Source organism: Emydura macquarii, unplaced genomic scaffold (genome assembly GCF_026122565.2).
Source record: "Emydura macquarii macquarii isolate MOO-44397 ecotype Brisbane River unplaced genomic scaffold, CSIRO-AGI_Emac_v2 contig_3249, whole genome shotgun sequence".
In the NCBI taxonomy this organism is placed as follows: domain Eukaryota; kingdom Metazoa; phylum Chordata; order Testudines; family Chelidae; genus Emydura; species Emydura macquarii.
This window is the reverse complement of record NW_027133386.1, coordinates 1-68,128: the sequence shown is the minus strand read 5'-3', so window position 1 is coordinate 68,128 and position 68,128 is coordinate 1. Positions and strand designations below refer to the sequence as shown.

At 54.4% G+C, this 68,128-nt stretch overlaps 4 protein-coding genes across 5 annotated transcripts in view; all 4 read right to left on the bottom strand.

The window, feature by feature from the left end:
* ZNF219 (zinc finger protein 219) overlaps positions 1-6,463 on the bottom strand; it is an 18,882-nt gene extending 12,419 nt beyond the window's left edge. The window contains exon 1 of the mRNA XM_067532204.1: positions 4,552-6,463. The gene's annotated coding sequence lies outside the window, so the exon portion shown is untranslated. The remainder of the gene's footprint in view (positions 1-4,551) is intronic.
* Positions 6,464-6,620: 157 nt separating this feature from the next.
* On the bottom strand, positions 6,621-25,249 carry ARHGEF40 (Rho guanine nucleotide exchange factor 40). Its single transcript, XM_067532202.1, has 23 exons — positions 25,102-25,249; positions 23,634-23,831; positions 21,388-23,257; positions 20,342-20,459; positions 19,975-20,080; positions 19,475-19,552; positions 19,005-19,121; positions 18,686-18,784; positions 17,679-17,806; positions 17,042-17,168; positions 16,338-16,466; positions 15,736-15,888; positions 14,573-15,315; positions 13,986-14,226; positions 13,617-13,703; positions 11,497-11,730; positions 10,615-10,785; positions 9,210-9,387; positions 8,824-8,928; positions 8,447-8,674; positions 7,983-8,086; positions 7,410-7,464; positions 6,621-7,186 (listed from the first exon to the last, which is right to left on the bottom strand). The coding sequence occupies exons 1-22, from the start codon at positions 25,102-25,104 to the stop codon at positions 7,423-7,425; spliced, it is 5,259 nt and encodes a 1,752-aa protein (XP_067388303.1). The 5' UTR covers positions 25,105-25,249; the 3' UTR covers positions 6,621-7,186; positions 7,410-7,422.
* Positions 25,250-30,155: 4,906 nt separating this feature from the next.
* On the bottom strand, positions 30,156-37,102 carry SNAPC2 (small nuclear RNA activating complex polypeptide 2). The gene is made up of 6 exons (XM_067532227.1): positions 36,972-37,102; positions 36,210-36,417; positions 35,363-35,482; positions 35,006-35,074; positions 33,689-33,998; positions 30,156-31,323 (listed from the first exon to the last, which is right to left on the bottom strand). Exons 2-6 carry the CDS (start codon positions 36,405-36,407, stop codon positions 30,809-30,811), a joined length of 1,212 nt encoding a protein of 403 aa, XP_067388328.1. The 5' UTR covers positions 36,408-36,417; positions 36,972-37,102; the 3' UTR covers positions 30,156-30,808.
* A 301-nt stretch (positions 37,103-37,403) lies between these two features.
* LOC137142774 (Fanconi anemia group J protein homolog) lies at positions 37,404-62,775 on the bottom strand. 2 transcript variants are annotated; one of them, XM_067532228.1, is made up of 7 exons: positions 62,722-62,775; positions 60,993-61,166; positions 60,584-60,717; positions 59,162-59,273; positions 56,062-56,255; positions 54,402-54,536; positions 37,404-37,541 (listed from the first exon to the last, which is right to left on the bottom strand). In XM_067532228.1, the coding sequence occupies exons 3-7, from the start codon at positions 60,593-60,595 to the stop codon at positions 37,461-37,463; spliced, it is 534 nt and encodes a 177-aa protein (XP_067388329.1). In that variant the 5' UTR covers positions 60,596-60,717; positions 60,993-61,166; positions 62,722-62,775; the 3' UTR covers positions 37,404-37,460. The 2 variants fall into 2 exon arrangements, with proteins under 2 accessions (XP_067388329.1, XP_067388330.1); XM_067532229.1 differs by lacking the exon at positions 62,722-62,775 and having other exon boundaries at positions 60,993-61,329.
* Between the last annotated feature and the right edge of the window lie 5,353 nt (positions 62,776-68,128).

Sequence of the window (68,128 nt, the reverse complement as noted above, 5' to 3'; positions counted from 1 at the left end):
TGACTGATCGACTTACCTAGGATCAGGAAGGAATTTTCCCCCATGTCAGACTGGAGAGACCCTGGAGGGGTTTTCATCTCCCTCTGCGGCATGGGGCATGGCTCACTTGCTGGTTTGAACAAGAGTAAATGGTGGATTCTCTGTACCTTGAAGTTTTTAACCATGATTTGAGGATGTCAGTAACTCAGCCAGGGGTGAGGGGTCTGTGACCGCAGTCGGGCGGGGGGAGGTTCTGTGGCCGGCAATTGTACAGGAGGTCAGACTAGATTAGCATGACGGGTCATTCAGGCCTTAAAGCCTATGAGATATCAGCATCACACAGGGCCCCACACATGCACATCCGATACCAGTGTCACATTGGGCTTCACTCCCAAAACCAGCACTACATGGGGATTCACATCCTTCACGCCAGCGCCAGTGTCACACCAGGATTCACCCGCCCCGCCCCCCCCCCCCCAACCAGCATCATGTGGGATTCACCCCAAAACCAGCATCACCCAACCAAGACCCCCCTGCACAGCTAGTCTGGCCCAGCACAGAGCCCCCTGCCCAGCCATCCTGGCCCAGAGCCCCTTGTCCTGCCAGCCTGGCTCAGCCCCAGGGCCCCCTGCCCAGCTGACCTATCCTAGTCCCACAGCCAGACCCTCCCCCCCGCCCCGATCAGCCCAGCCCAGCCCAGCCCGTTCTCCATGTGGTGCCAGAGGCTGGTGCAGCCGAGGGCTGGGGCGGGCTGGGGCACAGCGGCATGTTTGGGTCTCTGCCCGCTCCAAAGGCAGTTTGGGCTGAACTGACTCCCAACCCCAAACAATCCATTGCTGGGCGACCCACACATCTGACCCAGCCTGGCCTGGTTCAGGCCTTTGCCCAGTTGTAGGCACCAGGGAGCGCTAGTCTCCCCTTCAGCCCAGCGGTCAGCGCACTCCCCTGGGCCGAGGGACCCTGATTCCAGTCCCCCGCTGATGGGATTGCAGCGGGGCCCTGCCCACTGCAGCATGGGGGTAGCTGGGGCAGGGGGCTGTCCCGCGTTGCTGTTGGAGCTGCTCCACTGTGTACAGGGGAGTGCCTCAAGCCCCATCTTCATTCTCATGCTTTCCCTGTGAGTCCATCCTGACGGGATCAAACCTGTAAGGAGGTGTCTCAGCCTTGCCTCCGACTCCTGGGCCTGCTGGGCCCCCAGCTCGAAAGGGCCACAGAGCAGGGCCTCAGGAAGTCAGCACCGCCCCGCTCAGCACACCTGCAGCTCTGTCTTGGAACAACCACCCTAACCTGGCCGCATGTGTCACGGCTGCAGCTGCTCAGCTGCAGGGTTAGGAAGAAGTTGCAGAAGTTGCAGATGATCTACTGGGCATGTTTGCTGTGAGCTGGGCCAGGGAACGCTGCCTGCGGGATTTAGCTGGTGTGTCTTGCTCAGGGTCACACCAAGTGTTCGATTTGGGGTGGGAAAGGAATTTTCGCCTGGTCAGACTGGCAGGCACCAGGGAGGGGAGGTGTCTCTCGCCTTCCTCGGCAGCATGGGTCGCCTGCTGGGCGCATCCTGCCGAATTGATCTCTGCCATTGCGGGGCCTCAGGCATTGGTGCGTGTCAGGCTCCCAGGCTCTGCCGCTGGCACACACCTTTCGTCTCTGTGGCCTGACGTGTTTCCGACTAACTAAGTCTAGTGACTGGGTGACTCCTGCATCACGGCGCCAGAGTGGTGCTGCCCCAGCTTTGAGGAGTGACAGAGAATCCACCCTGGAGTTGCTCCAGCGTCAGTTCCCTTCCTGCTTCGACATGTGCATGCTGCTGCTGGTTGGAATTCAGCTAGCGCCAGTTGACAGCCACTGGATCGGGGCTAGTGCTCACACCCTGGAGCACCGCAGAGCTCCCACACGTGCCGTGCGTGCGCCCAGCTGCTGGGGTGGCTGCATTCCCAGAGAGCCAAGGGCCATCCCTTTCCCAGGACCACGCCCCCTGACCTCACTGCAGATTCACTGTCCACCCTAATCATGTCAGTGCTGACCTGGACTGGGTTCAGGAGAGGGACGGCACAGCCAGGGGAGGAGCAGGTGATAGAAAAGATGGGCAGAAAAGCTAGTGGCTAGCCCCCTGAATGCAGCAAGCAGGCACTGAGCAACCCCCCCCACCTCCGCCGCCCCAGTCTCATTTCAAGCTGGTCAGAAAAGGAGGGGGGGCGACCTTTCCATGGGAAATTCGGCCTCTGTTGAAAAAATACAAACATATTTTGCTGCCAAAAAGAAAAAAAAATCCATTTTCGGGGCAGGGGAGATGGACAATTCCCAACGAAGGAGAGCGGCACCTGGCCCTTCCCGCTCACTCAGCCTGTGCCGGGGGGCAATGGGCAGGGCCCTGCCCCGCCCAGCCTGTGTGTCCAGAGCAGGGTTTGTTTAGTGACCATCCGGACTCAGCGTCCTGCCTAACGCCACTGAGCAGCCGGCTGTTCTGGTGCATGCAGCCTGCAGAGCACCCCAGCCAGTGCTCGGGTTCATACCCAGACCACTGGGATCCCATACACCCCTCGGGAAGCCCAGGGACCTAGGCGCTAAGTCCCATGACATCGCCAGGCTGGGGCAGCATTGCGGCCCCTCCAGCCCAGGGTTTCTCTCCCCCTGTGACCAGCGCAGATGCCGCAGAGCAAGGTGCAGGGCCCGCGCGGTAGCAGTGTGGGCTAACCGGCTCCCACATGAGGTCTCATCCTGCTCTCTAATGTCCCTGCAGCAGGAGGAATAATCTCCCTGTTGGGATTTTTGTCAGCATGAACTAGTCTAACTCGGGCCGTGCCTGTACGCCAAAGACACCTCCTGTGCAGCTTCACAACGGGCACAGCGCTCGGCCTCCGTACCACCCTGTGGAAGAGCGTTCCACCAGCAAGTCGGGCCTTGTGGGCTGAAGCATTTCCTTTGCTCGGTTTTGACTGCCCCCTTTCCATCTCGCTGGCCAGCCCTTGTCCTTCTGCTGTCAGCATGGGGGCCGCCGTCTCCAGCCCACTCAGTATTTTAGAGACCTGCGTCTTGCCCCACCGCGAGCCCCAGTGTTTCAATCTCTCTTCAGAGGAGACTTTTCCCAGCCCCTCATCTGTCTCCTCACCTGTCCCTTTCGTAGGCACTAGCCTCTGGAAGGGGCTGCCCAGCCCTGCAGCGTCCAGAGGGGCCTGCCCCAGAGATTGACACCACGGCTTGGTGAGGTTTGCAGCCATTCCCCATCGGGGGGGGGGGAGGGGGTGGGTGCGCCCTGGGCATTGGCGGACAGGCATGAACTAGGCTCTGATGCCCTGCACAGCACCATGGCAGAAGGCAGGCAGTCAAGGGGAAAAGTCGCTGAGAATGGAGGCTCTGCCCACAGGGCCTGGCCCCAGGGAATGTCCCCCCAGGCCTAGGTCACTATCCCTACCTCCCTCCTGCCCGCGTGGGCCTTGGAGACTGCTGAGTTCTCGGCCCCTGGATGGACTCATCTCCATGGAGCCCCCGGGCGGCAGCAGGATTAACCCTCACCCTGACCTCTGCTAACGCGCCGTAGCCCTGGCTGACCCTGTCCCCTCTGCAGGCCGCGGTAGCAGCGCCTTTCCCCTGGGGGTCCCTCCCAGTCCGGGGCAGGGGCCCTGCTGCCTGTGATGGGGCCAGCACAGCTCGGGGGGGGACGGGGGGGGGCAGGGGCGAGGGGACTCCCTGGGTCCCAGCCAGCCTGCACCGTGCAGACACGGGAGGGAAGCAGCCCCCTCCCCGCTCGCTCTGCTCTGCTCTGCTCTGTCGCATGCACCTGTCTTGGCGAGGGGCGGGGGGCGGGAGCCGGCCCTGGGAAAGGGCTTTATCCCAAGCCGTCCCCTCCCCCGCCCGCCCGCCCATCCCACAGCACAAACTTCTGGGGCCTCCATGAAAGGAACCCAAAGAAAAGGGATTAAGGGCCGCCTGCCTCCCCGCTGCTGGGAGAGAGGCCGCCTGCCCCCCCCGCTTCCCCAGGCCTCACCAGGGACTGTGTCCTCACCTCTCCCCCGAGCCGAGCCGGCGGCTCCCACCCCCAGCCTGCCCTGCGCTGCCCGAGCCGGGGAGCCCACACAAGTGCCGGATTGTCCCCGCGGGCCCCTTCCCCCAGACGGGGAGAACAAAAGGAACCGGAGCAGCCGCAGCGCCCGCCTGAATCCTTTGTACCGCTTGTGCTCATGCAAAACAGCACATTCCAGCTCGCCTGGCCCCTGCGCCCCCACCCCGGCCCGGCGTGCCCCGGCCCCCCCAGCCGCCAGCCGCCCCCGGCCCCCGGCCCCCCAGAAACAGACCCCTCCCCGCTAGGCCCCAACTGGCTTCTGCAATACAAAGGGCTGCCCCGGGGAGCGGGGCCACGGTGCCACGCAGGCTGGTAACACCCCTCCGCCCCCGCCACCTCCCCGGCCCACGGGAGAGCCACAGCAAAAGTTGACTTAGTTTCCCCTGTGTCAAACCCGCCCCCCAGGCACCCCCTCCCCCACCTACCCGGCACCTGCTCCCAAGTTGGAGCCAGGGCCGGTGCCCAAGAAGGGGCGGCGAGGGCGCTGGCGTGGGCCGCGCAGCACAGCTACTCACGGGCCGGGCGAGGCGACAGCTGGGGAGCCCCCCGCGCCAGCGCTGGGCTGGGGCCGACTGAGCAGAGCAGAGCGGCAAGCGGCCGGTCTCCCCCCTCATTGTATGGAGCAGGCATGCATGCAGCAATTTGCATTTTTTAAGCTTTTCATCACTGCACAGGCAGAGCAGGGAGTTTTCTCCCCCTCTCGCCGCCCAGCTCAAAATGGTGGCGGGGCCGGAGGGAGGGTGTCCCACGCTGGCCGGGCTGCCAGGCATGGGGGGAGACGAGGGCATTTCCCGGTCCCCCCTCTTTTCCCTTTGTTTAGACGGTGACATTTGGTAGAGTCCTGGTTATTGATCACAACATTAAAGAGACAGCGCCAGGCGAGAGCCGGAGCGGCAGAGGGACAGGGTGCAGCAACTCAGGGCCAGGCTGCAGGGCAGGGGGTGGGGAAAGGAGCCCAAAGAAGGGGCGTGCAGGGGGATAAGAGCCCTGGGACAGGGGGCGCAAGGTCAGTGAAGGAGCCCAGGGACCTGGTGCGGGGCAGGGATAGGACCCAGCTGTCCTGGGGGCTCAGAGCTCCACTACAAGCCGGTTTGGAGAGGCTCTGGGCCCGTTTCACTGATGGGGGTCACACCCCCAGCATGGGGGGGGGGGGCCTGTCTCTCCTGTGGGGTCACAGCCTCAGCAAAGAGCAGGGGGCTGCGCGGCATCTCTGGGCCTCTCGCTCCTGTGGGGTCACAGCCCCGCTGTAGGGGAAGGAGGGGGTGATCACAGCCCCACCACTGGCACTGGCCCCATACCAGCCCGACAGGGACCAGCCCAGCTCGCCAGGGCTGGCATCGTGGCGGGCCCATTCTCAGTGCAGGCTGAGCCCTTGGGCAAGCCATACCTGGGCCGTGCTGGCCCAGAGCTGGGTCCTGCAGTGGGCCTGGCCCCCGCCAGGAACAGAGATGGAGGCAGCTGGCGGCATGGCTTTATTAATACACAGGATATAAATGGCTGGGAGCCGGTACAGCGACTGGCTTCCTAGCTCCGAACCCAGCCCTGCTGGCCTCTCACCACCCCCAGCCAAGGGGGGGGAGGGGTGACCCCAGCGACAGGTCCTGGCATGGGTCAGGAGTTCCGGGCTCCCTGGGGCAGCAGCCTTCCAGTTTCCCGCTTGCTCCTAGGCCATCTGCTGAGGTCCCCGCTTCCCTGGCAGCCGCAGCCCCCAGCCCGCTCCCGTGGTCCATATATGGGATAGTGTATACTTATGAGTACTTGTCTGACGCTCCCGCGCCTGCCCCAAGAGTTTGCATCGCTGAATTCCCATCATGCTCCAGTCTGCCAGGCACATTATTTCCCAGAATGCTCCAGTAGCCCCAGCAGGTGATGTCCCATCATGCTCCAGTCTGTCAGGCCCTGAATTTCCCATGATCTTCCAGCTGCTCCCAGCACAGACTGTCTCACAATGCTGCAGTCCAACAGCCCCTGCATTTCCAAGAATGCTCCAGTCTCCCCATCAGGGAATGTCCCATGATGCTCCAGTCTGCCAGGCAAAGCATTCCCATGAAGCTCCTGTCCCTGGCTGGTGGGGCTGGGTCACCCCAGTGCCATTGTGGCTGCCTTGCAGTAAGCCTGGTGGCGGTGGCAGCTCCGGGGAGTGGAACAGGTGCATACAGAGCTGGGCCTGGGTGGGGAGGGCCCAGCGGAGCAGGAACAGACAAATGGGGCGTGTAGGAGGCACTGCATGTGCAGGCATGGCTGGGCCAGACAAGGAGTGTGTGTGTGTGTGTGTGTGTGTGTGTGTGTACCCATGCGTGGAGCCCTCATTGCATGTATAGGCAAAGTGGGGTGAGACAGGGATCAGAGAGAGAGAGGTGTATGTGTGAGTGCACACTTGTGTGTACACACGCGCGGAGGGGGCATTGCACATGCAGGCATGGCTGGCTGAGAGGGTGTGTGTACATTGCACATGCAGGCATGGCTGGGTGAGACCCGGATCTGTGTGTGAGAATGGCAAGCTTCAGGGAGGCGCTGCGTGCGCGGGTGGGGGTTGGTGGCATGCGGGGCCAGGAATGGGCCTGTGTGAGTGAGGTCCTTGGGCAACACAGGTGCGGGGCCAGTCCCAGGCCATGCTCAGGTTACAGCCGCCCCTGGCCCCATGCCAGCCCGGCTGCTCTGACGCCCAGGCCAGAGGGATCCTGCCCCCAGCTTCACTGCCTTTCCCCACCCAGGCCCTGGGGAGCCGCTGCCCCCACTGACGCCCATCTCCCACGCTGGATGGGCTCTGGGTGGGTGGGGAAAGAAATGAGGGGCAGGGGGCCTTGACCCTGGGGCATGTGGGGATCAGGCGGCCAGGAGGCTGGGGAGGCAGCAGGCAGTGGGACATGGGCCTGGTTTAGTGGGGGGGTGCACAGCTGTGGGGTGGAGGAAGGGGTTGTGGGACGGGACCGTGGTGGCCCCATGAAGGGGGAGGGGAGGATCTGTGGGGCTGGGGCAGCCTAGTGGCCCCATGTGGGAGGCTGGGAGGGGAGGATCCCTGGGGCGCTGGCTGCAGGATGTAGTGCCAGGGGCTCATATTGTCCTGTTCCTGGCACCCCCAGGACGCCCCCCGGGCCCCTCTTGGGCAGGTGAGGGGAACAGCTTCCTGTACAGGCTCCAGACCCAGCTCTGGGGGGAGAGAAAAACGGGGGTGAGTGCCAGACAGACCACATGGGGAGGGAGACAGAGACAGACAGACAGTCGGGGGGCAGATGGACATGAAGGAGACAATGGGGGGGACTAGACAGACGGACAGATGCAGTGGAGGGGTGCCCCACTCGTGTGCTGGAGTGGGGCAGACAGACACACAGACAGACTGACGGGTGCCCAATGGGCATCCCCGCCACTGTACCTTGGCACCGGGGTCAGAGCGGGGTCGCCAGGTCGGGGTGTGTGTGGCCGTCTCTCTGACAAACAAATAAAACACCATTTGTGAAGCACCAGGGCCGCGGTGTGTGTGTGTGTGTGTGTGGGGGGGGGGGGGATGTGAAGCTAGGAGGCTCTGGGGGGGGAAGATCTAGGTGTGCAGCTAGGACAGGGAGATGGGGAGTAGCCCTTGGCCAGTGTGGAGGGTGTAGCTAGGGGCATAGGGGCAGAGCAGGAGTGGGGAGCTCCCCAGCCCCATGTGGGGAGAGGGTGGCAGAGAAGAGCAGCCTGGTCCTGAAATGGGGACCCCCTAGGCAGCTCCTCCTGAGAGCAAACCAGCCTGGCCCCCACCGTATCAGCAGCCCCGGGTGTGGGGCAGGGCGGCAGGGGGGTAATCGGCCTGTGGGGCAGGGCAGCCGGGGGCAGGGGCCTAACTGGCCACCCCGGCCGAACAGCTGTGCCCCCTGGAACCCAGAGCGCTGAGATGGGGATGGGTAATGGACAAAGACAGACAGACGCCTGCCCCACAGCCCCCACTGAGCCCCCCCCCCGTACTCACCGGCCGACGCTGCACTGGGGCAGAGCCCCCTGGTGACTCTGCCCCCCCGGGGGATGGCTCCCCCTGGGCCAGAGCGGCTCCTGGGCCAGTGGGGCTTTCGGATGCTGCAAGAGAAGCGGGGTGGGGGGGTGAGGCCCAGGGACCCACAGCTGGGCCCGGCCGCAGGGCATTGCTAGACATCCCCACAGCGACCGGGCTACTGCCCATGGAGCCGTGTGTCAGCAACTGGGACCAGCGCTGCCCCGGGAGCGCAGCGTGTGGCAGAGGCAGAGACCCTCGCATGTCCCCCCCCCCAGAGCCTCCAAGGCCAGCTGCCTCTTTGAACCAGTCCTGCCCCTCCAAATGCCGGGTGCCAGGCACGGGTATCCCTTCCTCCTGCAGCCTGCTGCCCTCCGACAGGGCTCCGGCGAGCCCCCCAGAGTCAGCCCCCCAGAGTCAGCCCCCCTGCAGCCCCGTGGGCTCACCGCGGGGGATGTGCTTAAAGTCCAGCTCCTGCTCTTCCTCCTCCAGGGCTCCCGGGAGTGAGCAGGCGCCAGGCGGGCGCCCCGCAGAAGGCACAGGGCTGGCGTTGCAGAAGAGGCTCAGGGGGGCAGGGCCGGGGCGGGGGGACGACGTGGCGGCCGGCGGGGAGCCTGGGGCCCCAGCCCAGGGGCTGAAGGATGAGACCGCCACTGAGGCACGGGTGCGGGCGGCTGCAGAGAGAGGGGGTGTGAGAGCACCAGGGGAAACACCCCCCAGGAGACACCCCACCACCCCCGCTGCGCCCAAAGACCCCCCCAGCCCCTCTGGGAGACTCCCTGCCCTGCCCTGCCCCCAGAGTGACCCCACGGCCCCCCCTTACCTCTGCCTGTGAGCAGGGTGTGCAGCCGGGCCTGGCCGGGTCCCTGGACACTGAGAAAGGGCTTGTCCACGATGCCCATGGAGCCCATCTCCTGCGCGCGCAGCTCTGGGGCGGGCACAGACGGACTGTCACAACGGGCCCAGCCTCCGACAATCCTCCCCCCCCCCACATCTCAGCAGGGCCATGCCCCCCATCCTCCCCTCACATGCCCCCCATCCCGTCCCATCAAGGGCCCTGTCCCCACGCCCTCTCCCTGTCCCCACCCCATCGCAGTGGGGGTTACCTGACGTGCCGGGGCCATGTATTCACCCCACACCCATCTCACTGCAGCCCCGGATCTCCGCCCACCTGCCCCCCGTCTTGTCCTGCCCCGCCCCCACGCCTACCCTTGCTGAGTGCAGCCTGTCGCCACAGAAGCTGGGCCACGGCGCTGGTCCACTGGTGCTTCACCTGGGGCGAGGCGGCCTGCAGCGTGTAGGCCTCACGCAGCTTGCGACGCCGGAACCACAGCTCGAAGCGCAGCCCGCTCTCGCCGATGTTCTCCGTCAGCCCCATGTCTGCTGTCTGGGGGCAGCATGGCCGGGAGGGGAAACACCTTGAAGGCCTGGTTACAGCACTGGGCCAGGGGAGCGGGTCCTATGGGGCAGGGTGAGGCGGGCTGGGGGTCCCATGGGGCGGGATAGGAGTGGCCCCATGGGACGGGGGAAGGGGTCCTGTTGAGTGGGGCAGGGCAGCATGATGCACCTTGAAGGCCTGGTTTCCAGTACTAAGGGAGAGGGTCCCATGGGGTGGGGCAGGAGGTGGCGTGGGGGCAGGATTCCATGGGGCGGGGCTGGGATTTGAAGGAAAACAATTGTCTGCTTGACCATAGTCACTCCATTTTAGTTCTTGGAGTGCTCTGCTGAAATCACCCCCCTTCTCTTTTCCCTTTTTAGTGCTTAATCTTCTGCCAGGGTCAGAGAAAGGGGCAAGGAGACAGCCAACTGGTTGTAATGAGTCACACAGCCTTGAGAGAGAGCCATCAGACAACTCGGATAGATAAGTAGAAATCTTCTGTTAACATGTTATCTGTTATGTATACCTTTATAAGTAGTAGAAATAGAAAAGTAGAAGCCAATAGCAATAGTAGTAATCATTTGAATATACCTATAAGCATCAAGAATTCATGCATATGTAATTTCTCTGTCTTGTTTGTGTAAATATGCAGAAGAGCATGCCTTCGGGGTCTCACACTGACCGCTTGCTGGGAAGTGTTTGACCTCTGCAGAAATAAAGTTTGGAGACTGCCCAGCTACCTGCGTGGATCTCTGTTCGGTGCAGGGTAATCGAACCTCAACTGGAACATTTTTCCAACAGATTCCATGGGGCGGGGCTTGGGCGGGGCTGGGGGCGGGGATTCCATGGGGCAGGGCAAGGCAGGGGGCGGGGATCCCATGGGGTGGGGCAGGAGGTGGCGTGGGGGTGGGATTCCATGGGGTGGGCTGGGATCCCATGGGGCGGGGCTGGGGATCCGTGGGGCAGGGCAGGGCAGGGGGCAGGGATCCCATGGGGTGGGGCAGGAGGTGGCATGGGGGCGGGATTCCATGGGGCGGGGCTGGGGATCCATGGGGCAGGGCAGCGCAGGGGGCGGGGATCCATGGGGTGGGGCAGGGCAAGGCAGGGGGCACGGATCCCATGGGGTGGGGCAGGAGGTGGCGTGGGGGTGGGATTCCATGGGGCGGGGCTGGGGATCCATGGGGCAGGGCAGCGCAGGGGGCGGGGATCCCATGAGGCTGGGATGGGGCAGCGCACCTTGAAGGCCTGCTTGCAGATGTAGAGCTCCAAGCCACCCTCGGGGCCCTTGCGCTTGCTGAAGAGCAGCAGCTGCTCGAAGAGGAAGACGTGCCGATGGCACTTCCGCCGCCCGCGCAGCACCAGGAACTCGTCCCGGTGCAGCAGCTGCCCCTGCGCCTCCAGCTCCAGCTGTGGGGAGAGCAGCTGCCGTGGGCAACAGCCAACGCCCCCCAGATGGAGCATGCAGGGAGAGCCCCCGGCCGCCCCAGGTAGGGACGAAAGGAGCAGTGCATGCTGGGAGAGCCCCCGGCCGCCCCCAGGTAGGGACGAAAGGAGCAGTGCATGGGACAGAGCAGTGGGGGAGAGCCCCCGGCCGCCCCCCAGGTAGGGACAGAGCAGTGCATGCTGGGAGAGCCCCGGCCGCCCCCAGGTAGGGACAGAGCAGTGCATGCTGGGAGAGCCCCCAGCCGCCCCCCCAGGTAGGGACGAACAGAGCAGTGCATGCTGGGAGAGCCCCCGGCCGCCCCCCAGGTAGGGACAAAAGGAGCAGTGCATGCTGGGAGAGCCCCCGGCCGCCCCCCAGGTAGGGACAAAAGGAGCAGTGCATGCTGGGAGAGCCCCCGGCCGCCCCCCAGGTAGGGACGAACAGAGCAGTGCATGCTGGGAGAGCCCCCGGCCGCCCCCCAGGTAGGGACGAAAGGAGCAATGCATGCTGGGAGAGCCCCTCTCCAGGTACGGACAGAGTTATGCATCCTGAGAGACCCCCCCTCTCATGGATGGAGCAATGCATGTTGGGAGGGCCCCCAACCACCCCTCCAGGTAGGGATGAAGCAGTGCATGCTGGGAGGGCTCCTGGGTGGAGCGGTGCCTGCTGGGCTGGCCCTTGCCTACGTCACTCACCTCACAGCCCCGGATCTGCTCCATGGCCAGCAGGTTCCTGCCGTGCTGCACCCGGGACTCCAGCAGCTGCTGGGCTGCCTGCAGAGCCTCGCGCTCCGGCGCCTGCTCCGGGTCCGTCTCCTGCAGCAGCTCCTCCAGGAAGTGCCCATAGCGCTCCAGCTGCTCCAGGGGCCTCTGCAGGGCATGTGCCAGCTCCGTGTCCTCCCAGGGACCCTGTAGGCTGCTCTGTGTGGGCTGCGGGGAGCAGAGGCGTTGAGCACGCAGCACATAAGCCAGGCTCCTGCACCATCACCATGGCCCCCAGAGCGAGGAAGAGAACCTACGAATCCTAGCTCCCAGCCGCCTGCTCCAACCACTAGGCAACACTCCCTTCCTAGAACGAGGGCTAGAATCCAGAAGTCCTGCCTCTCAGACCCCTCTCTCTAACCCACTAGACCCCACTCCCCTCCCACAGCTGGGGATAAGGACGTAAGAATGGCCACAGAGGGGGTCCCACCCATGGTCCATCTAGCCCAACATCCTGTCTTCTGACGGTCATCAGTGCCCGTCGTTTCCGAGGCAATGAACAGAACAGGGCAATTATTGAGTGATCCAGTCCCTCGCCCACTCCCAGCTTCCTCCAGTCAGAAGTTTAGGGATGCCAGGAGCATCGGATGGTGTCCCTGACCATCTTGGCTAATAGTCATTGATAGATAAGTTCATGGAGGATTGGCCAATTCTTTTTTTAACCCAGTTATATTTAGGCCTTCACAACATCCTCTGGCAATGAGTTCCACGGGTTGACTGTGCTGTGTGGAGAAGTGCTTTTTTGTTTGTTTTAAACCTGCTGCCTACTAATTTCATCAGGTGATCCCTAGTTCTTGTGTTATGTGAACAGACAAACAACATGTCCATATTCACTTTCTCCACACCAGTCATGATTGTATAGACCCCTAGCGTATTTCTCTCTCTTCTAAACTGAACAGGCTCAGTCTTTTTAATCTCTCCTCCTACGGAAGCTGTTCCATTCTCTTATTCATTTTTCTTGCCCTTCGCTGTACCTTTTCCATTCCAATATATCTTTTCTGAGCTGGGGTGATCAGAACTGCAGGCATTATTCCAGGTGGGGGTGTGGCAGGGAGTTATATAGTGACCTTATGATATTTTCTATCCCTTTCCTAATGGTTCCTGACACTCTGTTAGCTTTTGACTGCCACTGCACACTGAGGGCATGTTTTCAGAGAACTATCCACAATGACGCCGAGGCTTTTCTTGAATGCCAATAGCTAATTCAGACCCCACTGTTTTGTATGTACTGTTGGCATCATTTTTCCAGTGTGCGTTACTTTGCATTTATCAGCATTGCATTTCATCTGCCATTTTGTTGCCCAGTCACCCAGTTTTGTGAGATCCCCTCTGTAACGCTTGGCAGGCAGCTTTGATCTAGAGTAATTTAGTATCATCTGCAAACTTTGCCATCTCACGGTTTACCCCCGTTTTCCAGATCATTAGGAACATGTTGAACGGCACTGGGCCCAGTACAAACTCTGAGGGGACACTGCTTTTTGCCTCTTTCCCCTGTGAAAACTGACCCTTTTTCCTACCCTTTCTTATCTTTTTAGCTGTTACAGGCCCAGGAGAGGACCCCTCCCTCTTATCCCGTGACAGCTCACTTGGCTTAAAAGCCTGTGGTGAAGGACCTTGCTAAAGGCTTCCTGGAAGTCCAAGTTACACTAGATCCACCGGATCACCCTTCCCCATGTTTGTGGCCCCTCTCAGATCATTCTAATAGATTGGTGAGGCAGCATTTCCCTTTACAAAAGCCATCTTGACTCTTTCCCAACCGATGGCGTTCATCAATGTGTCGTATAATTCTGTTCTGACTGCAATCATCCACGGGCCCCGCCGACTGTCTGGAACTCTCCCTGCTTCTGATGCATGGAAACCAAGATTTGCTCTTAGTTTGTGAGTCTTTTGCTCTTCAAATTGCTTTTTGGCCGGCCCAATTATACTTTTACAGTCAACACGATAGACCCCAGGAGCCTTGACTCCCAACCCTGCCTGCTCTAACCACTAAACACCACTCCCCACCCAGCGCTCCGAGCCTCCACACAGGCACAGCCAAGCAAGACACACCGTACCTTGCCGGCAGCTTGCTGAGAGGCCAGTGCGGCGTCGAGCTTCTGCCGGTTCTTCACGTAGAGGGCGTAGAGACTGAACTGGTCCGCCTGGCAGAGAGAGAGACAGGGAACTCAGAGCCGACTCCAGATTCACCACCTCCCCACAGGGCAGGGGACACACAGGGAGCTGCAGAACGCCACGGCCAATGCACTCAGATCAGGAGCCCAGGGCAGATGGGCCGTGGGCTCCTACAGGGCTCTGCTGGCCTCCCGAAGAGACCACGGGGTGCCGGTGACCAGCACTCATGCACCGGCTGTGCGGAGGTGCCTGGGATAGTGGTGGTTCTGGGAGGAGGGGGGTCCCAGGTGCGTCTCTGGCCTGACACTCACATATCGCAGGAAGCAGCCCCCTGCACGGAGGGGGTGGCTGGCGCAGCCCTGCAGCTCCTTCAGGAAGTATGTGCGATGGAAGCCCAGCAGCTGGTCACGGGTGGTCTCCAGGGCACTGCACTCCTCTCTCAGCTTGGGGGGCAGATCCGGGCACTCAGACACCAGGGGCAGCGACTCAGCCAGGCAGCCCAGATACTCCTGCTCCGAGGCGATCAGCTCGGCCACCAGCCGCTGCTGGGCGCTGGGCAGGAGAGGGGACAGGCATCAGCGAGGGATCAGCTGATGAGCGCCCCTCGCTAGGACCCCCTACCACATGTCGCCCATGAGCCACCCAGCCCAGTGCCACCTTCACGCCCCGAGCACCGATGGGCTCCACATGGTTCGTCCCACGCCCCAGTCTGATGATCTGCCCTGCAGACCAGTGCCCATCCCACACCGACAGGACCCCCCACCGCCTACCAAGAAGTGGTGCCAGGGTGTGCTGGTCTCAGACAGGGGCAATGATCCCCCCGTGTGTGTGTGTGTGTGTGTGTTGTGTGTACACACACCTGCTCCGGTACAAATAATCCTCCTCCCCATCGACTCACCCCAGGCGGCGTTTCCGCTCCGTGCTGGGTGTGCTGCCCCATGGCGCCTCAGCTCTCCGGGCAGCGCTGCGGATCAGCATCACGTGCTCCCGGGGCGAGCAGGTCCGGTCCACCACCTCCCGGCTGCTCACCTCCAGCCCACGGATGAGGACGCCCGGGGGGGGAGTGCCAGGGCCGGGCTCGCTCACTGCCCTCTGTGTGCTGGGGTTGCCCATGGGTGGGGGCTGGCAGGGGGCTGGCAGAGGCAGCGTGGGTGCCTGGAAGGAGGCAGCAGGAGGGGTGCTGGTGGGAGGGGATCTCTGCTCTTCGTCGCTGTTCCCCAGGGAGTCCCTGGGGGGCGCCGCGCCCAGGCCAGGGGAGAGGCTGCCAGGCAGGGGCAGCAGGCAGCTCATGCTGCGGGAGGAGCCCACGCCAGTACCCAGGCCCCGCCCCGGGCGCTGGGGTGAGCGGGAGGCGCTGGTGCTGTCAGCCCGGCGTCGGGGCGGGGCCCTGGCCTGCAGCGCCACTTCCAGCCGCCTCTGCAAGAGGCGCCCCAGTTCCTGGCAGCGCGCCCGGCAGCGCGCCAACTCCCGCAGCGCCTGGGGGCTCTGCGCCGCCAGCCCACGCATCTCCTGGAAGGCGCCGTCCGAGATCTCGCCGTGCTGCTGGCAGTACTGGCCCAGCGTCCCCAGCACCACCTCTGGCCCTGCGCTGTCCTCAAGGGCTGCCAGGTGCCGGACGCCCTCCAGAGCCCAGTCCTGAGCCTGCAGGGGAGAACAGGAGCCGGGGGGTCAGAACGATGCAGGCCCCGGCAGACAGGGAGCCGGGGGATCTGGCAGCTGCAGGATGCGGGAGATGGGGGGACGCGGGAGATGGGGGGACGCAGGCCATGGGGGGACGCGGGCCATGGGGGGACGCGGGCCTGGAAACGGGCAGGAATGACAAACGGATAAAGGAGCCAACCCCGCATCAATGGAGTGACGCTGCCCTGGGGCATCCGCACCCGCCTGTGGTACAAAGAGCGGGGCTGGGTGGCCTCTGATGTGGGGTCGCTCCCCCTGCAGGAACACCCCAGGGCTGACGAAAGCTGAATGTCAGAGGGGAAAGGAGGCACTGAGGCAGGCAGGCAGGCAGGCAGGCAGGCAGGCAGACAGACAGAGGGAGCACGCCTCAGTGGCAGGCACCTGTCTCAGGAAGCGGTGCAGCCGCAGGGCATTGTGCACGGCATGGGCACAGCTCTCCAGCCGGCGCTCGAAGCTCTGCAGGTGCCGCCCCTCAGCCGCCAGGTCCCCGTCACCGGCCAGATGCAGAGCCTCACGGCCCCGGGCCAGCCACTCCTGGGAGACACGGAGAAGCCCGGGCAGTGCGGTCCCTGGCCGTGGAGCCGGGCCGCAGGAGACGCCTGCCGGCACAGACTGCCCTGCAGAGAGGACGCCCTCCCGGTACAGCGTGCTCCACAGACACAGCCCCCCCCATCTGCAGCGCCCCACAGACCCCCTACCCCCCCTCGGTATGGGGCGCCCCACAGACCCCCACCCTCAGTACAGGGCGCCCCACAGACCCCCTGCCCCCCTCCTCAGCATGGCACAGACCCACTACCCCCCACCTCAGTATGACACACCCCACAGACCCACTGCCCCCCCATATGGTGCTCAGCAGGCAGTTCCCCCCCAGTATGCAGAAACCGCAGCCCACACGCTTTCCCTCAGGGGTCCAGCCCTCCACAATGTCCATGCAGGTCCCTCCCTGCCGCCGTGCAGCGGGGGCAGCCGGGGAGGGGTCTCACCTTGGCCAGGGTGTGAAAAGCTTCAAACTTCACCAGCGTCTCCTCCACGGTCAACAGCGAGTCCCCCAGCCCCAGGGGGGTGAATTCTGCCAGCGCCTGCTCCCCGTCGCCAGCCAGCCAGTCCATCACCTGCCGGGACAGAGTCACGTCTAGGCAGGGCCGGGTCACGTGAGGGCAGTCAGAGAGACAGGCATGGAGGGGCGGGGGGGTCAGTGCCCCAGGCACGCTCTGGGGACGAGGGCAGAGTGCTGGGCACAGGGGTGGGGGAGGTATCCAAGTGCGTGGGGCAGGGGTCACTGTGTGCAACACCTATGGGGGCTGTCAGGTGTGGGGGGGGGGTCTGCACATAGCAGTACAGGTGTGGGGAGGGCTCAGTGCATGGGTATGAGGTACAGGGGGGTGAGGGATCAGCGCCTAGCACGTACGGGCGGTGTCAGGGGTGGGGGATGGGAGTCAGCGCCTAGCAGATACAGGGGTGCCAGTGCCCTGAGCAGGGGGTGGGGAGAAAGGCCAGCCCCCCCCAGTACACACTTCTCAATGTGCTGCAAGAACCAGCGGTGCTTTAGGTGGGGCAGGGTGTTGTGGGGCAGTGAACGGGCTGGGGTCTAAGACCAGCTCAGTGTGCTGCAAGAACCAGGGGTGTTTTAGGGGAGGTGTGGGGCGGAGAGGGCAGGTCGCATGGGGAGTTAACAGAGGGGTCTCACCTGTGTCATCTGCCGGAGGCCCCTCTCCTGCTCCAGCTGCCCCAGGCGCTGGTTGCTGAGCTGCACCAGCCTGTGAATGGCGTCGTCCACCTCCTGATACAAGCCGGCAGCCCTGGCGGCCTGGGCACTGGGGCCAGGAACGGGAGTCAGCCCCTGCCCCACACGCCAGCCCCTGGGTTCCCACAGCCCCCTACACAGCCGAACCCATGTCGGCCCAGCCACCACCACGCTGCCAACTCCATCTACCCAGCGCCCTGCCCTGCCCGGCCCAGCCCCCCCCCACCACCTACGTCTCCCCAGCCCCGCTTGCCGCCCCAGCTCTGCTGGGCACTGGGGCCAGGAAAGAACACGTCAGTCCCTGCCCCTCACATCACCGCCCCACCAGCCCTACAGCCACCCCGGCCCCCACCATGCCCTGCTGCACCCAGGCCAGCATGCATAGAAGGGGAGCAGAGACTATCCCGCCCACCCACGAACAGGCAACTCCTGCACATGCTGCCCCCCCGCGTAGGTGGGGTGGGATGAGGTGGGGCGACTGGAGGCAGGGCTGTCCCCTGTGTAGGGGCCCAATCCTCTCCCAGTGTGTGGCCTGATCACCTCGCCCCTCCCCTCCCCTCCTGTCTGGGACAGGGATCACCTGCGGGTCCCTGCGGGGGGCAGTCGAGCCAGCAGGGCCCCCCCGCTGCTCTGCAACTCCAGCAGCCGTGGGTCTGACAGCAGCTTCTGCATGGCAGCCTGGTGCCCAGAGATCCAAGCAGAGAGCGCCTGCAGGGATACAACAGTGAGCAACACAACACACCCTGCCCAGCCGGCCCAGCCTAGAGCCCCTGTCCAGAGCCCCCGGCCCAGCTGACCCGGCCCAGCCTAGAGCCCCCGGCCCAGCCCAGAGCCCCCTGTCCAGAGCCCCCAGCCCAGACGACCCGGCCCAGCCCAGAGCCCCCGGCCCAGACGACCCGGCCCAGCCCAGCGCCCCCGGCCCAGAGCCCCCGGCCCAGCCGACCTGGCCCAGCCCAGAGCCCCCTGCCAGACGACCCAGCCCAGCCCAGCGCCCCCAGCCCAGAGCCCCCAGCCCAGCCGACCTGGCCCAGCCCAGAGCCCCCAGCCCAGACGACCCAGCCCAGCCCAGAGCCCCCTGCCAGACGACCCAGCCCAGCCCAGCGCCCCCGGCCCAGAGCCCCCCGCCCAGCCGACCTGGCCCAGCCCAGAGCCCCCGGCCCAGCCGACCCGGCCCAGCCCAGAGCCCCCGGCCCAGCCGACCTGGCCCAGCCCAGAGCTCCCAGCCCAGACGACCCGGCCCAGCCCAGAGCCCCCTGCCAGACGACCCAGCCCAGCCCAGCCCAGCCCAGAGCCCCCGGCCCAGCCGACCCGGCCCAGCCCAGAGCCCCCACCCAGTTCAGTGCAGAGGCCCCTGCAGGGAGTTCAGGGGGGGCAAGGGAGCCATGAGAGGAGGACCAGGGGAGCCTGGGGAGGTGCATGTGAGTACAGGCTGGCAGGAGAACAGTGGGAGCAGGAGAGCTGCAGAGGGGCTCGGGGGTCAGGAGATTCACAGGGGCAGGAGCCACTGGAAGGCCAGGGGGCACTGAGCTGCAAGGGGGCCCAGGAGGCGAGTGAGCCGCAAGGGGGCTGCAGGGGGGTGTCACGTACCTGGTCGCTCTGAGCTGATCCCAACGCCTCTAGCCCGGCGCTGGCCGCCTGCACCGACAGTATCACGCCCCGGCAGAGCCTGCAGAGCTGCTCCAGCGCCTGAGGGGAGAGGCAGGGCAGGACGGGCAGCAGGGGCACAGCCGGGCGCACACCAGGATGGGGGCCTGGGGCTCAGACAGGGGAGCTGTGGAGGGCCATGCAGCACCCCGGTTATGTGCGGGGGGTAAGATGGGGTGCTGCAGGCTGTGGGGCTATGGAGGTGTTGGGGTGCTGCTGGAAGTACTGAGGGATTATGGGGGGGGTCTCTTCTCTCTCTCACCTGGCACGTCTCTACCCACTGGGGCTGCGAGTGCTGCAGGGTCCCCCCCAGAGCTGGCTGCAGCTGCTCAGGGTCCACGAAGTTGGGCAGGTCGCCTGGAGAGAGCACGAGTGCTTCCTGGGGGAGGGAGCAGGGTGTCACCAAGCAGGGAACCCCCCCCGCTACCCCCTCAGCCCGGGGGCAAAACTCGGCCACCCCTCTGCTCCTGGGCAAGGAACACTTCCCATTGTCTGTCCGTCCATTCAGGGAACCCCCCCACACACACACACTCCCACACACTCCCAGCCCCAAGAACAAGGAACCCCCCCCCCCCCCCCCCGCACACACTCCCCGCCACCAGGACCTGGAACCCCCCCCCCGCACACACACACTCCCAGCCCCAAGAACAAGGAACCCCCCCCCCCCCCCACACACACTCTCTGTCCCCCAGCACATTCACTGTGCTTCCTACCCCACCCCGACCCCCCTACCTGAGCAAGCGGCAGCCCCTTGGTGCTCTCTGGTGAGGCCAGCACCAGCAGGCGGCTCACAGGAGCTGGCGACTCCTCCTGCAGGGCAAGAAGACATCAGGCTGCCGCTCCAGCGCCGGGGCAGCAGGAGGGAGTCTGGGCGCAGGCGGAGGGCACAGGTGTGATGTGCGGTCCCTGCAGGGCTGGCAGCAAGGTGGGAGTGGCTGTGCACAGACGGTGGAGACATGCGGGATGGGCATTGCAGGGGAGCAGCGGGATACCAAGTGGGGGCAGGCCAGGAGGGGGTGGTCCTTGCAGGGGAAGCAGAGCTGGGCAGCTGTGTGGGGGTCTCGCAGAGCTGCGGGGGGAAGGGGGGCAGAGGAGGGCTCTGCGGAGGGGGTAGGGGTGCAGTGCTGAGGGCTGGGGGGCAGAGGCAAGACCTGAACCAGGGAAGAGTTGGGGGGCAGGAAGGGGGTTGTGCAGGTGGGGGGAGCAGTGCTGGGGATCTGTGTGGGTGGTACCTGCAGTTCTTGCAGGGCTGGCAGCAGTGCAGGGGGGTTGGGTGGCAGGGCCCCCCCTTGCTGCAGATCCAGCAGCACCGTCAGCCCCAGCTCCTGCTGCTCCTTCCTACAGGGGAGAGGACAGGGAGGGGTTAATGGGGTGACAGCTCTCACGCCCCCCCCAAGGATGAGGGAGAAGACACGGGGAGGTGTGCGGGATGGGGGTCAGAGGCGGTTCTGGGGTTGGTGTCGGAGGTGATGCCTGGAGTGGGGGGACAGGGTGTGAGACGGGCTGGGGGGCATGAGAGGGGGTGTGGGCAGGAGACAGTGTAGAGGGAAGACGTGAGGGGACGTGAGAGGACGGGGGTCCCCCCAGCACTGGCATTACCTGAGCAGCGAAAGCAGGTATCTCAGGGCCTGGCTCAGCTCCCCCTGGGCCCGGGCCAGCCCCCCTGGGGGCTGCGGGGTGACGGTCACCAGGGCCCTTCCCGTCCGGTCTACTCCGCCTGCGGGGACGAGGCCAGGGTGAAGGAGGCCGTGCGCCTCGCAGGGCCCATGACAAGCCCTGGAGCAGGCAGAGGGAGGGCAGCTGTGGGGCAGCTCTGCTCTGCGCCTCCCCAGATTCGGCCAGGCAGGAGCAATGTGAGGGCCTCCTGCGCTGGAGACGAGCTGGCAGGTTGCAGAAGGGGGCAGAACTGAGGGTATCTGTGGAGTCTCTCTCCTGCCCCGCAGTGCCCAGTGAACTCAGCCGCCGTACCCCAGGGCATGGCATTAACCCCACCCCATCTGTCCCCCTGGGAGATGCCCAGCTGTAGAAAACACCTGCCCCAGACCCCTGCCTTAAACCCAGGAGCAGCCTTTCCCTCCGGTAGCCCCTGCCTCGGCCACCTGCCGTGTGGGGCACTGGGGACGGGGCCATGCACAGCACAGTGGGACACACAGGGCTGGCACGTCCGGCTTAGTTGCCCCAGCAGCTCAGGGCTGAGCCCTGGCTCTGATCCCTGCCCCCAGGCTGCACTCACATTACCACACCTACCCGTAAAGGAGGGTCTGAGCCCATGCTCATGGGGAAGGGTAGAGAGACAACTCAGGGCCGCCCAGCCAAGGGGCCCCAGGTCGCTAGGGCACCTTCTCCCCAAAACCAAAGCGGTTCCTTCCCACGACCTGGCAGCTCCCAGCCAGCGCCCTCTCTGCTAGGCCACGCTGTCAGGGCTGGGCTTTGCTCCTGGAAACCAGATTTATGCAGGCATCTCCCTCAGTGCGCTCGGGCAGACAGAGCACCAGGCTCCAGGTGGAGGAGAGGGGTGCCCGCACCAAGGGTCAGGAGGGACCGGAGGGTGGGAGGGCGTGCTGCTACACCCGGCTCAGGGGTGCCAGCCTCCCCCCACATCCAGGAGCCTGGCAGCGAAGCAGCACAGGCGTCGGCACACTCACCTGTCAGCTGGAAGATGCCTGAGCGCAGGAGCTCCCAGTCCACATCTCGTCCCAGTGGGGCCACGGTGGGGGGCAGAGGTTCCAGGGGCAAAGCACCCTCCACAAAGGGCGCTGCTCCGGCTACAACGGTCTCCGTCGCCTCCGGGGATCTGGGGGCAGCCTCTTCCCGTGCGCCAGCAGGGACCACGGCCTCGGCTGGGCTGGCTGGGAGGGCCTCCGGCCTGGGGCAGTCAGCCCGAATCTCCTCCTCTTGGCTGGGGGGGACGCCCCCCTCTCCCAGGGTGGGGGCAACAGGGAGTCCGGTGCCAGAGGGGCTGCCCCCCTCTTTGCTGCTGGGGGAGACGCCCCCCTCTCTTGGGGTGGGGGCAACAGGGAGTCCGGTGCCAGAGGGGCTGCCCCCCTCTTTGCTGCTGGGGGAGACGCCCCCCTCTCCTAGTGTGGGGGAAATGACCCCTTCTGTTGTGCCCGCCTCCTGGTCTTTGTTGTCGGCAAGCGTCCCCTCCTCCTGGCTCGCAGGGACACCCCCCTCTTTGTTGCCAGCTGAGGCGCCCCCCACTTCTGCCCCAGGGGACCCCAGCTCCTTCCAGCCTCTCCCTCCTGCCTTTCGCCTCCTGCGGTTGCCCTTGGCAGCTCGATGCAGCAGCCCTGGAGCACAGCTGCCCATAGCCCCTGCCTGGGGACTAGTCGTGGCCCCGGGCGGCTCTGCCCTGGCTGGCCTCGCATCAGTGTCAGCATCGGGAGTCTCATGCTGGGCGCTCTGGCTCCGTTCCTGCTGCCCGGGGCTAGGCCCTACAGCTGGCCAGGCTGCCTGTCCCCTGCCCTCACTCAGCCCCTGCACCTCAGCCGCAGGCCTGGCAGCACTGGGGGGAGAGATGCCTGGGGGGCCCGGGTCCCTGCCCTGTTGTTCCTCCTCAGGGCTGGGATCCGCTCTCCGCTGCTGCTCCCTGGGGTCCTCCCCGGGGCTGGGATCCCCTTCCCGCTGCCCTTCCCTGGGATCCCCAGAGTCAGGCCCCTCCTTGCCCCTGCTCTGTGCTGCCGCTTTGTGTGCAGGGCCCCCCCGATCCTGCCCATCCCCCTGGCTGACCCTCTGCCCTCCAACCTCCCCACATGACCTCGGCAGGTCCCAGCCCTGGAGGAGCCCCGCTCGGCAGGGGTCAGTCCCTGGCCACCCCCCTTCCCAGGTCCTGCGGGCTCGGCTCCTGGGCAGCGTCTCCTCCCGGCTGGGTTTGGGGTGCAGCCAAGCACGGTGACGCCGATTGCGGCCCTTGCCCTGGCCCTTGCGGGCAGGCAGGGTGCGGCTCTGGGAACTGGGGGACAGCGGGGCTGGGGGGACATCCCGCCGGGGCGGGCTGATCTCCAGGAGCTGCACGTAGTCCCCCTCCAGGCCCCCACCCTCTGCCTCCTGGCTCTCTCCACCCGAGTGGCGGCCATCCCCGGGGCTGCGCGCCCCCAGCACCTCGGGGCCGGGGCCCAGCAGACAGCGCTGCCCCACCATGAAGTCGCCCTGGTGCATGAACTGAGGGCAGATGAGCTCAGTCCAGGGAAGGCACAGCACCCGCTCCTCAGCCACCAGCAGGCAGCGCTCCAGCCGGCCAGCCGGCCGGTCCTTGTTGATGCCGTTCAGCCACTCGGCAGTGAAGAGGAACGGGTAGGTGTCAGGAGGCACCGGCAGCTCCTGCACGCTGCGCCCGTCTGGTGACAGGCACTTGATCACCAGGCGGGGGGCACGGGACAGGTACGGGGCCACCTGCAGGTAGAAGTCACCAGGGCACAGCTGCTGCCAGGGCAGGGAGCTGAGCTGCACCACCACCTTCTCACGCAGGCAGAGTGGCCAGCCCTCGTGGCAGAATACGAACCCGCGGTACTGGGACTGCGGGGGAAAGAGACAGAGTCAGGGGCAGCACAGCCCGGGGCACCAGGTCCTGCGCCTGCAAGGCCAGGCGGACTCCTCCGCGGGCCAGGCCCGTAGCCCCACGCGCCCTCCTCCGCGGGCCAGGCCCGTAGCCCCACGCTCCCTCCTCCGCGGGCCAGGCCCGTAGCCCCACGCTCCCTCCTCCGCGGGCCAGGCCCGTAGCCCCACGCTCCCTCCTCCGCGGGCCAGGCCCGTAGCCCCACGCTCCCTCCTCCGCGGGCCAGGCCCGTAGCCCCACGCTCCCTCCTCCGCGGGCCAGGCCAGACACACATCTTTGCACACACTGGGCCAGACACATGCATGGATGGACAGATGGAAGGACAGACAGACTCACACAGGCCTCCTGCTGAATGCGTGCCAGGATGTGCTTGGCGGGGATGAGGAACTCAATCGTGTAGCGCAGGGCATCCTCCCGGTATGTCCGCTCCACCACCTCGAACACCTGCCCCAGCAGTGTGGGCGCCGTGGCCGCGAAGGGCGGGTACAGAGCTGAGAGCGTGTTCTGCACACAATCCTCCACTGGCTCGGACTCCTGCCACGAAGAAGGGCACAGCCCTGCTCTAAAGACTAGACCTGCTCTAAAGACAGACTGCTCTCCACTCCCCAGCCAGGAGCAGACTCGAACCCAGGAGTCCTCCTCCCAGCCCTTGCCCGGCTGAGGCCCTGAGGCGTAGGATGGCGCTGTGCAGCACAGCTCCTGTTATGGGCCGGGGCCTGGCCATGCAGGGGTGCCCAGCCCTGTCCCAGCCCGCAGGCAGCGTGAGCACAGCTGGGCTGGGCTGGGGCCTGGACACAGGCCCCCACACCAGCTGCAAAGCATTAACAGCGCTGAGCTCATTGCTTCCGCAGCACACAAGCCAGGAAACAGCCACGGGGGGGGGGGGGGGTGTGTCTAGACTCTGCTCCCTCACACCCCACCAGCTGGCACCAGCACTGGCGCCCAGCATGGGCGGGGACCAGCCCTCACCAGGCAGCCCAATTCAGGGCAGGCACTGGTGAGTGTGGGGGACGAGCCCTGGCCATCTACCCCCATAGCCCATACCCAGCTCAGGGCATGACGTCCCCCTGCGAGGCATTACCCAGCCCCCTGCTCCCCACAATGCTGGCAACTAGTGGGGCAATGGGGGAAGTGGAGAGGGAAGTCTCTACTGTGGGGACAGACAGCGACACAAGACATCCCAGCCATGCGAGCTTCCTTGGGACAGTGCCCAGCTGGGAACGCCAGGCTCTGCGAGCGTCCCCCACGCCGTGCCCAAACGGGGACCCCTGTGCCCCAAGTGTCCTGCAACCAGGCCCAGCCAGCATCTCCGTGACCTTCCTCAGGAGAGTGCCCAGCACAGGGCCCTGTGCTCTGATGTGCCCCGGGGCCGGGCCCAGCCCGGGACCCCTGGCCCATGAGGCAGTGGGATACCTGCCGCCCAACCCCTGCCGGGGCGACTTGGTATGAGACCCACAGACCTGCCCTGTCCCGTGCCCCCCTCCATCTCCGGCACAAAGCAGGTCCCCAGGGCGTCTCCCCTCCCAGCCCCCCACATTCCCAGCGTGTGGGTGGGCGGAAGGATACTTGCGGAACGCAGTGAAATCCTGGAAAAGCGATGGCGGGCGGGTGGATGGGGACACCAGGGGAGCCCTGGCCAGCGGAAAGGGGTGGACGGGGGGCACCTGGTGGCCGGGCTGGGAGGGTCATGGGGAACCCTGGTGGGATGGATGGGGAGTACCCGGGGACCCTGGCCGGGCGGGGGCGGGGGCTGGAGCGCGGCACCCGGGGAGCCCTGGCCGGGACGGACGCTGCCGATACTGACCATGGCGCGCCGTGCGCTCGCCTTGCTCCGGCTCAGGCTGCGCCACTGCTCCCGGTCCCGGTGCCGGTGCCCGGCGCTGGGGCTCGGCCCCCCATAGGCCGCGAGGCTCGGTCCCGCTAGGCGCCTCCGGCCATGGGGCTGGACTAGGGCCGCTCACGCAGAACGGGGCCCCGCCAAGGGGGACGCGGAGACGCAGGCGGCGCCGGGCGGTGTCGGGCAGCGGCGCCGAGCCCCGCGCCACCGGGGCGTGCCCAGATCGGGACCCTTCCAGCGCTGCGCCCTCCCCCAGAAAACCCGCCCCCTCGCCACGTCCAGCGGACCTGCCCATGGCCCCGGCAAGGGACACCCCCGCCTCTGCTGGGACCCTCCAGTCCTGCCCCCATCGGGAGCCCCTTGTGCTCCCTGCCTCGGACACCCCTAACCAGGAACCCCTGGCCCTGGCTCCGCCCGGCACCCCCGAACCCACTGCGGAGCCCGCCGAGGGAGCCCAGCCCTTCCACCTGCCCCCATACAGCCCTGCAGGGGAGCCCCATAGCATCGCCCTGAGGAACCCTCAACATCAACCCCACAAAAGGATCCCCTGCCCAGGGGCTGGGATTCCTTCCCTGCCTCCCTCTCTGGGCCTTCTCACACACCCTGCCCTGCCCTGCCCTGGGATTCCCACCTACACACCACCCCCAGCCTAGGGATCTCCCCCTCCTCCACACACAGCGTACCCTAGCCAGAGCCTCACTCACTCTCTCTCTCTCTCTCTCACACACACCCTGCCCTGCCCTGCCCAGGGATTCCCACCTACACACACCACCCAGCCTAGGGATCTCCCCCTCCTCCACACACAGCCTGCCCAGACTAGGAATTCCCAGTCCCCACCACACACACACCCTGCCCAGCATGGGTTTTCCCTCATACACCCACCAGCCAGAAGGATTCTCTCACTCTCTCTCACACACACCCCACCCACACCCAGTTTCAGACATCTCTGATACAACCCTCGACATGTTCTCTGGTACTACCAGAAAATGTTGCCAGGGAACGTCTCCCCAGGTTCCCCACCCCTCAGCCAGGAGACACCATAGATCTAAAGGGAAAATAAGCTGCAGTAAGCAACGAGAGCAGAGAGCAGCAGAAGCTGTTTGAGCTGGCAGGTGTAAGGAAATGTCAGCCTAAGGAGCTACCTCCTCAATGCTCTCGGACATCCTGTTCCAGCTCCCTGCTGGTGTGAAATACACCAGCTGGGACTTCCTCCCACCCCAGGCATGCTGTGTGGAGACTGGCAGAAGGCAGCCATCTGAGTGAGGAAAGGGGGCAAACTGAAGCCGCTTTGTACATGGCCTCTGAGTTTGGCCTAGCCTGTGATGTGAAACAGCTTATGGCATTTTTGCCAGCTCTGCCCACACGTCGACTCCAGTGACAGCATCACTGGTCCTAACCATGTCAGCCACACCATAAGGGGCTCATTCACCTGCACATCTACCAATGGCCTATATGCCAGCATGTGCCAGCAATGCCCCTCTGCCACGGGCATTGGCCAAACCAGACTGTCACTACGCAGAAGGATAAATGGACACAAATCAGACACAAAAAATAACAACATCCATAAACCAGTCGGAGAACACGTCAGTCTCCCAGGACACTCTGTCACTGACTTGAAAGTTGCTATTCTATTACAAAAACACTTCAAAAACAGACTTCAGATAGAAACTGCTGAGCTTGAAATCATCTGCAAACTTGACACAATCAAACTGGGTCTGAATCAGGACTTGGAATGGTTCTCATTACAAGAAGTAATTGCCACTGATCACATATTCTCACCTCCTACTCAATGGTTGTGAATAGGCCTCAAGTACTCTACTGAATGGACCTTGCTTTCATCCACCTCCCCCCATTGTTGTTACTTCCCTTGGATATGTATATATATGCCTATTTGTTTTCTATTCCTCACATCTGATGAAGTGGGATACAGCCCACGAAAGTTTATGCCTGCAGAAAATAAATTTGTTAGTTTTTAAAGTGCTACAGAACTCTCGTTGTTTTAGCTTATGGCATGAATGTGAAGGGGATGGGGTCCATTCAGAGTAGCCCTGTCCATGGACAGCCCAGAGAAAGCCTGGGCACCAGCCGGCCTATTGGCAATGGAGATGCAACTGTCACAGAAGTGTGACAAAGTGGGAATATTTTGTAAATTCTGTAAGATCCTGTTTGTGCCTTAGTTTCCCCTCTGTGCTGCATGATTACCCAGTGAGGGGAAGGGGACTGTTTGCTCTCCCCCCAGACTGAGACACAGGTGTGGGTGTCACTTAGCTGCCTGGCCAGACAATTTACACTTCCTTGAAGATACAGCAGATGGCAAAGGTTCTGTTATGGTCTGCTATCAGGATCATATTAATGGACATCATCAGGCCCAGACTCAAATGCTGTGTGGATAAGCCAAGAACTGTTCCTGAAGGAGAGTCCTGACTCAGTTTCCTACCAAGGGCCAAAAATTCTGAAGCCAAGAAGTCGAGTTTTCAATGAAGCAACAGTTAAATTGACTAGAGTAGAGCTTTCTACATTCACTAACCTTCACCTCACTCAGTTACTGTGCAAAAGTGGGATGCACTTCAAAGGCACCAAATCAGAGTACGTCTTCAGCTTGAGAGAGGAAGCAAACCCTCAAATGTTCCAGACACCTAGGACATATCATACCACACCATCTCAGAAGAAAGGTACATGCCAACATGATTTTTATCTTGGAACTAAACATGGTGCCAGGACAAATGACCTCTGTATGCCAATCATATCTGTTAGCTCCACTGATTGCTCAGTTAACACACCTTATTCAGCTGGAATGGAATCTCTCCTTATATGGAAGCTGTTCCATAGTCCTCTTCATTGTTGTTCATCTGTACTTTTTCCAAGTCTAATATAACTTTTGGGAGATGGGTTGACCAGAATTGCATGCAGTATTCAAGATATTGGCGTACCATGGATTTATACTGCGGCATTATGAAAAAATTTTTATGTTATCTATCCATTTCCTAGTGGTTCCTAACATTCTATTAGCTTCTTTGACGGCCACTACCCATTGAGCAGATGATTTCAGAGAACTTATCCACAATGACTCCAAAATCTCTTTCTTGAGTTGTAACAGCTAATTTAAATTCCATCAGTTTGTACATATCATTGGGATCATGTCTTCCAATGTGCGTTACTTTGCATTTGTCAATTTTGAATTTCATCTACTGTTTTGTTGCCCAGTCACCTAGTTTTTTTAGATCCCTTTGTAACTCTTTGCAGGCAGCTTTGGATTTACCTATCTTCAGTAATTTAGTATCATCTGCAAACTGTCTCAACTCACTATTTACCCCCTTTTGCAGATCATTTATCAATATATACAGGTTCCAGTACAGAGCCTTGGGGAACCCTGCTATTTGCCTCTGTCCACTATGAAAACTGACCATTTATTCTTACCTTTTTTTTCCTATCTTTTATTCAGTGACTTATCCATGAGATGACCTTTCCTGCTAGGTCCCATGACTTCTTACTTTGCTGACGAGCCTTTGGCCTATATTACAGTATGCAATTATTGTAAAAATTGTGTAGAAATGTGAAATTTCAGGAGGATCAGAGCTTCTTTAGTAACATCAATCACTGGAAAATTTGTATTTAAATTAATTTCTGAGAAAAAAGTTATAAAAAGTTGCTCATTTTTGCTTATCACCCTCTAGTGGTCAATGGTTTGAATTGCAGCCTTAAAAATTAAAAAATGGTAGAATTTGGATTATTTTTCCCCTAGCAAAACCATCAAAGCTAGAAAGGTGCCAATGGATGCAAAAGATTCAGTTAAAAAACATCTTGTATTTGTATTCTAAAGCTTATACAGAAAGCTGAACTGTTGGAAGTGGGTGAAGGTTCCTAAAATGTCACCATTACATACAATAAAAGTTGATGGGGGTTCTCAAACTTTTTTTTGCCGAGACCCTTTGGAAAATATTTCAGGCTGTGATGACCCCTCCTCCCCCCCAGTGACGTGCCCCCATGCCACGCCATCCTTACTTCTCTGCTGCTGCTGGGGCGCCGCTGGCTTCAGAGCTGGGCACCCGGCCAGCGGCCCCTGCTCTCTGGCCACCCAGCGCTGAAGGGCTCTAGCTGTCATACGCAGAGGGCATGCATGGGCGCTGACAGCTCAGTGCCCCCATAATAATCTCATGACTCCTTCAGGGGTCCTAACCCCAAGTTTGAGAACCCCTGTGCTAGACTGAATTAGTCTAAATAAAAAGGTCTGTTGTTGCCATATGAGGACTGTTTGGAGCATATGCGAGAAACTAGAACTGGAAATTACAGATCAAAATCGTGTTAGAAATTAGGTCTAACTGTTGTGGGGGAGAGTTGCCAGGACCCATGCAGTGAGGTCGGAGGTGGCCAGGGCTCTATTTCCACTCCTCCTTAAATGCATCAAGCAGCCAGAGCCAACACCAGGGAAAGGCCCGGCACTCCTTGATCCCCTTCATGGATTCAGGCTATTTCCTGCTCTGGCACTGGTGGGCATGCGATGCACCCTGGAAAGTTTAGTTTTCCCAATCCAATCTCTACTGCCCACCATACTGCTGCAGTGAATCATGGAAAACACATCTCTCACATCCACCTCATCTACCCCATGCTTCGTCAGAATGGTTCTGCCAGCACCTGAACCCCGATGCATCACGGGACTTGAAATGGAAAGAAACACGACAGTTTAATCCTATGGTGATAACACTCTTCCCATTCCACTGGTATGGCTGGAGGATGTTAGACAAAAGCTACTGAAGAGACAAGATGGAGGACGTAGTATCGATTGGACCAACCTCTGTTGGTGAGGATTTGTCTATGCTGCACCGTCGAGCACTTCAGTGTGGACATGATCGATACCAACAGGAGGGTTTCTCCGCCTAGAAAAGGGCATGCTATGCACAGTGCTGGCATGCGCAAGGTGTGCCTGTTAGAGGAACAGGGCTTTGCATGAAGCGGCTCACAGTCTGCTGCTTGCCTCCAGCTCTCGCAGGGAGAGTGTACGGAGACTTTTACCTGGAGAAGGATATTTTTAAGATCTTTATTCCACACTTGAAAAACATTTATGTTTGGGAAAAAAAACAACAGGTTCCTGAGACAGAGCACAGAGACTCATAAATACGACAGTGTTCACAGCCCATACAGCAAGAAAGGCTTCGTGGACAGGAAACCAAAAAACAGTCTGTTTCAGTGTACAGGAACCACACAACTCAGCCTTTGCTCCTTTCGGGGAGAGACTAAGTTTAATTTACACTTCAGTACCAAACCAGGAATTTAGTCAACATGGTCTGAAGCTAATTGAATTCCACTCTGTCACTTGCTCCTCAGAGGGAGAGGTGAACCCCCATCCAAATCCAAGGCCCTGCAGCCAGAGTTAAAGTGTGTTGCGCTATAACAGGAATGCCAGCAACTAAAGGAGGGACATGGAGCTCTGGGCACAGGGCCAGGCAAATCCAGGGAGTTTCCCGATAATGAAACTTCACTTCTTACCTTCAATAAAACTTTTTGGTTCAGAACAACATCCCAAGATAGTGATCCTGCCTGGGGCTGCAGCCCAGGGTCAGGAGAGCCCTCATGGGGTCCCCACTGCAGCACCAGAGCTGGGAGTGGCATAGAGAATCAGCATGAAAGAGTTACCTGAATCTCAACTCTGACAAACCGAGATTCACTGCCAGCCTTTTTAGGCCAAACCGTCCTCCTTTCGAGCCAAAAGCTCCAAGGGAACAAGGAACAGGTTCAAAGGGCAAACTCCCAGGTCTTTCCAAACTGGCTTCTGAACAGCTGCAGCTGCTGTGGGACTGTGGAGGGGCAAGGGCAGGCTGCCATGGAAAGCCGAATGCTGGGCTGCGGATGAGCTCATAGTGGGCAGGGTGGTTTCCTGTGTTCCCTGCTCATGTTCCCCTGAGCTTCTGGCCCTCGCCTGGTTGTCACTTGGCTCTGCCAGTTGTGCCGGGGCTGTGCAGCTCACAGACTGGGTACCAGTGGGAGGCCTCTCCCCGTCGACACTGGCAGAAGACGTGTCAGTGGCCAGGTCTCCTGCACTAGCTCCTGGCTCTGACCCTTTCCCCCTCCCATCTGGCTGCTGGGCAGTCAGCTCCCTGTAGGATCTGTGCATGTGGCTCTTCAGTCGGTCATAGTCCAGGTTGCTCAGCTCTTCAGGGAGGGACATCAGCAGGTCTAGGAGGACTGCAGATTCTGGAAGGAAGAACAGACCTTATCAAGATGGACTCATTGAAATAATCCATTTTTAGTCTTGTTCTCCATTTGTATTTTCAGTTATTTTCCTAAAGAAAAGTTGATTGGAAACAATTAAAACATGCTGCTTTGCAACTAAATATAGCCTTTTCAGTACACTTGGCACGTCTTTTTGTTAACAGCAGACAGTGTGTCTATACATATGTACGTTAGCATTAGAAAATGGTGATTGGTGCATTTGATATTTACTAAATGATTAATTTTTTATTCATTATTTCTGGTCAGCTCCATTTGGACTGAAACTGGAAATCAGAAAAAAGAAACAAGGTTATCAAAACATGTTTGGTATTTTAAACTAAATGATTTATTTAAAAGGATGTATTAACTGTAATTAGTGAATTCAGCTGATGGTTTCTGGTCTTAGTGCTAAGTAAATCTGACTCATTTTTATTCAGATTGCAAGAGGAAAACAAGCTTTACTATTATATCAAATCTTAATTCTTTTCTCAACTTTGAATGATCTAGTCTAACTGAACAAACTGAAGAAAATATTCTCTCTGCACCTGCAGAAGAGAATATTGCTGTCAAAAGCTTGTTTAAGAACCTAAGATTGGCCATGCTGGCTGAGACAAATGGTCCATCTAGCCCAGTATCCTATCTTCCAACAGTGGCCAGTGCCAGATACTTCAGAGAGAATGAACAGAACAGGGCGCTTATGTATGGATCCATCCCTCATCATCTAATCCCAGTTTCTAGCAGTCAGAAGTTCTGGGACACCCAGAGCATGGGATTACATCTCTGACCATCTTGGCTAATAGCCACTGATGGGCAGATCCTGCAGGAATGTATCTAATTCTTTTTTGAGCCCAGTTATGCTTCTGGCCTTCAGAACATCCCATGGCCATGAGTTCCACAGGTTGACCAATGTGTTGCATGAAGAAGTACTTCCTTATCTTTCTTTTAATCCTGCGGCCTATTCATTTCATTTGAGACCCCTGGTTCTTGTGTTATGTGAAGGTGTAAGTAACACTTCCCTATTTGCTTTCTCCACACCATTCATGATTTTATAAACCTCTAATCACATCGTCCCTTAGTCTTCTTTTTTCTAAATTTATCAAAGTTTTAAAAGTCCCAGTCTTTTTAATCTCTCCTCATACAGAAGAGGAAAGATTAAATTTCAACAAACTCTAGTTCCAGGTGCTTGGCCAGTGACTTTGACCAAGTCAGTGGTTTGACTTTATTTGAAATTTTGGCAGCAAACATGCACAGGTTGAAAACTTTTTGTTCTTTCATCTAAATAATTGTATAGATTATAGTAAGGTTACGCCTCATCATGGGTTGCCAATTTTAAAGAGGGTTTTTTTGTTTTTAAAGTGTGTTTAATTTAAATATAAAAAAATCCTTAACAAAAAATTTTTTTTGATTTGTAGCCACCCTGAACCTTGTCATGCATGCTTGTGGAACAGAAGTTGCATTCTGGTGGTCCTGGATCCACAAGCAGGAAGAGATTTATGCCACAGGCTCTGCACCCACTCACCAATTCTGCATCAATCCCCCTACTCAATCACACCCTAGGTCCCTCAGTCCCAACGTCAAGTCAGTAGAGGAAGCATGCTGAATGGCTGACAACCCTCCCTGACCCCATTTAAAATCGCCACATGGTCTGGATCATGGGATCTTTTGACTAAGCAGCACATGGCTACAACAGTCCACTTAGTCTTGCCACTGACATGGTCAATAAAGAAAAGAACTTGTTTTTATCTGCTAGGTCTGGAGGAGCTGGGTCTGGAGGTCTTGGGTGGGAGGCCAGGAATCGTGTCCCAGTGCCTTGTTCACCTCAGACTGAGCAGTATATCTCACTGTTTCTAAGGCCACTGGCACTTAGCAAGCAACACGGAAACATGAGAATGGGGAAGAGAGAGATGGGCCAAGCCTCCCGTACCTGCCATCTCAGCACAAAAGGGATCCTGAACACATGCACCCACTCAGTCCCAGAGGCCAACCAGGCAACCCCCAGAACTGTGTGCAGAAAGAAGTCCAGGAAAAACATTAAAGGGGAAAGTGGAAGCAGCTGCTGAGACCTGGTGAACACTCCCCTCCAGCTGAAACAGACATGGGAGGAGATGAATTTCACAGACTCTGGAGAAATCTATTGCTTGGAAATGAGGAAGTGGTGGTTACACCCAGAGCCTGGGATCTCCCAGTGAACACACATGGTGCCTGTGATTCTCTAGCTTGCCTTGGGTTAATTTCCACAATTCAAGTTACCCCACACATTGCTGGGGCTCGCTGGTGTCAGCCCTGAGCTGTGAGGGGTGGCTCTTAGAGCCAGCTGGTTCCTTCCCTGAAGATTGCAGGAACTCACCATATGGCGATAGCTCCGGCACTTTCATGTCCCTGGAGCTCATTGATAAATATTTATAGATCTTCTCGAAGTCCACGCTGAATTTCTCTGCTTCCCCATGAACACCTAGGTCTGTGCTTGTGCCAGGGGTCTCAGCTGCTGCTGGATGCACTGAGGTGGCATCTCCATTCCCTGCTGCATCACCAGGGGCTGGCGATGCTTCATGCTGGCTTGAGGAGTCTGTAAGGACCTTCTTCTTTGCAGCTCTGGTCAGCTTCTGGGGAATCGAGTGGAGCAAACTGACCGGCTCGGTGACGGCGATGGTCAGAACCTGAAATTCACAGATTTTAAGGACAGAAAGGACCGTTGTGGTCATCTAGTCTGACCGCCTGTATGACCCAGGACGCAGAATGTCCCCGGATTAATTCCTCTTGGAACTAAAGCAGATCTTTTAAAAAAAATTCCAATCTTCATTTAAAAAATTATCAGTGATAGAGAATCCACTACAACCCTTGGCAATTTGTTTCAGTGGTTCATTACCATCACTGTTAAAACTTTGTGCCTCATTTCTGCTCTGAATTTGTCTAGCTATAAGTGGGAGCTCATGAAGCAGAATGAATGGAGACCCTTTTTCCAGGAACGCCAGACGCTACTACGGCAGCTGACCCCTATGTCAGACACTCCCCCACCCCACAGCAGACCTTCCCCTCAAGGTGAGACTGGGCCAGGATAGCCAGCCACCAGGAAGTACAGTGAAGGAGAACTAAATGCAATACAATAAGCTACAGGGATTCAGAGAGCCTGACGCTCTGCAGGGGAATTTCTGGTAACCAACTGTGTCTCCTCTCACTCCCTGAAATCAGGTGCTTGCAAGGGAATGGATTTGCTCAGTGCTAGCACTGGTGGCAGAGCTAATACAGCCCATGGCCTACTTCAATCCCTGGCTATTATGTAGCTAAGTTGCACAGAAAGCCCCAGTTCGGAGAGCAGCAGTTGGAAGTCAAAACAGCCGGGTTCTGCTCCGAACTCTGCCCTGGACCAGCTCCATGATGTTATGCAAGTGGTTTCACGGTATGCACCTCAGTTTTCCACACAGAAACAGCAAGGACAGCCTGGTGCTTGGGCACTGCAAAAATGAAGCTGCTAGAATCCTTGTAGTTGACAGGGAAGGACTAGCCTGCCTGAAACAGTGATGTTTCCCCCAGCGACCAGAAGGGACTGGCAGGCTTGGGCTGTGGGATAGGCCAGGTTTTATCCTCCATGCTCTGTAGAGGTCTTTGACCCTGCTGAGTTTTTGGCCCCAGTGGGATCTTGTGGCTGAGGGTTGACACCTGTTACCTGAGAGAAAGCTGCCGTCATGGTTTCTTCCAGCCTATCTGTCAGCTTCTCAGCAAGATCCGTCCAGACCTGAGAGGCAGAAGATTTCAGTGAGTGCTCTGTAGTCAGGCAACCATGCACCTCTAACCAGGCACAGTGCAAAGAGCATAAGGTCAGCCAGCCAGCCAAGGGCAAGGAAAGCACAGAGTCAAATAGGGGCATCTCCAGAAAGGGTGAACACACTGTAAATGACACATGCCTCAAGCCCACTGTGGTATTATACAACCAAACCCATCCTTGCCCTGGTGCTATACAGACAAACCAGCCCTGCCCACCGCCACACAGCACCTGCCCTGATTCCCAGCCTCTCACCCATACCTCTATGGGAGCCAGGACCTCAGCTTTCTTGTGTCTCTGCTCTTCCAGGCAGCGGCGATACTCTGTCTGTATGGCCTCCCTTGCTACGCGGCCCTTCAGCTGGTGGATGAAGGCCAAAATCTGCAGTGACAGAGAGGCTCAAGGCAGGGAATATATTGAGGAGTACCTCCCCTTGTAAACAGCTCATGAGTGGGCTAGGAAGGGTGTAGCTCTATCCCTCCTATCCCAGCTGGGCTACATAGCAGAAGCTGAACAAGGCACCAGTTCCACCTCTCCCAGACATGCTCTGGTGACTCAGTGGGCTCCACCTGCACAACGACTGTATAATTAATACAAAGGACCAATAAAGTTTCAAGCCTGAGAACCCAAGGGAGGAGACAGCTGCTAGCCGGCACTATGGCTACAGGAACGGTTAAAATATAGAAAACTCGATGGAGAAAGCTGGTAGGGAGCAGCTGAATGGGGATGTGACTGACAGAGCAGATAAGGGGCAATAAATCACCCCCAGGAATGGCAAAACCCCTAAGCAACAGGAGCTGAACAGGCCAACATCCCCTCCAGTGCAGCCAAAATCAGAAGCCAGCCTAATGGAAGCAGAAGGAGGAGCTACAAGGCAGAGCTCAGTTTCTCTTGCCCAGGCCAGGCAGTGGAGGGGAAGCTGCAGGGTTGCACCACTGCGGCCCCTCCCCACAAGCCAGGCGGGATATTGGGCACCATCTCTCTCCTGTTAGCAGACAGAGTGTTCTGCTCCCTCCCAATAACCCCTTAGTCTGAGTCTGGCCTAGCCACCGTCACCAGCTTGGCTGGGACCAAACTCCCCCCCCCACCACCACCACGACACACACACCTCAGCCTCGCTCCTACGGGGTAGATACTCCCGCAACAGCTCTGCCTGCAGCTCCCCTTGAGGGGCCTGAGCCTTCAGGGCCTTGATCAGGTGCCGCTTCTCCTGTGCCGTCCAGGGGGTGCGGGCGGCTGCATGCACGGGAGCAGGGCCCGTCTCGTAGCGTGTGGGGGCTGAGCGGGTCCGAACAGGGGGCTTCATGGCTCAGGCTCTGCAGGGGGAGACAAAGGAGGAATCAGAGCTCAAAGCCCCTCGGTCTTTCCCTTTATCCCTCCACCCCGTTCTCCCACCCCCAGCTCCCTACTTGGCATCGAGCCCACCTCGCCCCCCCCTCCGCCCACGGGCCCCCCAGGCTCTTCGCCGCCTCCCCCTGCCCGGCACCTCGCCCCCCCATCCGCCCACGGGCCCCCAGGCTCTTCGCCGCCTCCCCCTGCCCGGCACCTCGCCCCCCCTCCGCCCACGGGCCCCCCAGGCTCTTCGCCGCCTCCCCCTGCCCGGCACCTCGCCCCCCCCTCCGCCCACGGGCCCCCCAGGCTCTTCGCCGCCTCCCCCTGCCCGGCACCTCGCCCCCCCTCCGCCCACGGGCCCCCCAGGCTCTTCGCCGCCTCCCCCTGCCCGGCACCTGCCCGGGGCCCCCCACCTTCGCCGCCCCCCCTCCGCCCACGGGCCCCCCAGGCTCTTCGCCGCCTCCCCCTGCCCGGCACCTCGCCGCCCGCGGAGCCGGTCCGGACTGCGGACAGAGCAGGGCAGAGGGAAGGGCCCCACCTGTCGCTTCTCTCTGGCTCCCAGACAGTCCGAGCCTGTCGCACGAAGATGACGTCACTTTCCAGTTCCCCCTAGTACGGGGGCAATTGCTAGGCCCTGTTTCCAGTCGGACACTATTTAAAAAGCACCGCATCCGGTCATTGCTCCCTGGGAGCCCCTATTAGTGTTTATTGGAGCAATTGAACTTCCGGCCACTGCTACCAATGAGACTCCAGTTTAATTTCCGGTCACTGTGCCCGCGGGAGCCTATTAGAGCGCTCACCAGTTCCCATAACTTCCGGTCACTCTGCCCGGTGGGACTTTATAAGGATGCGTACCGGGGCAATTTAACTCCATCCCCATCGGCGCCCTATTGGAGTGCACGCATCCCAAAACACCGGGACTTCCCGTCACTGTCGGCAGCCCCGAGACGGTAGTCAGTGGGCCTGCCCCGGCCTGCTGCACCGCCATCAGCCACCGCAGGACCAGCGCCGCGACATCATAGGAGCGCTAGTGTCTGGCGACTGCTTCTCCCAGCGGGCCGTGTGGCAACACAGCTTCCGGCGGGCCGGGCCAGGCCGGAAACAGCGCCTGCCGGAGGAGGAAGTGAGTGCGGCGGTCACGACGCCATTGGGAGAAGGTCAGGAGCCCGCGCGCTGCTCGTCAGCGCTGCGCAGTGACGGAAGGGGGCCCGAAGCGTGACCCCAGGGCCGGTGCTGACGTTTGGTCCGTACCCCCCATTTCCCTAGTGCGAGGCCCGACTTTCCTCGCACCCCGCGTCCCACTCCCCCTGCAGCCCGCCAGGTTCCCCGCCCAGCCCCCCTCGGGCCCCCGTCTCCCCCTGCAGCTTCCCCCCAGCCCCCCCGCACCCCTTGGCAACCCCGCCCCCCCGGGCCCTAACCCCCCCCAGCACCCCTTGGCAGCCCTGTACCCCTCGGGCCCTAACCCACCGCCTGCGCCCCTTGGTAACCCTGCCACCCCCGGGGCCTGCCCCCCACCCGGCACCTCGTGGCAGCCCTGCCCCCCCCCTGGGCCCTAACAACCCCCCCCCCCCCGCGTTCCCCTTGGTAATCCCGCCCCCCTCGGGCTCTAACCCCCCCCCCCCGCACCCCATGGCAGCCCTCCCTCCCCCTGGGCCCTAACCCCGCCCCCCTCCACGCGTTCCCCTTGGCAGCCCTGTCCCCCTCGGGCCCTAACCCCCCATGCCATTTGGCAGGGCCCTAACCAAACCCTGCACCCCTTGGCAGCCCTCCCTCCCCCCGGGCTCTAACCCCCATTAGTGTTTGCGGTTAGAGGATTAGGGTTAGCGGGCGAAGGTGTGGGCGAGGGGTTGGGGGGTTGGGGTTGGGGGTTGGGGTTAGGATTAGAGGGTTAGGGTTTGTGTTTAGGGTGAGGGTTAGGAATATGGCTAGGGTTAAGGGTCGGGTCAGGGTCGAGTTGGGGTGAGGGTGAGGTTAGGGTTAGGGTAAGATGAGGGTGAGGGTTAGGTCAGGGTCAGGGGTTAGGGTTAGGGTTAGAGGGTTAGGGTTTGTGTTTAGGCTTAGGGTTAGGAATATGGTTAGGGTTAAGGGTCGGGTGAGGATCGGGTTGCGGTGAGGGTTTCGGGTTTGGGGGTGAGCGTGAGGTTTGGGGTAGAGTTAGTGTTAGAGGGTTAGTGTTAAGGGTTTAGGGTGAGGGTTAGAGGGTTAGGGTTAGATCGTGAGGGGTAAGGGTTAAGGTGAGGGCGATGGCGAGGTAGAGGGCGAAGGTGACTGTGAAGATGAGGGCGAAGGGTTAGGGTTAGGGTGAGTGTTAGGGGGTTAGGGAGTTACGGTTAGGGTTAGGGTTGGTTTAGGGTTAGATGAGGGTGAGGCTTGGGTCAGGGGTTAGGGTTAGAGGGTTAGGGTTGTGTTAGTGTAAGGGTTTAGGTTTGGGTTAGGGTTTAGGGGTGAGAGTGAGGTTAGGGTTAGAGTTGCGGGTTTGGATTTGGGGTTTAGGGTTAGGATTAGAGGGTTAGGCTTTGTGTTTAGGGTTAGGGTTAGGAATATGGTTAGGGTTAAGGGTCGGGTTGGGGTGAGGGTTTAGGGTTGATGGTGAAGGTAGGGGTAGTGTTAGGCCTTAGGATTAGGGTTTAGGGTTAGAGTTGGGGGGAGTTGGGGGAGTTAGGGTTAAGGGTTGGAGTTTAGGGTTAGGGGGGTTAGGGTTAGAGGGGGAGGGTTAAGGGTGTGGGCGAGGTTGAGGGCGAAGGGTTAGGGTTGGGGAGTTAGGGTTAGGGGTTTGGGTTAGGTTTAGGTTTGGGGGTTGGAGTTTGGTCTTTAGCGTTAGGATTAGAGGGTTAGGGTTTGTGTTTAGGGTTAGGGTTAGGAATATGGTTAGGGTTAAGGGTCCTGTCAGGGTCGAGTTGGGGTGAGGGTGGGGTTAGGGTTAGATGAGAGTGAGGGTTAGGGTTTAGGGTTATTGTTAGGGTTAGAGGGTGAGGTTAGGGTTAGAGGGTTAGGGATAGGGGTTAGGGTTAGGGTTGGAGTTTGGTCTTTAGCGTTAGGATGAGAGGGTTAGGGTTTGTGTTTAGGGTGAGGGTTAGGTAGATGGTTACGGTTAAGGGTTGGGTCAGGGTCGAGTTGGGGTGAGGGTGAGGTTAGTGTTAGGGTTAAATGAGGGTGAGGGTTATGGTTAGGGTTAGAGCGTAAGGGGTAAGGGTTAGGGTGAGGGCGACGGCGAGGTAGAGGGCAAAGGTGAGGGCGAAGGGTGAGGGTTAGGGAGTTAGGGTTAGGGTTGGTTTAGGGTTAGGGTTAGATGAGGGTGAGGCTTAGGTCAGGGTCAGGGTTAGGGTTAGAGGTTTAGGGTTTAGGGTTATTGTTAGGGTTAGAGGGTAAGGTTAGGGTTAGAATGTTAGGGATAGGGGTTTGGGTTAGGGTTAGAGTGTTAGGGATAGGGGTTTGGGTTAGGGTTAGAGGGTTAGGGATTGGGGTTTGGGTTATGGTTGTGTTAGGGTTAGTATTTAGGTTTGGGTTAGGGTTAGGTTTTAGGGGTGAGAGTGAGGTTAGGATTAGAGTTGGGGGTTGTGGTTTGGGGTTTAGGGTTGGGATTAGAGGGTTAGGGTTTGTGTTTAGTGTTAGGAATATGGTTAGGGTTAAGGGTTGGGTCAGGGTTGAGTTGGGGTGAGGGTTTAGGGTTTGGGGGTGAGCGTGAGGTTAGGGTTAGGGTTAGTGTTAGAGCGTTAGTGTTAAGGGTTAGAGGGTTAGGGTTAGGGGGTTAGGATTAGAGCGTGAGGGGTAAGGGTTAGGGTGAGGGCGAAGGCGAGGTAGAGGGCGAAGGTGACGGCGAAGTTGAGGGCGAAGGATGAGGGTTAGGGAGTTAGGTTTAGGGTTTGTTTAGGGTTAGATGAGGGTGAGGCTTAGGTCAGGGTCAGGGTTTAGGGTTGGGGTTAGGGTTAGAGGGTTAGGGGTTAGGGTTAGAGGGTTGGGGTTAGGGGTTTGGGTTAGAGTTGTGTTAGTTTAAGGGTTTAGGGTTTAGGTTTGGGTTTGGGTTAGGTTTTAGGGGTGAGAGTGAGGTTAGGGTTAGAGTTGCGGGTTTGGATTAGGGGTTTGGGGTTAGGATTAGAGGGTTAGGTTTTGTGTTTAGGGTTAGGGTTAGGAATATGGTTAGGGTTAAGGGTCGAGTCAGGGTCGGGTTGGGGTGAGGGTTTAGTTTTAGGGGTTAGGGTTCGGGTTCAGGGGTGATGGTGAAGGTAGGGGTAGGGTTAGGCTTTAGGATTAGGGTTGAGGGTTGCGGGAGTTAGGGTTAAGGGTTAGAGTTTAAGGTTAGGGGGGTTAGGGTTAGAGGGTTAGGGTTTAGAGTTATTGTTATGGTTAGAGGGTTAGGGTTAGAGGGTGAGGGTGAGGGTTAGAGGGTGAGGGTTAAGGGCGAGGGCGAAGGCGAGGTTGAGGGCAAAGGTGTGGGCGAAGGTGAGGGCGAAGGTGTGGGCGAAGGGTTAGAGTTGGGGAGTTAGGGTTAGGGGTTTGGGTTTGGGTTAGGTTTAGGGTTGGGGGTTGGAGTTTGGTCTTTAGCGTTAGGATTAGAGGGTTAGGGTTTGTGTTTAGGGTGAGGGTTAGGAATATGGTTAGGGTTAAGGGTCGGGTCAGGGTTGAGTTTGGGTGAGGGTGAGGTTAGGGTTAAGGTTAGATGAGGGTGAGGGTTAGGTAAGGGTCAGGGTTTAGGGTTAGGTTTAGAGGGTTAGGGTTTAGGTTATTGTTAGGGTTAGAGGGTGAGGTTAGGGTTAGAGGGTTATGGATAGGGGTTTGGGTTAGGGTTGTGTTAGGGAAAGAGGGTGAGGTTAGGGTTAGGGTTAGTGTTAGAGGGTTAGTGTTTAGGTTTTCAGGTGAGGGTTAGAGGGTGAGGTTTAGGGGTTAGGGGGTTAGGGTTAGATCGTGAGGGGTAAGGGTTAGGGTGAGAGCGATGGCGAGGTAGAGGGCAAAGGTGACTGTGAAGGTGAGGGCGAAGGTGAGGGCGAAGGGTTAGGGTTAGGGTGAGGGTTAGGGAGTTAGGGTTAGGGTTGGTTTAGGGTTAGGGTTAGATGAGGGTGAAGCTTAGGTCAGGGTCAGGGTTTAGGGTTAGGGTTAGAGGGTTAGGGGTTAGGGTTAGTGGGTGAGGTTAGTGTTAGAGGGTTAGGGTTAGGGGTTTGGGTTAGGGTTGTGTTAGTGTAAGGGTTTAGGGTTTGGGTTTGGGTTTAGGGGTGAGAGTGAGGTTAGGGTTAGAGTTGCGGGTTGGGATTTGGGGTTTAGGGTTAGGATTAGAGGGTTAGGTTTTGTGTTTTGGGTTAGGGTTAGGAATATGGTTAGGGTTAAGGGTCGGGTCAAGGTCAGGTTGGGGTGAGGGTTTAGCTTTAGGGGTTAGGGTTTAGGGGTGATGGTGAAGGTAGGGGTAGGGTTAAGCCTTAGGGTTAGGGTTTAGGGTTAGGGTTAGAGTTGGGGGGGTTGGGAGAGTTAGGGTTAAGGATTAGAGTTTAGGGTTAGGGGGGTTAGGGTTAGTGTTAGAGGGTTAGGGTTTAGGGTTATTGTTAGGGTTAGAGGGTTAGGGTTTAGAGTTATTGTTAGGGTTAGAGGGTGAGGGTTAGAGGGTTATGGTTAGAGGGTGAGGGTTGAGGGCGAAGGTGTGGGCGAGGTTGTGGGCGAAGGTGTGGGCGAAGGGTTCGAGTTAGGGAGTTAGGGTTAGGGTTTTGGGTTAGGTTTAGGGTTGGGGGTTGGAGTTTGGTCTTTGGCGTTAGGATTAGAGTGTTAGGGTTTGTGTTTAGGGTGAGGGTTTGTAATATGGTTAGGGTTAAGCGTCGGGTCAGGGTCGAGTTGGGGTGAGGGTGAGGTTAGGGTTAGGGTAAGATGAGGGTGATGGTTAGGTCAGGGTCAGGGTTTAGGGTTGGGGTTAGAGGGTTAGGGATTAGGGTTATTATTAGGATTAGAGGGTGAGGTTAGGGTTAGAGGGTTATGGATAGGGTTTTGGGTTAGGGTTGTGTTAGGGATAGAGGGTGAGGTTAGGGTTAGAGGGTTAGGGATTGGGGTTTGGGTTAGGGTTGTGTTAGGGTTAGGGTTTAGGTTTGGGTTAGGGTTAGGGTTTAGGGGTGAGAGTGAGGTTAGGGTTAGAGTTGGGGGTTGTGGTTTGGGGTTTAGGGTTGGGATTAGAGAGTTAGGGTTTGTGTTTAGGGTTAGGAATATGGTTAGGGTTAAGGGTCGGGTCAGGGTTGGGTTGGGGTGAGGGTGAGGTTAGTGTTAGGGTTTGATGAGGGTGAGTGTTAGGTCAAGGTCAGGGTTTAGGGTTAGGGGGTTAGGGTTTAGGGTTATTGTTAGAGTTAGAGGGTGAGGTTAGGGTTAGAGGGTTAGGGATAGGGGTTTGGGTTAGGGTTGTGTTAGGTTTTAGGGTTATTGTTAGGGTTAGATGGTGAGGGTTAGGGTTAGAGGGTGAGGGTTAAGGGTGAGGTTGAGGGCGAAGGTGTGGGCGAGGTTGAGGTCGAAGGTGTGGGCGAAGGTGTGGGCGAAAGTGAGGGCGAAGGTGTGGGCGAAGGGTTAGAGCTAGGGAGTTAGGGTTACGGGTTTGGGTTTGGGTTAGGTTTAGGGTTCGGGGTTGGAGTTTGGTCTTTAGCATTAGGATTAGAGGGTTAGGGTTTGTGTTTAGGGTGAAGGTTAGGAATATGGTTAGGGTTAAGGGTCGTGTCAGAGTCGAGTTGGGGTGAGGGTAAGGTTAGGGTTAGGGTTAGATGAGGGTGAGGGTTAGGTCAGGGTCAGCGTTTAGCGTTGGGGTTAGAGGGTTAGAGTTTAGGGTTATTGTTAGGGTTAGAGGGTTAGGGGTTAGGGTTAGAGGGTGAGGTTAAGGTTAGAGGGTTAGGGTTAGGGGTTTGGGTTAGGGTTGTGTTAATGTAAGGGTTTAGGGTTTGGGTTAGGGTTAGGGTTTAGGGGTGAGAGTGAGGTTAGGGTTAGAGTTGCGGGTTGGGATGTGGGGTTTACGGTTAGGATTAGAGGGTTAGGCTTTGTGTTTAGGGTTAGGGTTAGGAATATGGTTAGGGTTAAGGGTCGAGTCAGGGTTGGGTTGGGGTGAGGGTTTTGCTTTAGGGGTTAGGGTTAGGGTTTAGGGTTGATGGTGAAGGTAGGGGTAGGGTTAGGGTTTAGGGTTAGGGTTAGAGTTGGGGGGGTTGGGAGAGTTAAGGTTAAGGGTTAGATTTTAGGGTTAGGGGGGTTAGGGTTAGAGGGTTACGGTTTAGGGTTATTGTTAGAGTTAGAGGCTTAGGGTTTAGGGTTATTCTTAGGATTAGAGGGTGAGGGTTAGAGGGTTATGGTTAGAGGGTTAGGGTTAAGGGCGAAGGTGTGGGCGAGTTTGAGGGCGAAGGTGTTGTCAAGGTTGAGGGCGAAGGTGTGGGCGAGGTTGAGGGCGAAGGTGTGGGCGAAGGTGAGGGCGAAGGTGTGGACGAAGTGTTAGAGTTAGGGAGTTAGGGTTTTGGGTTTGGGTTAGGTTTAGGGTTGGGGGTTGGAGTTTGGTCTTTAGCATTAGGATCAGAGGTTTAGGGTTTGTGTTTAGGGTTAGGGTTAGGAATATGGTTAGGGTTAAGGGTCGGGTTAGGGTTGGGTTGGGGTGAGGGTTTAGCTTTAGGGGTTAGGGTTAGGGTTTAGGGATGATGGTGAAGGTAGGGGTAGGGTTAGGCCTTAGGATTAGGGTTTAGGGTTAGGGATAGAGTTGGGGTTAAGGGTTAGAGTTTAGGGTTAGGGCGATTAGGGTTAGGGTTAGAGGCTTAGGGTTTAGGGTTATTGTTAGGGTTAGAGGGTGAGGGTTAGGGTTAGGTTTGGGGTTGGGGTTCGGGTTAGTGTTGGGGTTGCGGTAAGGGTGAGGGTTTGGATAGGGCTTAGGGTTTAGCGTGAGGGTCCAAGGCTAGGATTGGAGTGAGGGCGAGGATTAGTGCGAGGTTTTATGGTTAGGTCCAGGGCTTAGGATTAGGGTTTAGGGACAATGAATAGATGATTACTTGTAACTCTGAAGTATCATCTTCTACGTCCTAAGCACCTCGGTAACTAGTTATATTAGCAGAAGATAATTGGCCATTTACAACCATTCACAGGTATTTACTACTTAAACTTCCAAGAGCACTAGAAACAAAAGTATTCTTACATTCAAAGTTCCATGAAAATGTTCATATGCTCCTTTTGAACTCTTAATCAATAGAATAGGGTGAGGGTTTAGGGTTAGGGTTTGGGTAAGGGTGAGGGTTAGGGTTGGGCTTAGGGTTTAGGGTGAGCTTGAGGTTTTATGATGAGGTCCTAGGCTAGGATTAGTGTGAGGGCGAGGATTAGTGCGAGGTTTAGGGTTAGGTCGAGGGCGAGGACAAGAGTTAGGGTGAGGGCAAGGGATAGGGTTAGGGCGGGGGCGAGGGTTGGAACGAGGGCGTGGGATAGGGTGAGGGCGAGGGTAGGGTTACGGTGAGGGCGAGGGTTTGGGCGAGGATTCGTTTGAGGGCGAGGGTTGGGGCGAGGATTCGGTTAAGGACAAAAGCGAGGGCGAGGATTAGGGTGAGGGTGAAGGCGAGGATTATGGTGAGGGCGAGAGTTAGGGCGAGGTTTAAGGTGAGGGTGAAGGCGTGGGTGAAGATTAGTGTGAGGGCGAATGCGAGGGTGAAGATTAGGGTGAGGGTGAAGACGAAGGCGAGGTTTAAGGTGAGGGTGAAGGCGTGGGTGAAGATTAGTGTGAGGTCGAAGCCGAGGGCGTGTTTTCAAGTGAGGGCGAAGGCGAGGGCGAGATTTGAATTGAGGGCGAAGCTGAGGGCGAGATTTCAAGTGAGGGCGAAGCCGAGGGCAAAATTTCAAGTGAGGGCGAAGCCGAGGGCGAGTTTTCAAGTGAGGGCGAAGGCGAGGGCGAGATTTCAAGTGAGGGCGAAGCCGAGGGTTAGGGCGAGGGGTTAGGGCTAGGATTAGGGTTTAGGGACAATGAATAGATGATTACTTGTAACTCTGAAGTATCATCTTCTACGTGCTAAGCACCTCGGTAACTAGTTATATTAGCAGAAGATAATTGGCCATTTACAACCATTCACAGGTATTTACTACTTAAACTTCCAAGAGCACTACAAACAAAAGTATTCTTACATTCAAAGTTCCATGAAAATGTTCATATGTTCCTTTTGAACTCTTAATCAATAGAATAGGGTGAGGGTTTAGGGTTAGGGTTTGGGTAAGGGTGAGGGTTAGGGTTCGGCTTAGGGTTTAGGGTGAGCTTGAGGTTTTAGGATGAGGTCCTAGGCTAGGATTAGTGTGAGGGCGAGGATTAGTGCGAGGTTTAGGGTTAGGTCGAGGGCGAGGACAAGAGTTAGGGTGAAGGCAAGGGATAGGGTTAGGGCGGGGGCGAGGGTTGGGACGAGGGCGTGGGGTAGGGTGAGGGTGAGGGCGAGGGTAGGGTTAGGGTGAGGGCGAGAGTTGGGGCGAGGGCGAGGGTTTGGGCGAGGATTCGTTTGAGGGCAAGGGTTGGGGCGAGGATTTGGTTAAGGACAAAAGCGAGGGCGAGGTTTAAGGTGAGGGTGAAGGCGTGGGTGAAGATTAGTGTGAGGGCGAATGCGAGGGTGAAGATTAGGGTGAGGGTGAAGGCGAAGGCGAGGTTTAAGGTGAGAGCGAAGGCGAGGGCGAAGATTAGAGTGAGGGCGAAGCCGAGGGCGTGTTTTCAAGTGAGGGCGAAGCCGAGGGTGAGATTTCAGGTGAGGGCGAAGGCGAGGGCGAGATTTGAAGTGAGGGCGAAGCCGAGGGCGAGATATCAAGTGAGGGCGAAGCCGAGGGCAAAATTTCAAGTGAGGGCGAAGCCGAGGGCGAGTTTTCAAGTGAGGGCGAAGGCGAGGGCGAGATTTCAAGTGAGGGCGAAGCCGAGGGTTAGGGCGAGGGGTTAGGGCTAGGATTAGGGTTTAGGGACAATGAATAGATGATTACTTGTAACTCTGAAGTATCATCTCCTACGTCCTAAGCACATCGGTAACTAGTTATATTAGCAGAAGATAATTGGCCATTTACAACCATTCACAGGTATTTACTACTTAAACTTCCAAGAGCACTACAAACAAAAGTATTCTTACATTCAAAGTTCCATGAAAATGTTCATATGCTCCTTTTGAACTCTTAATCAATAGAATAGGGTGAGGGTTTAGGGTTAGGGTTTGGGTAAGGGTGAGGGTTAGGGTTCGGCTTAGGGTTTAGGGTGAGCTTGAGGTTTTATGATGAGGTCCTAGGCTAGGATTAGGGTGAGGGCGAGGATTAGTGCGAGGTTTAGGGTTAGGTCGAGGGCGAGGACAAGAGTTAGGGTGAGGGCGAGGGATAGGGTTAGGGCGGGGGCGAGGGTTGGGACGAGGGCGTGGGGTAGGGTGAGGGTGAGGGCGAGGGTAGGGTTAGGGTTGAGGGCGAGAGTTGGGGCGAGGGCGAGGGTTTGGGCGAGGATTCGTTTGAGGGCGAGGGTTGGGGCGAGGATTCGGTTAAGGACAAAAGCGAGGGCGAGGATTAGGGTGAGGGTGAAGGCGAGGATTAGATCGAGGGCGAGAGTTAGGGCAAGGTTTAAGGTGAGGGTGAAGGCGTGGGCGAAGATTAGAGTAAGGGTGAAGGCGAGGGTGAAGATTAGGGTGAGGGCGAAGGCGAGGGTGAAGATTAGGGTGAGGGTGACGGCGAAGGCAAGGTTTAAGGTGAGAGCGAAGGTGAGGGCGAAGATTAGAGTGAGGGCGAAGGCGAGGGCGAGATTTCAGGTGAGGGCGAAGCCGAGGGTTAGGGCGAGGGTAGGGTTAGGTTGAGGGCGAGAGTTGGAGCGAGGGCGAGGGTTTGGGCGAGGATTCGTTTGAGGGCGAGGGTTGGGGCGAGGATTCGGTTAAGGACAAAAGCGAGGGTGAGGATTAGTATGAGGGTGAAGGCGAGGGCGAGGATTAGGGCGAGGGCGAGAGTTAGGGCGAGGTTTAAGGTAAGGGTGAATGTGTGGGCGAAGATTAGAGTAAGGGTGAAGGCGAGGGTGAAGATTAGGGTGAGGGCGAAGGCGAGGGTGAAGATTAGGGTGAGCGTGAAGGCGAAGGCGAGGTTTAAGGTGAGAGCGAAGGCGAGGGCGAAGATTAGAGTGTGGACGAAGCCGAGGGCGAGATTTCAGGTGAGGGCGAAGCCGAGGGTGAGATTTCAAGTGTGGGCGAAGCCGAGGGCGAAGCCGAAGGCGAGGGTGAGATTTGAAGTGAGGGCAAGCTGAGGGCGAAGGCGAGGGTGAGATTTCAAGTGAGGGCGAAGCCGAGGGTTAGGGCGAGGGGTTAGGGCTAGGATTAGGGTTTAGGGACAATGAATAGATGATTACTTGTAACTCTGAAGTATCATCTCCTACGTCCTAAGCACATCGGTAACTAGTTATATTAGCAGAAGATAATTGGCCATTTACAACCATTCACAGGTATTTACTACTTAAACTTCCAAGAGCACTAGAAACAAAAGTATTCTTACATTCAAAGTTCCATGAAAATGTTCATATGCTCCTTTTGAACTCTTAATCAATAGAATAGGGTGAGGGTTTAGGGTTAGGGTTTGGGTAATGGTGAGGGTTAGAGTTGGGCTTAGGGTGAGCTTGAGGTTTTATGATGAGGTCCTAGGCTAGGATTAGTGTGAGGGTGAGGATTAGTGCGAGGTTTAGGGTTAGGTCGAGGGCGAGGACAAGAGTTAGGGTGAGGGCAAGGGATAGGGTTAGGGCGGGGGCGAGGGTTGGAATGAGGGCGTGGGATAGGGTGAGAGCGAGGGTGAGGGCGAGGGTAGGGTTAGGGTGAGGGCGAGGGTTTGGGCGAGGATTCGTTTGAGGGCGAGGGTTGGGGCGAGGATTCGGTTAAGGACAAAAGCGAGGGCGAGGATTAGGGTGAGGGTGAAGGCGAGGGCGAGGATTATGGCGAGGGCGAGAGTTAGGGCGAGATTTAAGGTGAGGGTGAGGGCGTGGGTGAAGATTAGTGTGAGGGCAAATGCGAGGGTGAAGATTAGGGTGAGGGTGAAGGCGAAGGCGAGGTTTAAGGTGAGAGCGAAGGCGAGGGCGAAGATTAGAGTGAGGGCGAAGCCGAGGGCGTGTTTTCAAGTGAGGGCGAAGGCGAGGGCGAGATTTGAAGTGAGGGCGAAGCCGAGGGCGAGATATCAAGTGAGGGCGAAGCCGAGGGCAAAATTTCAAGTGAGGGCGAAGCCGAGGGCGAGTTTTCAAGTGAGGGCGAAGGCGAGGGCGAGATTTCAAGTGAGGGCGAAGCCGAGGGTTAGGGCGAGGGGTTAGGGCTAGGATTAGGGTTTAGGGACAATGAATAGATGATTACTTGTAACTCTGAAGTATCATCTTCTACGTGCTAAGCACCTCGGTAACTAGTTATATTAGCAGAAGATAATTGGCCATTTACAACCATTCACAGGTATTTACTACTTAAACTTCCAAGAGTACTAGAAACAAAAGTATTCTTACATTCAAAGTTCCATGAAAATGTTCATATGCTCCTTTTGAACTCTTAATCAATAGAATAGGGTGAGGGTTTAGGGTTAGGGTTTGGGTAAGGGTGAGGGTTAGAGTTGGGCTTAGGGTTTAGGGTGAGCTTGAGGTTTTAGGATGAGGGCCAAGGCTAGGATTAGGGCGAGGGCGAGAGTTAGGGCGAGGTTTAAGGTGAGGGTGAAGGCGTGGGCGAAGATTAGTGTAAGGGTGAAGGCGAGGGTGAAGATTAGGGTGAGGGCGAAGGCGAGGGTGAAGTTTAGGGTGAGGGTGAAGGCGAAGGCGAGGTTTAAGGTGAGAGCGAAGGCGAGGGCGAAGATTAGAGTGAGGACGAAGCCGAGGGCGTGATTTCAGGTGAGGGCGAAGCCGAGGGCGAGATTTCAAGTGTGGGCGAAGCCGAGGGCGAGATTTCAAGTGAGGGCGAAGCCGAGGGCAAAATTTCAAGTGAGGGCGAAGCCGAGGGCGAGTTTTCAAGTGAGGGCGAAGCCGAGGGTGAGATTTCAAGTGAGGGCGAAGGCGAGGGCGAGATTTGAAGTGAGGGCGAAGCCGAGGGCGAGATATCAAGTGAGGGCGAAGCCGAGGGCAAAATTTCAAGTGAGGGCGAAGCCGAGGGCGAGTTTTCATGTGAGGGCGAAGGCGAGGGCGAGATTTCAAGTGAGGGCGAAGCCGAGGGTTAGGGCGAGGGGTTAGGGCTAGGATTAGGGTTTAGGGACAATGAATAGATGATTACTTGTAACTCTGAAGTATCATCTCCTACGTCCTAAGCACCTCGGTAACTAGTTATATTAGCAGAAGATAATTGGCCATTTACAACCATTCACAGGTATTTACTACTTAAACTTCCAAGAGTACTAGAAACAAAAGTATTCTTACATTCAAAGTTCCATGAAAATGTTCATATGCTCCTTTTGAACTCTTAATCAATAGAATAGGGTGAGGGTTTAGGGTTAGGGTTTGGGTAAGGGTGAGGGTTAGAGTTGGGCTTAGGGTTTAGGGTGAGCTTGAGGTTTTAGGATGAGGGCCAAGGCTAGGATTAGGGCGAGGGCGAGAGTTAGGGCGAGGTTTAAGGTGAGGGTGAAGGCGTGGGCGAAGATTAGTGTAAGGGTGAAGGCGAGGGTGAAGATTAGGGTGAGGGTGAAGGCGAAGGCGAGGTTTAAGGTGAGAGCGAAGGCGAGGGCGAAGATTAGAGTGAGGACGAAGCCGAGGGCGTGATTTCAGGTGAGGGCGAAGCCGAGGGCGAGATTTCAAGTGTGGGCGAAGCCGAGGGCGAGATTTCAAGTGAGGGCGAAGCCGAGGGCAAAATTTCAAGTGAGGGCGAAGCCGAGGGCGAGTTTTCAAGTGAGGGCGAAGCCGAGGGTGAGATTTCAGGTGAGGGCGAAGGCGAGGGCGAGATTTGAAGTGAGGGCGAAGCCGAGGGCGAGATATCAAGTGAGGGCGAAGCCGAGGGCAAAATTTCAAGTGAGGGCGAAGCCGAGGGCGAGTTTTCATGTGAGGGCGAAGGCGAGGGCGAGATTTCAAGTGAGGGCGAAGCCGAGGGTTAGGGCGAGGGGTTAGGGCTAGGATTAGGGTTTAGGGACAATGAATAGATGATTACTTGTAACTCTGAAGTATCATCTCCTACGTCCTAAGCACCTCGGTAACTAGTTATATTAGCAGAAGATAATTGGCCATTTACAACCATTCACAGGTATTTACTACTTAAACTTCCAAGAGCACTAGAAACAAAAGTATTCTTACATTCAAAGTTCCATGAAAATGTTCATATGCTCCTTTTGAACTCTTAATCAATAGAATAGGGTGAGGGTTTAGGGTTAGGGTTTGGGTAATGGTGAGGGTTAGGGTTGGGCTTAGGGTGAGCTTGAGGTTTTATGATGAGGTCCTAGGCTAGGATTAGTGTGAGGGTGAGGATTAGTGTGAGGTTTAGGGTTAGGTCGAGGGCGAGGACAAGAGTTAGGGTGAGGGCAAGGGATAGGGTTAGGGCGGGGGTTGGAATGAGGGCGTGGGATAGGGTGAGGGCGAGGGTAGGGTTAGGGTGAGGGCGAGGGTTTGGGCGAGGATTCGTTTGAGGGCGAGGGTTGGGGCGAGGATTCGGTTAAGGACAAAAGCGAGGGCGAGGATTAGGGTGAGGGTGAAGGCGAGGGCGAGGATTATGGCGAGGGCGAGAGTTAGGGCGAGATTTAAGGTGAGGGTGAGGGCGTGGGTGAAGATTAGTGTGAGGGCAAATGCGAGGGTGAAGATTAGGGTGAGGGTGAAGGCGAAGGCGAGGTTTAAGGTGAGAGCGAAGGCGAGGGCGAAGATTAGAGTGAGGGCGAAGCCGAGGGCGTGTTTTCAAGTGAGGGCGAAGGCGAGGGCGAGATTTGAAGTGAGGGCGAAGCCGAGGGCGAGATTTCAAGTGAGGGCGAAGCCGAGGGCGAGATTTCAAGTGAGGGCGAAGCCGAGGGCAAAATTTCAAGTGAGGGCGAAGCCGAGGGCGAGTTTTCAAGTGAGGGCGAAGGCGAGGGCGAGATTTCAAGTGAGGGCGAAGCCGAGGGTTAGGGCGAGGGGTTAGGGCTAGGATTAGGGTTTAGGGACAATGAATAGATGATTACTTGTAACTCTGAAGTATCATCTCCTACGTCCTAAGCACCTCGGTAACTAGTTATATTAGCAGAAGATAATTGGCCATTTACAACCATTCACAGGTATTTACTACTTAAACTTCCAAGAGTACTAGAAACAAAAGTATTCTTACATTCAAAGTTCCATGAAAATGTTCATATGCTCCTTTTGAACTCTTAATCAATAGAATAGGGTGAGGGTTTAGGGTTAGGGTTTGGGTAAGGGTGAGGGTTAGAGTTGGGCTTAGGGTTTAGGGTGAGCTTGAGGTTTTAGGATGAGGGCCAAGGCTAGGATTAGGGCGAGGGCGAGAGTTAGGGCGAGGTTTAAGGTGAGGGTGAAGGCGTGGGCGAAGATTAGTGTAAGGGTGAAGGCGAGGGTGAAGATTAGGGTGAGGGCGAAGGCGAGGGTGAAGTTTAGGGTGAGGGTGAAGGCGAAGGCGAGGTTTAAGGTGAGAGCGAAGGCGAGGGCGAAGATTAGAGTGAGGACGAAGCCGAGGGCGTGATTTCAGGTGAGGGCGAAGCCGAGGGCGAGATTTCAAGTGTGGGCGAAGCCGAGGGCGAGATTTCAAGTGAGGGCGAAGCCGAGGGCAAAATTTCAAGTGAGGGCGAAGCCGAGGGCAAAATTTCAAGTGAGGGCGAAGCCGAGGGTGAGATTTCAGGTGAGGGCGAAGGCGAGGGCGAGATTTGAAGTGAGGGCGAAGCCGAGGGCGAGATATCAAGTGAGGGCGAAGCCGAGGGCAAAATTTCAAGTGAGGGCGAAGCCGAGGGTGAGTTTTCAAGTGAGGGCGAAGGCGAGGGCGAGATTTCAAGTGAGGGCGAAGCCGAGGGTTAGGGCGAGGGGTTAGGGCTAGGATTAGGGTTTAGGGACAATGAATAGATGATTACTTGTAACTCTGAAGTATCATCTCCTACGTCCTAAGCACCTCGGTAACTAGTTATATTAGCAGAAGATAATTGGCCATTTACAACCATTCACAGGTATTTACTACTTAAACTTCCAAGAGCACTAGAAACAAAAGTATTCTTACATTCAAAGTTCCATGAAAATGTTCATATGCTCCTTTTGAACTCTTAATCAATAGAATAGGGTGAGGGTTTAGGGTTAGGGTTTGGGTAAGGGTGAGGGTTAGGGTTGGGCTTAGGGTTTAGGGTGAGCTTGAGGGTTTAGGGTGAGGGCCAAGGCTCGAATTAGGGTGAGGGCGAGGATTAGTGCGAGGTTTAGGGTTAGGGCAAGGGGTTAGGGCTAGGATTAGGGTTTAGGGACAATGAATAGATGATTACTTGTAACTCTGAAGTATCATCTCCTACGTCCTAAGCACATCGGTAACTAGTTATATTAGCAGAAGATAATTGGCCATTTACAACCATTCACAGGTATTTACTACTTAAACTTCCAAGAGCACTAGAAACAAAAGTATTCTTACATTCAAAGTTCCATGAAAATGTTCATATGCTCCTTTTGAACTCTTAATCAATAGAATAGGGTGAGGGTTTAGGGTTAGGGTTTGGGTAAGAGTGAGGGTTAGGGTTGGGCTTAGGGTTTAGGGTGAGCTTGAGGTTTTAGGATGAGGGCCAAAGCTAGGATTAGGGCGAGGGCGAGAGTTAGGGCTAGGTTTAGGGTTAGGTCGAGGGCGAGGACAAGAGTTAGGCTGAGGGCGAGGTATAGGGTTACAGCGGGGGCGAGGGTTGGGGCGAGGGTGAGGGTTTGGGCGAGGATTCGGTTGAGGGCGAGGGTTTACGGTTAAGTCGAGGGCGAGGACAAGAGTTAGGGTGAGGGTTAGGGTTAGGGTTAGGGGTTAGGGTTAGGGTTGGGTTTAGGGTTAGGGTTGGGTTAGGGTTAGGGTTTGGGTTTAGGGTTAGGGTTAGGGTTAGGGGGGGTTAGGGTTAAGGTTAGGGTTAGGGTTTAGGGTTAGGGTTGGGTTAGGTATTAGGAGTTAGGGTTAGGGTTAGGTTAGGGTTAGGGTTAAGGGTTAGGGTTAGGTTTAAGTGTTAGGGTTGGCGTTGGGGTTGGGGTTGGAGTTAGGGTTAGAGTTAGGGTTTAGGGTTAGGGTTCGAGTTAGGGTTGGGTTAGGGGTTAGAGTTAGGGTTAGGGTTAGACTTTAGGGTTAGGGTTAGGGGGTTAGTGTTAGGGTTAGGGCTAGGGCTTAGGGCTAGGGGATAGGGGTTAGGGTTAGGGCTAGGGTTAGGGGTTAGGGTTACGGGGTTAGGGTTAGGGTTTGGATACATTTTGTCCTTTATTCTACTAATGCTATGGTAAAGCATCCTTTTGCTTCCAGCAGGGTTATGATTATATGTAATAAACTGTACTCTTGATCTTTGTATGTCTGTTTACATACATCTGCCCTTAATTGCTGTGAAAAATAAGAGACTAGTCTCCTGGGGGATGAACAGGCCAGGAGCAGCTTTGTGTTGTCAGGTGAAAATGTATTTTATGGATTGACAGCTTCATAGCAAAAGCCACTTGCACATCATACAACGCTGTATGGATCCAAGATTATTTATGAACACCCCTGTGTAATCTTGAACGTCATCCAGGGGCACATGATCTTTTAAGCAACTACTTGCATACAAACATTTATAGGAGATTTCAAAAAAAAAGTGCTGTATTTAAAAAAAAAAAAAGATGGAGGCAGGAAGGGTGAATAGGGCAGCACCATTCATCAACAATTTAAGGGAAGGGGGATAAACTTTCTGTGACTTAATTAGGTTGTGAACACTGGTTTACAGACCTTAAAGCCTTGGATGCTAACCTAATGTGCTCTACAAGCCCCAGTTATACTGTAAATTTTCATTCATCGATATTACACAGAAACAGTAGACATCTGTATCCCGGTAGATTCCAGTTAGCAGCAGAAACTATTAATGAAAACTAAGCCTGATCATCATGCAGTGTTCTGGAACTTGAATGGAACAACTGTCATACCTTTATGGACACTTTGTGTTTGGTGAAGGACCGGCTCCTTAGAAGCTGGTAGATACAGTGAATGGGCAAAAACCCAGTAATGTTGGCACCCAGGTTTCCTGTCACAGGCACACGAACCGCATGAGCTGTGACAACCTATGGGAAAAATTGTAATAGTCAAGGAAAATATTTTCATTCCTTCTCCATTATCAAATGATTTTCTACAGTACTTGCTTCTTTGTAGGTAATGTTTATATGAACAACTGGTTTTATGCCTGTAAAAAGAACTTTGCAACCTTCATAAAGTCCAGCACTCAAAAGTGAGGAAATGCCAGAATTAAAGTTGCCTCTGAAACTTTAATTTAGTCACCTTGTACGTATAATTATGACCATGTAATTAATGGCTGTATCATTATGCCTACATACAAGAGGGCCAAATTAAGGTTTCACAGGCAATTTTAATTCTGGCATTTCCTAAAATTTGAATGCTTGATTTTGCAGCCTTAATGTTCTTGGGATGTGTGAGAGAGAGAGAATTTCCCAGGTTTTTAGAAAAAAAATTCCATCATGCAGCATCATGCTGGCAGCCGCATAATTCATCAGCAGGGCTGGAACCTATAGATCCACTGCACAGACCTCTGCCACTTCAGCAAATGGAGTAATTGACAGCAATAGTAGGTTGTTATCCTGTTTTAGCACTAGCAGGAGAGGAGACACTTTGCCAGTGGGCTTCAAAGAGGTGTTTTTGGCAGAGGAAAGCTATCTTAGGTACTTCCTCTTACAACAATGGGCAAGACACTTTCAGGAAGAAGTGCAATTTAAAGCTGCCTTTTGCACCAAAGACTAGGACCAAAAGAAAAAATGTAGCATGTATTATACACTGACCCTGGTACTTGCTGCTGAGAAAAACTGGCAAGAATCACTTGGATGTACTTACACTCATTAGCAAGTTCCATGGGTAAAACACTTCAGTGCAGAAGCACAATAGTACTCCTCCACTGAAATTTCCAGAACTGATTGTCCTGTGAATCACATAGGGAAAAGGAGAGGAGGCATCAAATGAGGGTGTTCCCTGTATTTACTCCTGCATTCCAAATTCTGGAAAACAATATTTAAGAGCTAATAAAACCAGTAAGGTACTAGTTTCTGAGTCGAGGTTTCTTTTGTTAGGCTGGACTAACTAGTGCAGTGCTAGAGACCGGCTCCTGAAATTCAAACTAGTAAGAAGCAATGCAGGAGAACACTTGCAGCCACTACTGAGCATAAGAGACCATAAACACGCTCACCTACAGGGGTATCCTCAGTGCAGTTGGAACAATGTTTACAGTGGGGGTGCTGAAAGCCATTGAACAAAACTGTAAACCCTATATATGATGGAAGCTGCTTCAAACCAGGGTGGGCTGCCGCACTCCCAGCATTCCTAGTTCCAGCGCCCCTGGTATCCCATGACATATCTTTGATTTGGACATTTGAAGGAAGGGGAACTTTAAAGCCAGGAGCCATTACTGACCCAGAAAAAAGGTGGAGGGTGAAAGCATGACGGCCATGCTCAAGTTAGCATTCTTGATTAAGTTGTGGGCCTGTGTGGCATTGGCAATCATAGGCCAATTGAGAAACCACAACTTGGATACCCATACAAGCTGTCCACCTCGACAAAAAGAGGAAGTTATTTAAAAGTTACCTTTGTCTGTTGATAGTGTTTCCTTTTTATGGAAGTTGCTGCTTTGCAATTAGTGAAAGAACAAGAAGCACCTTGGTTCACATCTGCACTTGTATCATTAGTCATAGCCTGGGAATGGCATCTACAGTGACATGGCAATGAAGTCTCTGGTCTTTTGCATTCCTTTTCACATGAGAACTCATCCAGTGGCTTCTCTAAAAACAGGACAGGAGAAGGTCACTGATCTTCCGTTAAAAAAGCATAGCTACAGAACCATACTTCAGAAGTAGGCTCACTCCATGCTGTAAGAATAACTAGGTAACAGTAGGTTTTGTCAGGGTTCCAGCTTCTCATCACTGGGTCCACAACAGTTGCACACCTTTACAAAAGAGGTGTATGGAGTCATTTACAGAAACCTTAAACATTGCTACCAAAAAAGAAGTACATAAGAACAGCCATACTGCATCAGATCAATGGTCCATCTAGTCCAGTACCCTGTTTTCCAACAGTGGACAATGCCAGGTGCTTCAGAGGGAATGAACAGAACAGATAATCATCAAGTGATCCATCCCATCACCCATTCCCAGACTCTGGCAAACAGCAATCCCTGCCTATGCTGGCTAATAGCTATTGATGGACCTATCCTCCATGAACTTATTTAGTTCTTTTTTGAATCCCATTATAGCTTTGGCCTTCATAACATCCTCTGGCAAGGAGTGCCACAGGGTGACTGTGTGTTGTGTAAGGAAATACTTTCTTTTCTTCGTTTTAAACCTGCTGCCCATTAATTTCATTTGGTGATCCCTAGTTTTGTGTTATGAGAAGGATTAAATAACACTTCCTTATTTACTTTCTCCACACCAGTCATGATTTTATAGACCTCTGTCATATCCTTCCTGAGTCATCTCTTTTCCAAACGGAAAAAACCCAGTCTTATCAATCTCTCCTCATATGGAAGCTTTTTCCATACCTCTAACCATTTTAGTTGCCCCTTTTCTGTACCTTTTCCAATTCCAATATACCTTTTTTGAGATGGGGCGACCAGATCTGCACGCCATATTCAAGATGTGGGCATACCAGGGATTTATAAAGAGACAATACGATATTTTCTCTCATTATCTATCCCTTTCCTAATGATTCCCAACATTCTGTTAGGTTTTTTACTGCCACTGCACACTGAGTCGATGTTTTCAGAAAAAGAATAGTTATTGACCTTTCGTAACTGTTATTTTTTTAGATATGTTGCTCATGTCCATTCCATGTAAGGTGTGTGTGCGCCACATGCATCGGTGCCGGAGATTTTTCCCTCAGTAATATCTGTAGGGCTGGCTCTAGCACCCCCTGGGGTCAGACGCATATATATAAGCGGCGCTCCCGGCCCCCCCCCCCTCTAAATTCCTTCCCACCGGTGACGGTGCTGGAACATTCTATGGATACCACTGAGGGAAAATCTCTGACACTGGTGCATGTGGCGCACACACACCTGAGGTGGAACGGACATGAGCAAGCACTTGAAGAACTATCCACAATGACTCCAAGATCTCTTTCTTCAGCGGTAACAGCTAATTTAGATCCCATCATTTTGTATGTATAGTTGGGATTATATTTTCCAATGTGCATTACTTTGCATTTATCAACATTGAATTTCATCTGCCATTTTGTTGCTGTTACCCAGTTTTGTGAGATTCCTTGGTAACTTTTTGCAGTCTGCTTTGGACTTAACTATCTTGAGTATTTTTGTACCATCTGCAAATGTTGCCACCTCACCGTTTACCCATTTTTCCAGATCATTTATTAATATGTTGAACAGTACTGATCCCAGTACAGATCCTGTGGGGGACACCACTATTTACCTCTCCATTCCAAAAACTGACCATTTATTCCTACCCTTTGTTTCCTATCTTTTAACAAGTTACTTATCCAGGAGAGGACCTTTCCTCTTATCCCATGACCATTTACTTTGCTTAAGAGCCTTTGGTGAGGAACCTTGTCAAAGGCTTTCTGAAAATCTAAGTACACTATATCCACTGGATCATGCTTGTCCGCATGCTTGTTGATCCCCTCAAAGAATTCCAGGAGATTGGTGAGGCCTGATTTCCCTTTACAAAAACCATGTTGACTCTTTCCCAACAAATCATATTCATCCATGTGTCTGTTCTTTACTATAGTTTCAACCAATTTGCCTGATACTGAAGTTAGGCTTACTGGTCAGTAATTGCTGGGACTGCTTCTGAAACCTTTTTTAAAAACTGGCATCACATTAACTATCCGCCAGTCATCTGGCTCTTTGCGTTATGACTAACCACAATCTTAACCAAGAGAATGAACATAATACAGGAAAGGGAAAGACACACATATATAATAAATAAGATGCATCACAGTTCCTCTGAAGGGGTATATCAGCCATACTGAACCATAGTATATTAGGTTGTATTGTAATATAAGAAAAACTACCCAATTTAGCAGGTTTTGAGACAGAAATTAGAACACTGTCTCCATTCATAAAGAAAACATATGCAAACTCAGTTTTCCCCAGTGATGGCAGCACAAAAATCTTTCAAACTGTAATCAGAGGGAGACTTATTAATATTACTATGTACTACTTTGGGCTTGCATTTTTATCTGGTCCATTAGTATATTATGGGTGTGATCTGTACCGTCTATTTTACTTAACTTATAAGCCTTTTAGCCAGGGATTCTGTCTTCCTCTATATATTATATAGACTAAGCATACTATCAAAACTCAAAAATTAATAGTAAAAAATAATTACAATAATTTACAGAACTGGAAAACACACATTTTCCAGTTCAAAATGTCATATAATTTCAGATAACCAATAACATTTTCTTTAGATATCCTGATATTCAAATTGCCACCTTAATATAACATTTAAAGCCCAGATCCATTTTAACATGAAAATTACATCGATTAGGACGACTATCTTGACTGTCCATAAGGCTGGCATAACCCACTGGCCTAAGGACTGACAAGGAGATTTGGATCCATTCCTGAAACCAGATTTCTGAGGTTGTCCACAGATCTAGTTTATTTATTTATTTATTAATGCAGACAACCCTTGCTAATGGAAACTGGGCATATGAGCATTTTGAGATAACTTACCATGCAGAGACTGCTGCCACGACAATGCAGAACATAGTAATGCCAAACTTTTACCACTTCCTGTGGGGCTCTCCAACAAACAATGTTGCCTGGAATTTAATCCCTTAACAATCTGTAAGGAAAAAAAAAGTTAACAGCTCAGAAGAATTAACAAGTAAATTTTCATGTCATCTCTTTGGGAGGGGAAGGAGTATATGTATTTATCACACTCCCACCAGCAAAGTGCAGTAAACCGCTGTCAGCAACATGGCAGTAACTAAGAAAGAAAGTGAAGAACATCTCCAGCTGAAACCACAGGGAAATTTTTTTAAAGATGGGCTGAAGTAATTTCCTAAATGGAATTTGATGAGGTCCTCAGAAGTTGTACTCTTGAAAAAATATCACACCACAAGTGATCATTAGGCCTTGGTTTTCTCTCAACTACGGACATCCACAGCAGCACTACACTGGGACAGGGATTCAGTAGTGATTCAGACAAGATTGCCAACTATCTAGCAATATAGCAGCAACACCTGATCAGGGCTTGTCTACACTTAAAATACTGCAGCGGCACAGCAGCACTGCTGTAGCACTTCAATGTAGACACTACCTGTGCTGATGGGAGGGGTTCTCCCATTGGCGTAAGTCAGGGGTAGTCAACAGGTGGACCACTGGCCAAATCCAATCTACCATATGCGTTTGAACAGACCCTGAAATTTTTATTTACTTAATTTATTTACTTATTATTGGGGTGGGTTTTTTTTTATTTTCTATGGACTCTGGACCTTGACCAAGAAATCTGGACATTGACAAAAATAATTGACTACCCTGGCATAGGTAATCCACCTCCCTGAGAGGCAGTAGCTAGGTCAACGGAAGAATTCTTCTGTCAACATAGCATTTTCTACACCGGGGTTAGGTCATCTTAACTATGTCACTCAGGAATATTGATTTTTCACATAGCTGGGTCAACCTAACTTTTTAGTGTAGACGAGGCCCAAGAAAACTTCCTGTGTTGGTAGTGTAGAAAACTTCTGGGTTGATACTGTATCTTTCGATCAAAAGATGGCAGGTATTTTGCTGAAGCCTTCCCCTTCTGTATTTGTAATATCATAGAACCTTTTTAATACACAATATCTAGTTAAATAGGCATGCATCATGTGCACGCCTATTTAACAAAGATATTTAATATAAAAGATATTTAGTATAAAAGTTCAGAAGGAATATGTATTCACTCTAATAATCCAAAAATATAACAGCTCTACACCACATATGTGCAAATACAGCATGTCGTTGCTTGTACTGTAAAGGGAACCCTGGAGATACTGGAGGTTCTGAATGCATATCTGAATTCCATTCTAAACTTTTGATTTACTACAGGTTCAAAATTATAGCACTACATAAGTTATTAAATCAATAGATTTTAATGTCAAGTCTACTTACTGCATTCATCATAGCAAGCTGCGAAGGGTAAGCCTTGCATGGGAAGACAATCTTCACCCCGCCAATAGTATATTCTGACACCACTGAAGACACTGTCAGGGTTTTTTCCACCCTTATTTATTTGAGATTTATGTCTGCAATAAAAACAAAAATGTTGACAAATCAATTCTACCTCAGCAGCTATCAGAAATCTGCAAACAACATAAGGCACCAGATAAAACTGAGTATAAACCGTTTGGGGACTAGGTGGTTCAGGATATTGGCTATGGTGGGATATAAGGCTTTACACCTATAGGTCACCAGTTCAAAGTTAGCCCATCTTAGTAATGACAGCAAGTTATTACTGTCTGATGACTTTTCAGTTATGTAAGGGATATAATAATAATTACTAACATACTATATGTATTACCTTTTGGAATGTAGCCACTCAAACTGGACTTTGGCCAGGATATTGGATTAGCACCCCAAATCCTGTGAAAAGCACTCTGGGATCTCTCATAATTACAAGCAATCAATTCCTCAGTTTTACAAAACCACTCTGGTTAGCTTGAACCCCAAGACAGTGCATCCTGTGGTGATAGGGCTGAAAAGAATGGTTGCAGATAAGCTTTTCCATCTTTAGAGAAATTTATAAACATTAAAAAGGACACTACATTTAAAAATCAAATGTTTTAAATAAACATTTATCTATATTACTAATAATGTAATTATTAAAAGAGAAGAATATAATTCTCATTTACTTGTCACAATTTACACAGTATTAACTTTTTGCACTTCTCCCACTTTGGACAATGAAAAATAAGAGTTGTAAATGGTGTATAGTCAGTTTCACTTTCATGTTAAAAAGCTGCACTGTTTAGATTTAAAACACTAATGATAAATATAGGGTAGCTTGTTTAAAAATAAATGTTTTCCTTTTTTTTTTTTTTTTTTTTTTTTTTAAGATTGAGGAAACAATTCTCATAGGTCTTAGGCTATACAAAAAGCCTCTTTTTACAAAGTTAAAATGTGGGGCCAAATTTACCAATATCCCTTTCATTGATTAATTCCCTAACTGAAGGCCTCAGTCCCAGTGGATCACCATCAAAAGACCATCATCATGACTGGTAGGAGGCAGCCCCATCATACACGCTCAGAGGAAAGAATCTACCTACAAGAAAAGAGGAACGTTACCCCTCAAGATAAAACCTACCCTTGCCCCCCAAAAAAGAATAGTCTCCTCTCCCAAGTGTTGAAGCTTTCCCTCAGATATACTGAGAAAAGCAGTGGATCCCTCTTAAGCAACGAGGATTATTTTTATCATGCCCAAAATTTGCTAAACTTTCTTCATGAAAGAAAACACAGTCCCTCACTGAAAAGCTATTAGGTAGAGGAGTTCACAGACAAAGATTGCAGGGATAGGGATGCAGAAAGAGGAATGAGCCTAGCAGGTCGCTGGTCCCCCGCTCATGTAGCCTCCCCATCTCCATTGATATTTTTGTTTTTGCTATTTCCAAATAATTAAAAAAAGTGTATTGATATTGACACCCTCGTCAAATGTTTTGTCTGTAACATACGAACTGCGGCCCCCCTATGCTGCAGCTGCCGGGGGGACCAGAGGGTTAACAGGAACACGTCTGGGTGCTTTTCTATTTTGTTTTCTTATCCACGCCACTCACTTTCCCCGCCCTCAGAAAAGGGCAAGTGGGCGAGGTGGGGGATGGGGCTCGCAGAGGTTCCCTCCTACACTCGCCTCACCCCAGAAAGATGAAGACTACAGGGCTCGCCCCCCATTCCCTGCCCAGAGCTGAGGGGAGATATCCCCAGGGGCTCCTCCGTACACCCCCACCCAGAGCTGGGGTACCCCAGGGGGCTCCCCCGCTGCCCTGAGCGGCGCTGGGTGGGGAGGGAATACTGCAGGGACGCCATATACGGCCCACTCACCCCCGTCCACCCCTAAGGTCCCAGGGCCAGGAGCTCTCCCAGGCCAGGGGGAGGGGAAATCCCCGTGACGCCCCTCAGCGAAAGGGGGCCAGTCTCCCAACAGCCGCTCCCCCGCCTCCATTTTGAATCCCCCGCCACTCGCCAGCAGCTGGCCCCGCCTCCCGGCCCGTGCCTGGGCTGTGGCGGGAAGCTACACGGCGACCGGGACCGGTTACCTCAGAGAGTGAGGGGCGATGCATTCCCCATCCCCACGCGCCCTTCAGCTTCTCTCGAGCCTAGCCCGCCCCACCAATCGCAGCTGACGGGAAGGCGCCCCCACCGCAGCCAATCAGCGGCCTCGCTGTCCAAAGCGCTCCCGCCTCCGCCCCTCGCTGCTGGAGCCAATCACTGAGGCCCGTATTGGTGCCCAAGGTCCCTTAGTTGCCTAGGGAACCAAGCGCCGGGCCTGCCGCGCTCTGCGCAACTGCTGCCCGCACCCTCAGGGCTGGCGGCGGGCCCTGGCCCCCTTTTCCCAGAGGGGGAGGGGCTCGCACTGTTGCCCTGAGGCGCCATCATCAGGCCCGCTGACGGGACGGCGCCCTAGGACGACGGTGCCTGCCGGCGACGTGCTGGGCCTGACCCCGTTTGGCCCGGGAGTCGTCACCTCACACAGCGCTGGGTCCTGCGCGCACGGCGGGCTCACTCCAGCTCCAGGACCTGCCTTCATGACCCCGGGCAGCCTGGGCCTTGCAAGGTCATGGCGAGGTGGGCACAGCCTGTGGCCGGGCCCCCACCGGCACGGAACAGGGCCGGGCAGAGCAGGGCTGTGCTCCCCCACCCCATCGGGCGGCATTCATCCATCGCCAGCCTGCTGGCCTCACACCCTTGGGGCAGGGGGGCAGGTCGCAGGGTCTTATCCCGTCAGGCAGTGGCGGTAGGAGGGTGCAGGGACAGCCACCCCGCTCTGGGGAAGACAGACTCGGCTTTGCTTCTATGACTTCAGGGGGGTTTGTGGAGGGCTTGAGATTCTCCTGCCCTCACCCACTATTCACTTTCCCCTACACCAATCAGGTCAACACGTGCAACTCCTGCACAGGGAGAAGCACACAGACAGTTTTCCCCTATTTAACACGTAAAAAGACAACCAAGTATTCCGGCTGCCTGATTCAGTTATTTATACAGCATAGTCTTTACATTTCTGTCTTCAGCTCAACCGTAAGTAGGGAGAGCTCAGCACACCCCCTCCAGAAAAAACAAAAGCAACAAGGCGGTGCTGCAACAGAGGATGGAGCTTAGTTACTAAACCAGATATGCACACAAAAAAGGGGAGAGGGTGTTTGATAGAGAAGGGTGGGCATAAAGTCAGTGCTAGTGCTCAGGAAGAATAGTTGAAATCAATCCATCCAGTTTTTTACTAGGTCAAACAATATCTTGATACTACTATTTGAATAGCAGTAAGGATGCTAACACCTATCACATCTGTGCAGTTATTAGTTAAACAGACTTTGTAACATGTCTTCCACCTCTTCATGCTCTAATGATAGCGGAGGTCTTCTTTTCCCATTTTGGCCAATATGTTGTGTGGTACATCAGCAACCACGCAAACTGAAGTGGTTAGCCTATATGATGAAAGATTCAATGACATACAAACACTACTACACCAGTTACAAAATTCACATACTACTAATACTGGATGTTTCATTCACTTTTTTTTTTTTTTTTTTTTAATAGCTCATAACTGGGCAGAGAGTAGATGACTCAGAGACTAGAAAAGGATACATGAATGTTGCTAGTTTTAAGTCAAGACCACTCCACTGGTATCCAGAAGTCTTGATCATTTCATGGCTAGTTAGTATCCTATGTCAAGTGAGGTATTAGTTTCACCCTGGTTCTTAAGTGTCAACACATCAAAAGGGACATGCTTGGCAGGGTTGCCATGGGACTATAGGAGTGATGTAGAAGTTAGCTTATTGCATTGCAGAATTGCATCTGAGGTATGTGTGACATTTTAAACACATGGCATTTCATGCACTCAAGATAATACACATGCAATCTCAAAGGTGGTGGTGGGGTCTTTTGTCTGGATTGACTGGTAAAATGATGAAAGTCCTATGCATTAAAATAGGGGTATGGCAGCAGGGAACATTCAGCAAAGTAGCTGTAGTTCCAGAATTATCTTCCACTTGGTTCAGCAGAGTCCTAAATAAAGATAGACAATGCTGAGTCACACACCAGTTCTTCCCCATTTTTCCCTAGGGGAGGGCCTTTGAGCTAGGGAAATCTTTTCCTGAAAAGGTTTTTTTTTTTTTTTTTTTTTTTTTTTTTTTTTTTTTGGAGGGGGACAGGAGAGGGGAGGAGGGAAAGAAGGGGTGTTAGTTTATCTTTCCAACTTTATATCTTTTAAAATGTTTGTAAACACACCCAGAACACTGAATAAGTAACTGGGAGGAAAAAAAACTATGTTTATTGCAAATAAAGGGCTCAAACCTATAATCCTAATGGAGACAGAACTCAGTAAAGTCAATCATTTTTAAATTTTAGTCTGCAATTACATCTAACCTTTCAGCCATTTGGCCATTTATACGGGAAGGTTCTGACTTTAAAAACCATTGAGCTTCTTACAAACCCATTTAGTTTGTGCACCAGAGGCCTAAAGGAAGTGTTCCTTTACTTAAACTGATACTCAATTTGAAAAGGATTTTACATTTGAATTGAGCAATCAATCCAAGCGAGTTTATGAACTTATCTAAAAACACATACATAAGTAGGTGTCCGTTAAAATGTCACTATAAGCATATAAAATATTACAACCTTAAGAAAACAAAATTTAACTTAGATACTTTACATCAATACATATGGCAAAAAGCACACCACCTTCCTACTAAAAGTGTATCAACACATGGCTATTGCAGGCTTTGACCAATCAATATGGAAATAATACTGGAATGTATATTGTACATTCTGTTTTGCAACTTCAGTATTAGCTTTTCTGCATTCTGATCTGATACCTTTAATAGATAAGCTACATAAAATTGAAGACCACACTTAAGAGAATCAGGCCATTTCTTCATGGGAATAAAAACTGGTTTAATCAAGCAGAATATTTTACTTTTTTCTTTATGAAAGGTCATGGATGCTGTCATTTTAATACAACAGAATATTCTCTTAGAATGGTAAGCTTAATAGCAAAATGCCTCTTAGAAGTACTACTCACCTCAAACAATGACCTTCTTCCATATATTTATGGCATTAGTTGAGACTATGTCATCCTGCTACACCAAAAGAGTTTGTGCATGGCTTCAGAAGACTGTGCCTTATATACCTTCAGCAATGCAAGCCTCATCATACAGTTTTCTTGCAGTAATTACCCACTATTTCAAGTTCTGGGTGCATGAAATATTGCAGGATTGATCCATTTACACAATACATCACTCCATCCCATAGCTCTTTTCTTAGAATCACTTTGCTATGGCTAAAATCTGCCATTCATCACAGGGCAATTTAGCTTTAATCACTTTGGCCTCAAGACCATTGCTTTTTTAAATCCTATCCTGATGATAAATCAAGTGATCTTTTGCATTTAGTGCTTTAGGCTCCTCTCATCTTTGTTAAACTAAGCAATATTTAAAAAAAAAAATACTAAATATCATCTGAGCAGCATTATAAAAATAAAAAAGTTATTTAAAAAGAATGCGTTTTTGCAGTACTAACATTTTTAGAAACTTTTAAACCAATTTCAAGACTTTTTAAAAGTAATCCCAAACCTGTTTGACCAATTTTTTTAAAAACTGACTCATTTGCAAATGAATGCCTTATTATTTTGAGAGTGGCTGATCTCATCAACTCAAACCTTGTGCAGTGGTTTGAAAAGTGAGTAAGAAGATTTGTAGTCTCTCTCTAGGACTTCGTGAAATTGCAGAAAATTTACGATGGCTTTTCCAATCTTCTCCATGATTTTCTTTAGGAGTTTATTGCATCTTGCTTTGCAAGACACTGTTGCAACTGTCTGTCTGGGTTAATGCTTTTTCAATCCCAGTCTTCCTGCCTGATTTTTTCTTACCCAATGTGCCACTGCAAGATAGGAAGGCTCAACAAGCTAAGTCAAACATCAGGCTTACTTCACAGGCTGCTTTTCAAAGGGTGTTATATGCAAACCTTGCAGGTATGCTCCTGTCTTACTTCAGAAATCAAGTAAAACGAGAATTCACAACTTAACTCCACTGGAAGGTTCATTTAGGAACACCACTCAAGTCAGAAAGGCTTTCAAAGGAAAGCAGTGCAGGTCTCCTTAAGAATTCTCTTCTTTGGACAGGATCAGTCCACAACTTTATGTAGAATCCAACAAGTGAAAGAATACTGCCTGTTCCAATCCAATTTCTAATTCCATTTTGGCAGTTGTTACCAAATTAGAAACTGTACATTATTGTACTTGCTGTAGTACAACTTCATTTCTGTTTTTCCTAAACGCCATTAACACTCATGTTAATTATTTCAATGATGGTTCTTTCAATACAGTGGCATAGCTGAACATCAGGGTCCATGCTTCCTATGTTCTTTAATCCACTCTTATAAAATGAATCTTTACAAAGTCCTGACTGTTCATTTGGCTTTCCTTTAGTTGCTGGAGACCTATGAAAAATTAGATAGAAACAAACATAGTTCAACACAAACAGGAGAAGAAAGTTTTTATACTATGTACATAGACAAGTGTGCATGTTTTCAGAGAGAGGGAACTGGAAACTTTGCTACCACTACGGGGACAGATTAGAGCACAGGGATGCAATGGTTTAATTCCATCAACCTTTTTAAGAGACTGAGGGAACATTTCTCTTTGGTTTCACTTCTGGTTGGTTTTTTTTTTTTTTGACAGAAAGACAATGGCTTTAATACTTCCTAGTGTGGGCATGAAGCCCCACAGCGCCCCGTGTAATAGGTATTACATTTGCTTTAGAAAGGGGAGGTGACTTCCCCAAGATGACACAAGTCAGCAGTACAGCTGGGAATAAACCTAGATCTCCTGCACCAGCCATTAGACCCTTCTCCACCCTTACAGACGCAGAGGACATCTCCTAATAATTATTGCTGGGCTGATGGGCATATATTTTTGCCATTTTTGAATATGAAGTACAGGCACTTATACTTGAATTTTACACACCTTTTCACTGTGGGTTACAAGCTAGCCACTACATAGAACCAGAATATCCCTTCTATAGTGTCCACCATTCCTTTTCCCCAGACTATTGTAAATCTTATTCCATATATCAAATAGGACACTCAGTTACAACCCTAACCAACGACTTCTCTCCTGCTGTATGATATTCTTGCTTAATTTGCAAAAATATATTCATATTTTCTAGAGATATACACTAAAATCAAGTACATATTGGTACCCAGTAGGTGAGTCAGCTTGATTTCAACCCATTATCTCCACTGTACCCATTTCCCTTCTCACCTGTCCCTCCTCTTCCACAAACAGTGTTGGAATGAAAAAATAAGAGTGCACTAAGAGTTACTATTAAGAAAACAAAGCAAAGCTTAAGTGTCCTTAGATTTTAAAATCTTCAAAGCCAGTGATTAACAAAAAATGCAGGCAATGGCTCGGTTGTTGTTGCTCGGATGCATACAGAGTGAAGAGAAGAAAAA

Coding starts and splice junctions, on each gene's coding strand:
- ARHGEF40 (XM_067532202.1), bottom strand. Junction 20,460..21,387: donor AGGCATCTTCCAGCTGACAG/GTGAGTGTGCCG, acceptor TCGTCCCCGCAG/GCGGAGTAGACCGGACGGGA. Junction 17,169..17,678: donor CCCCCCGCAGGGACCCGCAG/GTGATCCCTGTC, acceptor TCCTGGCCCCAG/TGCCCAGGCCGCCAGGGCTG.
- SNAPC2 (XM_067532227.1), bottom strand. CDS start 36,407: ATGAAGCCCCCTGTTCGGACCCGCTCAGCCCCCACACGCTACGAGACG. Junction 35,483..36,209: donor CCCGTAGGAGCGAGGCTGAG/GTGTGTGTGTCG, acceptor CTGTCACTGCAG/ATTTTGGCCTTCATCCACCA. Junction 35,075..35,362: donor AGGTCCTGGCTCCCATAGAG/GTATGGGTGAGA, acceptor TCTGCCTCTCAG/GTCTGGACGGATCTTGCTGA.
- LOC137142774 (XM_067532228.1), bottom strand. Junction 54,537..56,061: donor AACACTATCAACAGACAAAG/GTAACTTTTAAA, acceptor TTTTTCCCATAG/GTTGTCACAGCTCATGCGGT. Junction 37,542..54,401: donor AACACAAAGTGTCCATAAAG/GTATGACAGTTG, acceptor CTCCTCCGGCAG/GCGCTGTTTCCGGCCTGGCC.